Source organism: Gopherus flavomarginatus, chromosome 11 (genome assembly GCF_025201925.1).
Source record: "Gopherus flavomarginatus isolate rGopFla2 chromosome 11, rGopFla2.mat.asm, whole genome shotgun sequence".
NCBI lineage: Eukaryota > Metazoa > Chordata > Testudines > Testudinidae > Gopherus > Gopherus flavomarginatus.
The window spans coordinates 15,230,057-15,302,145 of record NC_066627.1 but is presented as its reverse complement, the minus strand read 5'-3'; the positions used below and the strand labels follow the sequence as shown (position 1 = coordinate 15,302,145).

General features: G+C 42.0%; 1 protein-coding gene and 1 pseudogene across 1 annotated transcript; one reads left to right on the top strand and one right to left on the bottom strand.

Annotated features, from left to right (window-relative positions):
- The first annotated feature begins 19,847 nt into the window (after positions 1 to 19,847).
- LOC127031187 (olfactory receptor 14A16-like) lies at positions 19,848 to 23,927 on the top strand. Its single transcript, XM_050917949.1, has 2 exons — positions 19,848 to 19,900; positions 22,965 to 23,927. Exon 2 carries the CDS (start codon positions 22,980 to 22,982, stop codon positions 23,925 to 23,927), a length of 948 nt encoding a protein of 315 aa, XP_050773906.1. The 5' UTR covers positions 19,848 to 19,900; positions 22,965 to 22,979.
- A 10,634-nt stretch (positions 23,928 to 34,561) lies between these two features.
- LOC127031345 (cytosolic phospholipase A2 gamma-like) lies at positions 34,562 to 59,667 on the bottom strand (annotated as a pseudogene).
- Positions 59,668 to 72,089: the final 12,422 nt, after the last annotated feature.

Here is a 72,089-nt window from a genome sequence, read left to right as displayed (position 1 = left end):
TGGACTGGGAGACACAAACTTAAAGAGTATTTATTGGAGAAAGACAGAGAATTAAGTCTTGATGAATAACTGCCCCTTAGTCAGGCTCCTCAATGAAGATTTGGTCTCCTTGTTCCTCATGCTGTAGGTGACTGGATTCATCACTGGAGACACCACGGAATAGAGAACGGCCACCACAAGGTGCAGACCTGATGCTGAGCAGGAGGTGGGTTTCAGGTAGGCAAAGATGCTAGTGCAAACAAACAAGGTGACCACAGTGAGGTGAAGGAGGCAAGTTGGTATATATATATATATATATGTATATGCTTAAGACTATGCGTGCACTGAAGATAAGAGCTGCAATTTTACTGAGGTACAGTTCAGAGCAAGTGAGCTTGAGGAGCTAGGGGATTTCACAGAAGAACTGATCCACCATGTTACCTCCATAGAAAATTACTGCAAATCTGTTCCCGGTGTGCAGTGCAAAAAATTCCACCAATCCAGGCACTGGCTGCCATTTGGACACAAGCTCTCCTGTTCATCACACTCTCATAGTGCAGTGGTTGGCACATGGCAACATATCAGTCATATGCCAGGACGGTGAGTAAGGCAAGATCAGCTGCAATGAATACTATGAAGAGAAAGACTTGGACGACACATCCAGGATAAGAAATCACCCTGGTGTTCATGAGGGAGTTGGCCATGGATTTGGGGATGGTGACAGAGATGGAGCTGAGGACTAGGATGAACAGGTTCACCAGAAAGTAGTACATGGGGGTTTGAAGATGGTGGTCGAGGGCTACGGCTGTGATGATGAGAAGATTCCCCATCAGGGCTGCCAGGTAAATCACCAGGAACACCATAAAGTGCAAAATCTGCAGCTCCCGAACGTCAGAGAATCCCAGGAGAAGGAACTGGGTCAAGGTGGTTTGGTGGGACATTTTCTTCCTCAGAACATTGTGTGCTGCCTCTAGAGGGAAGGAGAAGGAAAATAGTGAGGATTACATCAGTAAAATCAATCTCCTTTTGTGAAAGCCATATTAGTTCATTTGAGTCAGATCCTTGGCTTGTGCAAATTGGTGTAATATGGAAAGAGAAATGCAGGAACCATTGAGTCCAGTGGATTTAGTCCAGATTTACACTGGGCAGTGAGATGAGAGTCAGGCACATTGACTGAATGAAGCTGAAGGAAAACAGAGTAAGCACCATTTGCTTTGTAGGGGTCTGTAAAACCTTTCCATTCAAACAAGTGTAAAATTAGGTGAATCTTATCTTCATTTCATAGAGGGGGAAATGAAGACAAGAGGGCTAGAATCTTCTGTTAGAGACACAAATTTAATCTGGGGTAATGTCACTGAAAGCAGTGGCATTACTTTGTGTTTACACTGATGCAAATGGGAGTAGCATCTACCACGGAAATGAAAGAGCTCACTCACAATTATACAATGACTGAGCTGTAGAATCAGGAACAGAAACCAGAAGGAACCCTGAATCCCAATCAACTATTCAAGCCATGACCCAATACTATCTCTCCAAAACAGAAAAAGGCTGCTTTCTCACTTCTATAATGTATAGCACCCCATGGCCCCACTGCTCTCCCATAGGCAGGATTTGAACCCAGGAGTCCTGATACTGTCCAGCTCCTCCCATAACCATTAGATTACATTCTAACACCAGAGTTGGGAATAGAACCAAGGAGCCCTGACTCCAAGCCACCCACCCTAATCACTACACCATACTGTTCCATTGTTAAAAAATGTAGAACTACTGCATAGTGCTCTTATTTGCAGGAACTGTATTAGTACATAAGAACTTAAGAACAGCCATATTGGATCAGACCAAAGGTCCTTCTAGCCCATTATCTTTTCTTCCAACACTGGCCAATGCCAGGTGCCCCAGCGGGCATGAACAGAACACATAATCACCAAATGATTCATCTCCTGTCATCCATTCCCAGCTTCTGGCAAATACATGCTAAGATGTTAGGGGTTTTTCCCTTCATCCTGCCCTGGTTCTTTGTTACACAGACAGAAAGCAGAAGATGGGAAGTTTGAAGTGCAGACAATGTGATGTTTACTGGGGTTAATCAAGCTCTATATGCTGCAAAGCCTTCCCTGTGTCCCCTTCACCTTACTTAGCAGGCATAATTACAGTTGCAGTGCACATCCCTAGTCACATCTCTTACTATTATTTTGCCCCATAACCGTGGGTTCGCCCTAGCTAAAGATCCAGCTGATGAGGACGCTTTCTGTCTCTAGGTGGATTACAGCGAACTTCTGGTGTTGTTGCACCCAAAAGTGCTATGGGCTCAGGTGAGGAGGTGGTATCAGCTCGTGCTGGGCAAAGGGGTATCTCAGCCACCAGCAGTAATGGAGGAGAACAGTAAGGAATAGATGATTCGTGATTCGATGTCTCACCAGAAGAGGTGAAGTCAGACCACTCAACTGCAGATGTGTCCTGAGGACTGGCACATGACCTGGCAACAGCTGATCTACATGTCACCGCCAGGTAAGATTCTCTGCAGTCCTGACTGTGTAAGAAACAGGTCCTGTTTGAGTGATGATCGTGGCAGGGAACCATTTAGCTCCGGAAGTATAATTCCAAGTGAAAACTGGCTGTTCCGAGCTAAAGGTTCAGTCTTTTGCTCTGAGTGCCCGTCTGATGACTTGATATTGCTGCTGACGTTGCACAATTTGTCGGGGTTCAGAAGGTTTCAGCAGATCAAAGCAAGTGCGCAGCTGTCGTCCCATCATTAGAAGGCCGCGGATGCCTTGGTCGTAGCATGAGGTGTGTTTCTGTACGAAAGTAAGAAGGTATCCAGACACTTTTGAATGGAGTGTTGTCCCCTTGCTGATTTCAAAGCATGTTTCATTGTCTGCAAAAATCTTTCAGCTAATCCACTGGTAGATGGATGATATGGTGCTGAAGTGATGTGGTGTATCCCATTTGCCTTCATAAAATTTTGAAACCCCTGAGAGACGAACTGTGGTCCGTTGTCACTCACAAGTTGTTCTGGCAGACTGAAATGACTAAAGAATCCCGTAGTTTTTGGATAGTACTCTCTGCAGTAGTGGAATGCATTATAGAGACTTCTGGCCATTTAGAATGGTCATCTACTGCCACCAAGAACATGCTTCCTTCAAGGGGGCCAGCGAAGTCAATGTGAATACGTTACCAAGGGTTTTCAGGCCAGTCCCATGGGTATAGGGGTGCCCACTGGGGTGCATTCCTCACACCTTGACATGACATACAAGCTTTTGCCTTCTCTTCAATAGCACTGTCCAATCCAGGCCACCAAAAATAGCTTCGTGCAATTTCCTTCATGCGCACTATTCCACAGTGACCGGAATGTAGCTGTTCTAACATCTGTGATCTCAGTGGTGGTGGAATAATGACACGTCTCCCCCACAACAAACAACCAGATTGGACTGATAACTCCATCCTCCTGGACATGTAGGTAGCAAGGTCGGGTGAGACCGGAGAGGTTTGTCGAGATTTTCCATGCATCACCAGGTCCATAACTTGGGACAATACTGGGTCAACGCGAGTTACCTTCTTTATCTGAGTAGCAGTGATGGGTGTATTCTCTACCTGTTCAGAGTAGGAGATTTCCTTTTGGGCACTATCTTAATGTTTGACTGGCAAAGGCAACCTTGAGAGGCCACCTGCATTTGCCGTGCAGATTGGATTTCCGATATTTGATTTCATACGTGTGTGCTGAAAGTAAAAATGCCCAACATTGCATACGACTAGCAGCTAATGGGGGAATGCCTGTGTAGGGTCCAAAAATTCACTTCAGAGGTTGATGGTCTGTGAGAAGAGTAAACTTCTGCCCAAACAGGTACTGATGAAACTTCCGAATTCCAAAAACAATTCCTAATGCCTCACGTTCTATTTTGGCGTAGTTAGTTTCTGCTTTGCTTAGAGTGCTTGAAGCAAAAGCAATAGGTCTCACTTCTCCCGGAGGCATAATGTGTGACACGACTGCTCCCACTCCATAAGGGGAGGCATCGCAGGCCAATTGTAGGGGTAAGGATGGATCACAGTGCATTAGAACTTCAGAATTTAGCAATGCATCCTTAGCTTTGTTAAATGCAACATCACAGGCTTCAGTCCACTTCCAGGCCTTGTTCTGCCCAAGAATCTCGTGAAGTGGTTTTAGCAATGTGGCTAACTGTGAGATGAACTTTCCATAATAGTTCAGTAGTCCTTGAAATGAGCGCTGTTGGCTTACATTTCGAGGTGGGGGAGCCTCCACAATAGCCTTAATTTTTGCAGGGGCCTTATGAAGACCCGCAGCATCAATGATGTGTCCCAAATATTCAACAGAGGGCTGGAAGAATGCACACTTGTCTTTGCGAACTCGTAGGCCATACTCTTCCAGTCTTTGTAGGGTAGCCTCTAAATTCTTTAAGTGATCCTCTTCATTCCTTCCAGTGACCAAGATATCATCCAGATAGCACTGAACTCCTTTCAAGACACATAAGATCTGGTCCATAGCCCTCTGGAACAGGGCGGGAGCAGACATTATTCCAAAGGGTAGGTGACAGTATCACTAAAGCCCCTTATGAGCCACAATAGTCAACAGCTCTTGGGACTTTTCATCAATGTGCATCCGTAAATATGCTTGACTCATATCAATCTTACTGAACTTTTGTTCCCCAGCCGGGCCTGCGAAGAGGTCATCGATGAGGGGAAGCAGGTATTGCTCTGTACACAACACTGGGTTGACAGTGACTTAAAAATCACCGCAAATCCAGAGAGAGCCATCTTTCTTCACTATTGGAATGATAGGAGTGGCCCATGAGCTATGGGTAACTGGTATTAGGACTCCATTGGTGATCAGGCGCTCCAGGTCTGCTTCAACTTTTGGCCTGATGACATATGGCACAGTTCAGGCTTTCAGATATTTTGGTGGACTGTCAGGTTTAATGATCAATGTCACAGTGATTCCCTTCATACTTCCCAAATCATCTCCAAAAACAGCTGCATGTTTCATTAGTATAGGGGTTAGACTGGTTTCTTCTTTAGTCATCCAGTGCACTTCTGCCCAGTTCAGCTGAATCTTCCCAAGCCAAGACCTACCCATTAAGGCTGGGTAGTTACCTCTCACCACAAACAGTGGCAATTTAGCAACCTGTCCATTGAGCTCCACCTTAACATCAATAGTGCCCAACATGAGCACAGCTTCTCCCGTATACGTCTTCAAAACAGTTTTTGTTGCCTTAAGCAGAAGATGCTGTAGCTTTTCTTTATACACAGACTTGGGGACCAGCAAGACGGCTGCACCGGTGTCCAGTTCCATGCATATAGGTTTCCCATCCAACAACGGGGTTACCCAGTATTCATGTGAGCCCACCGCCAAAGACAAAACATGCAATGGCACTTCCGCTTGCGATGAGGTGTCACCTTGATCATCCTGGGTCTGCTCTAGGGTATGCAGGGTTCCTCTTTTTGTCGGCCAGAACACAGATCTCTTTTTCTTTTGTTTACAGGCACACGCAACGTGTCCCTTTTTGCCACAGTGTCGACACACCAGGTCCTTACACCAGCATTCTGAGGCCTGGTGACCTGGCTTACCACAGCGGTAACATTCCTGACTCTGAACAGTTGTGTGGGTAGGTTCTTGTGACACTTTTTGCAACCTAGGGGATGCACCGATGTATTGCGCCTCCCTTGTAGCCAGTTCCATGGAGACAGCAATATCAACAGCCTTCTGTAATGTAAGCTGAGCCTCTGTCAGTAGGCTCTTCCCTATAGCTAGACTGTACAGGAAACACACTAACCTGTCAAGCAGTGCATCATTTAACATCTCCTTAAATTCACAGTGTTCTGCTAGCTTTTTTAAAATTGCTACAAATTATACAACTGTTTCATCTTCTTTTTGGTCTCTTTTGTGGAATCTATATCTTTCAGCAATTACCAGTGGTTTGGGGGAAAAATGGGACCCCAGGATTTCCACAATGTCACTGTAAGATTTAGTCTCAGGCTTAACAGGATGTAGTAAGCTGCGTAGCAGGGAGTAGGGTTTTAGCCCCCACAACACTTAAGAATATTGGCACCTTCTTCTCTTCTGTAATGTCATTTGCAATAACGAAAAGCTCAAAATGGTCAGTATACACAGGCCACTGCACTATATTCTCATCGAAAGGTTCCAGTGGCCCGGTCAGAGTAACCATGATTTTTAGTTTCACTTTCACAGTCAGTGCAAACAAGCTGGTTTTTTTGTTTGTTTGTTCTTTACCTTGACTTCTATTTCCTTCTGTTACTGGAGCAGCAGCAGAATCCCATCTATTGTTGCCACTTTTTATATCCTTGGGGGCAGCCGGGTTAGGAAGAAATCACTTGAGGCCAGACAGCAGACAGCTAACAAAATTACCATTTATTTACAGACACAGAGCTAACCTAATCGGCTGAAGCTGGCTGGGTTATCCCCTAATTATCTAACTCAGTGGTCATAGGAACAAAAACCATGACAACCAAATACACAACAATGATCATGTTCCTTTTTGGAGGGTTGTGAGTCTGAGAGGTTCAGTACCACCTCTTTTTTATCCCATCGGAGGGGTAAGGAATGATGTTGTGCTTTGGTCAGGGACAGGCATTTCTTTGGTTTTAGTGTTTCTTATATCTTCCACCCAACTCCCCTGACCACTCTTGACTGGTTGCTTGACCTTATCTCGAGATAGGAGTTGAAGTAGGACTGTCATTCAAGTTTACACTTGTATATTAAACTCCTACTATGCCCAGCAATACATTAGCTGTATCTCTTATCTCTTTTCACCCCATCTGTTTGTGGGCAGATATAACACGCAGTGTCTTTGTTCTTTGTTCGCACATGTTAGTGAAGATATAAAAATATCAAATGGGCAAACAAGACCCAAACTTCTATCTCAGTCAAATATACAGGCCTGAATAGTACAATTTAATCACTGACACTCCTAACAACCTCCTAACCGGTAGGATGAAAATACATCATTACTATGAGGATGAGGTGGTTAAGATGGGGTAAAAGAGGAAAAAGTTATTCATGCATATGCATGACGAACAGCAAGGCCTATAAATTCCTGGCATGGGTAGGCTCATTGGAATTCTCAATCGGCATTCTAGAGTTAAACTAGGATCTGTCTCAGCCTTTCCAGAGCTGTCAAAGCATACTATGAATATACCGTAGCTAATGATGCCGGACATTATTACAGGGGTGTATTATTTATCCTTACATATTTGGATTGTTTTACTTTCAAAATAAATCATAGTGATAATAAAAATGTTGCAATCCCAAAATCTCTTCCCAGTGTGTTGGTGTTATTGTCACTGACGTGCACAACAGAACTCCCAATTAAACAGTAATACTGATAATACTCGACCTTATCTTGGGAAAAGAAACTAACTAATTCAAGTTTTAAATGGGAACACTAAATAATTTGTCTGATCAATACCTAATCAATGGATCAGACAACACAAGATGTTATACAGAGGCCTAAACTTTGGGGTATGTACTTTCTTATCCGTCTCTATAAATAAATAATGCAGATAGTGCTGTCCCTGGATTCTATGGCACTCCCTGACCTGGGTGTTTTAGAGGTGACACCAGACTTGCAGTTGTTGGTCTTGTGTGGAGCAGCACAAATTCATATCTCAGGTACACTGCTCTGACAACATTAACTCCAGGTGGTGATGAGCCCTTTTATATCAGGACTGGGTTTGGCTCACTGGGTGCTACAGCACCACTATGATTTGGTTGTTGGAGGAGTTGCTCAGATGTTCTGTCTGGCCTTTGTCAAGACTTAGGTTTCTGGGATGTTTGTGTGTCCATGGCTTTTGACACCACCCTGCTGAGTAGAATAGAGAGAGATCACCACTGACAGGGGTTAGTATGGAGTAAGGATGCTGGGCTACTGCCCAGGTCATCAGTGCTATTTAGATCACTACTGCTGAGATTTTCAAAGCTGACATGACAATTGGGAGGCCAGTTTCCATTAATTTCATTCAGAACTGAATATACAAAATCCTCCAAGTTGCTTTGCAATTTCAGCCCGAAAGACTAGAGAAAGGTCAAAAACACTTTTGCTGAGCCCCTCCAGATATCAAGAGCTTTCTGAACAACAGATATGAATTTAACACACACACACACACCACACACACACACACACACACACACATCTTTTTTAACTGATCCAAACACACACCCCTGGACAAAACACCTAAGAACAATGAGGTTTCCAAAATGTAGGTTTGCTCTCATCTCAGTGAGTCAAGGGCTTTGATTTTTTTTGCCTCCATCTTCACAAACAAGGTCAGCTCCCTGATTGCTGCACTGAGCAGCACAGAATGGGGAGGAGGTGACCAGCCCTCTGTGGAGAAAGAAGGGTTTGGGACTATTTAGAAAAGCAGGATGAATACAAATCCATGGGGCTAGATGCCCTTCATCCAAGAGTGCTAAATGAGTTGGCCATCATCTTTGAAAACTCATGGTGATTGGGGGAGGTCCCGGATGACTGGAAAAAGGCTAATGTAGTGCCTATCATTAAGAAAGGGAAGAAGGAGGATCCAGGGAACTACAGGACAGTTAGCCTTACCTCAGTCCCTGGAAAAAGCATGGAGCAGGTCCTCAAAGAATCAAATCTGAAGTACTTAGAGAAATGGAAAGTGATCAGGAACATTGAGCATAGATTCACCAAGGGTAAGTCATGCCTGACTAACCTAATTGACTTTTTTGACGAGATAACTGGCTCTGTGGATAATGGGAAAGCAGTGGATGTGTTATTCCTTGACATAGGCAGAGCTTTTGACACAGTCTCCCACAGTATTCTTGCCAGCAACTTAAAGAAGTATAGGCTGGATGAATGGACTATAAGCTGCATAGAAAGCTGTCTAGATCTTTGGACTCAACGGGTGGTGATCAATGGCTTGATGTCTAGTTGGCAGCCGGTATCAAGTGGAGTGCCCCAAAGGTCAGTCCTGCAGCTGGTTTTGTTCAATATCTTCATGAATGATCTGGAGGATGGCGTGGATTGCACTCTCAGCAAGTTTGCAGATGACACTAAACTGGGAGGAGTGGTAGATACACTGGAGGGTAGGGATAGGATACAGAGGGACCTAGACAAATCAGAGGATTGGGTGAAAAGAAACCTGATGAGGTTCAAAAAGGACAAGTGCGAGTCTTCCATTTAGGATGGAAGAATCCCATGCACTGCTACAGACTAGGGATGGAATGGCTAGGCCACAGTTCTTCAGAAAAGGACCTAGAGGTTACAGTGGACAAGAAGCTAGAGTGTGCCCTTGTTGCCAAGAAGGCCAACAGCATTTTGGGCTGTATAAGTAGGGGCATTGCCAGCATATTGAAGGACATGATCATTCCCTTCTGTTCGACATTGGTGAGGCGTCATCTGGGGTACTGTGTCCAGTTTTGGACCCCACGCTACAAGAAGGATGGAGAAAAAATGGAAAGTCAAGCAGAGGGCAACCAAAATGATTAGGAGGCTGGAGCACATGATTTATAAGGAAAGGCTGAGGGAACTGGGGTTATTTAGTCTGCAGAAGAGAAGAGTGAGGGGGGATTTGATAGCTGCTTTCAACTACCTGGAGTGAGGATTCCAAAGAAGATGGATCTAGACTGTTCTCAGTGGTAGCAGATGACAGAACAAGGAGTAATGATCTCAAGTTGCAGTGGGGGAGATTTACATTGTATATTATGTAGCTGTCGCTCAACTGTACCAGGAGGCACTCTAGACAGCTGCAATCCACAGGGCCCTAGGCTGGAACCCAGAGTAGAGTGTGGAACCGGGTTCCCCCCAAACCTCCCAAACCTGATTAAACACAGGAGGGATTGACCTGGACTTTGGCTTCTACAAGAGGGGAAGGTGTCTGGGCTGTCTCCTGACCCACTGGGTAAATCTGTGAGGTGAGCAAATCTGCTAATAAGTGCAGGACTCACCAAGGTAGAGGAGAAACTTTTTCACAATTAGGAAAAACTTTTTCACTAGGAGGCTGATGAAGCACTGGAATGGGTTACCTAGGAAGGTGGTGGAATCTCCTTCCTTAGAGGTTTTTAAGGTCAGGCTTGACAAAGCTCTGTCTGGGATGATTTGGTTGGGAATTGGTCCTGCTTTGGGTAGGGGGTTAGACTAGATGACCTCCTGAGGTAACTTCTAACCGTAATATTCTACGATTCTATGACCATCTCACTTCAAGATGACAAGAAGAATCTGGTCTCACGTTGATATAGGATGAATGGTTATTCTGTTTCATGGATATTTGACAGTCAATCCTAGCTGGACGCATTTGAAAATGAGGCCCGTTTGAAAATTCCAACTGAGCACCTTGTAAAGTGGTAACATACCCAGCCTCAGAGTTTACAAAGATCCCCCTCTTTATCTTGGCCAAAGAAAACCACCAGAAATATCATCCTGGAGCGTGGCAGTGCTCAACATTGAGCCTCACGTTCACCTCTGAGTGCCTAAGAACCGTTCCCCCTCTAGGCCACTCATGGAAACATTCCCGGACACATCACAACTCCCTGAATACAAACTGGTGGATTCATGGTGACTTGCCTGAAATGCACTGGAGAGTTTTGTCTAGTTCCCAGAAAACAAGTGTGCCCATCACACCTTCATCCACAATATTGGCAATAATATTCCCCCTTCTGTTTTGTTACCGTGGAAAGGTCCAGGTCCACGGGCATGAAGAAGGGAATCCTCCGTCAGACATTATTTAAATCTGAATATCCAGACAACTTGTTTCCAAGAGTTTTTAAAAAGTTGTCTGCAGAGCTCACTGGATCATTAATGTTTCATTTTAGTGAGCCTTGGAACACAGGGGAAATTCCAGAACACTGGAAATAATAAGTTGGGTTGATAAATAGATGGATGTTGATGTAATATATTTAGACTGTTGGAAGGCATTTGAGGTGGTACTGTGTTACATTTTGCAAGGATTGGTTCCTGGCCCAACACAACATTTTTATCAGTAACCTGCAGGGCCGGTGCAAGGAAGTTTCGCGCCCTAGGCAAAACATCCACCTTGCGCCCCCCGAGCCCTGCAGCAGCTCCCCGCCCTGACGTGTGCCCACTGCCCCTGCAGCAGGTCTCCACCCCCTAGCCCGAGGAGCCCTGTGGTACCTCCCCAACCCAGCTCACCTCTGCTCCGCGTCCTCCCCGAGCACACTGTCCTGCTCTAATTCTCCTCCCAGGCTTGCGGGGCCAAACAGCTGATTGGCGCCACAAGCCTGGGAGGCGGGAGAAGTGAAGCAGCAACTGTGCAGTGGAACCCCCTGGCTGCCAGTGGCACGCTGACCCAGGGGCATGGGTGGCAAGTTTGTAGAAATTTTGGTGGTGCCCAGAACCTGCCCCCCCAAACTCCTCCTCCACTTGCCTAAGGCTCTGGGGGGGGTTTGGGGAGTGAGCTCTGGGGTGCAGGTCCTGGGCTGGGGATTAGGGTGCAGGAGGGGTGCAGGCTTTGGGATGGAGTTTGGATGCTGGGTGCAGGCTCTGGGCTGGGGCAGGAGGTGAGTGTGCAGGAGAGGGTGAGGGGTGCAGGCTTTTGGATGGAGTTTGGGTGCAGGCTGGGGGGTGGGGGTGTAGGAAGGGGTGAGGGGTGCAGGCTCTGGGATGGAGTTTGGGGGTGGGAAGGAGTGTGTGGGAAAGGGGAGGTGGTGCATGCTCTGAGAAGGAGTTTGGGGATAGGAGGGAGTGCAGAGGGATGAGGGTTGGGGCTGAGGATGAGAGATTCATGGTGCAGGACGGGGATCAGGGCTACAGCAGAGGGCTAGGGTGTGGGATGAGGGCTGTGGGGCTGAGGATGAGGGGTTCATGCTGCAGGGGGGCTCAGGGCTGGGGAAGAGCATTAGGGTGCAGGAGGATGAGGGTTGGGGCTGAGGATGAGGGGTTCATGATCGGGGGGGTCTCAGGGCTGGGGAAGAGCATTAGGGTGCAGGGGGATGCGGGTTGGGGCTGAGGATGAGGGGTTCATGATCCGGGGGGGGGCTCAGGGATGATGCACAGGATTAGGGTGTGGGGAGCTGAGAGGTTTGGGGCGTTGGAGTGGCTCAGGGCGAGGGCGGAAGCACAGGGTAAAGGCAGCCTGCCCTGCCAGTATGAGAAGGGGGGCACTAGGACCCTGGGGCAGCAGACACCAGTTCTGTGGGGAGCCGCTCTACTCCAGCAACAGAAGCAGGCAGGGGAGAGATGCTGTGCTGCTTTCTGTCAGGCAGGGACCCGGCGGGACGGGGGGAGGGGGACCCACAGGGGGCCAGGGCCTGATCCACGCAGGGACAGGGGAGAGACCCAGCTCCAAATATTGCTGGAGCAGGGCCCCCAGCCCTGAATATTGCTGGTGCTGGATCACCGCAAACATATAGAACCTGCCGCCTAAGCCTTGGACTGCTGGCGGCTCTGGCGGAGCACTGACCCAAGGGACACCCTGGGCTGCCTGCTGCCGATGCCGCCAGCAGCTCAGATTCCTTCTCCATCCCAGCAGCAGTGACCACTCAACCACTTAAAAAAATTGAGGGCCCTCGTTTTTTGGCGCCCCCAAATCTTGGCGCCCTAGGCAACCGCCTAGTCCACCTAAATGGTTGCACCGGCCCTGGTGACCTGGAAAAAAGCATAAATTATAACTCATAAAGTTTGCAGGTAACACACAAATTTGGGGATTGGTAAATAATGAAGGGGATGGGCCACTGATACAGAGTTATTTGGATCAGTTATTAAATGGGACATGCAAACAATAAAAATATAAGAATATAACAAAGGGAATGAACGTAAGAGGGAATGAACAGAATAGGTAATCATCAAATGATCAATCCCATGTTGCTCATTCCCAGCTTCTGGCAAACAGAAGCTAGGGACATCATCCTGCCCATCCTGGCTAATAGCCATTGATGGACCTATCATCCATGAATGTGTCTGGTTCTTTTTTAAACTCTGTTACGGTCTTGGCCTTCACAACATCCTCTGGCAAGGAGTTCCGCAGATTGACTATGTTTTGTGTGAAGAAATACTTCCTTTTGTTTGTTCTAAACCTGCTGCCTATTAATTTCATTTGGTGACCCCTAGTTCTTGTGTTATGATTAGTAGTAAACAATATTTCCTTATCTATTTTCTCCATACCAGTCATTATTTTATAGGCCTCGATCATATCTCCCCTTAGCCCTGTCTCTTATAAGCTGAAACATCCCAGTCTTATTAATCTCTCCTCATACGGAAGATGTTCCATACCCCTAATAATTTTTGTTGCCCTTTTCAAAACCTTTTCCAATTCCAATATATCTTTTTTTGAGATGGGACGACCATATCTGCACACAGTTATCAAGATGTGGGCATATCACTGATTTATATAGAGGCAAAATGATATTTTCTGTCCTATTGTCTATCTCTTTCTTAATCATTCCAAGTATTCTGTTTGCTTTTCTGACTGCTACTGCACAATGAGTGCATGTTTTCAGAAAACTATCCACAATGAGTCCAAGATCTCTTTCTTGAGTGGTAACAGCCAATGTAGACCACATTATTTTATATTTATAATTAGGATTATGTTTTCCAATGTGCATTACTTTAGAATTATCAACATTACATTTCATCTGCCATTTTGTTGTCCAGTCACCCAGTTTTGAGAGATCCTTTTGAGTCTGCCTGGGTCTTAACTATCTATAGTAATTGTGTATCATCTGAAAATTTTGCCACATCACTGTTTATCCCTTTTTCCAGATCATTGGTGAATATGTTGAATAGGACTGGTCCCAGAACAGACCCCTAGGGGACACCACTATTTACCTCTCTTCATTCTGAAAACTGACCATTTATACCTACCCTTTGTTTCCTATCTTTTAACCAGCTACCAATCCATGAGAGCACCTTTCCTCTTATCCCATGGCAGATTAATTTGCATAAGAGCCTTTGGTGAGGGATCTTGTCAAAGGCTTTTTGAAAATCTAAGTACACTATATCAACTGGATCCCCTTAGTCTACATGCTTGTTGATCCCCTCAAAAAATTCTAGTAGATTGGTGATTCATGATTTTCCTTTACTAAAACATGTTGACTCTTCCTCAACAAATTATGTTCATTTATATGTCTGTCAATATTGTTCTTTATGGTAGTTTCAATCAATTTGCCCAGTACTGAAGTCAGGCTTACAGGCCTGTAATTCCTCAGATCACCTCTGAAGCTCTTTTAAAAAGTTGGCATCATATTAGCTGTCCTCCAATCATCTGGTACAGAAGCTGGTTTAAATGATAGGTTACAGACTACAGTTAGTAGTTCTGCAATTTCACATTTGAGTTCTTTCAGAACTCTTTGGTGAATACCATCTGGTCTTGGTGACTTATTGCTGTTTAATTTATCAGTTTGTTCCAAAACCTCCTCTAATGACACCTCAGTCCGGGACAGTTCCTCAGATACATAATCTAAAAAGAATGGCTCACGTTTGGAAATCTTCCTCACATCCTCAGCCATGAAAACTGCTGCTAAGAATTCATTTAGTTTCTCTGCAATGGCCTTATCATCCTTGAGTGCTCCTTTAGCACCTCGATCATGCAGTGGCCCCATGGTTGTTTAGTAGGCTTCCTGCTTCTGATGTACTTAAAAAAAATTGCTATTACTTCTTGAGTCTTTGGCTAACTGTTCCGCAAATTCTTTTTTGGTATTTCTAATGGGATTTTACACTTCATTTGCCAGTGTTTCTGTTCGTTTCTATTTTCCTCTAGGATTTAACTTCCACTTTTTAAAGGATGCCTTTTTGCCTCTCACTGCTTCTTTTACTTTGTTTTTTAGCCACCATGGCTCTTTTTTGGTTCTTTTATTATTTTTTTTTTAATTTGGGATATATATTTAAGTTGAGTCTTTATTATTGTGTCTTCTAAAAGTTTCCAGGCAGCATGCAGAGATTTCACATTTGGCACTGTACCCTTTAATTTCTGTTTAACTAACCTCCTCATTTTTGTGTAGTTCACCTTTCTGAAATTAAATGCTACAGCGTTGGTCCACTATGGTGTTTTTCCTGCTACAGGGATACTAAATTTAATTATATTATGGTCGCTATTACCAAGTGGTCCAGCTATAGTAATCTATTGGACCAGATCCCATGCCCCACTTAGGACTAAATCAAGAATTGTCTCTCCTGTGGTGGGTTCCAGGACCCATTTAAGGTGTCAAGAAACTTTATCTCTGTATTCTGTCCTGAGGTGATATATACCCAATGAATATGGGAATAACAGAAATCTCTCATTATTATTATTGAGGTTTTTTTTTTTAATTTTAATAGCCTCTCTAATCTCACTGAGCATTTCACAGTCACTATCAACATCCTGGTCAGGTGTTCAGTAGTATATCCCCAATCCTATGCTTTTATTATTCAAACATGGAATTATTATCCATAGAGATTCTATCATACAAAATTAGGTTTAATGTAAGACATTTACTTCATTAGATTCTAAGTTTTCTTTCACGTATAATGCTACTCCTCCACCAGCACGACTTGGTCTGTCCTTCTGATATATTTTGGACTGAGGTATTACTGTATCCCATTGATTATCCTCATTCTACTGAGTTTCTGTGATGCCTATTATATCAATATCCAATATTATATAGGATATTATATCAATATTAATTTTGATATGGCTAAATGTAAATGTTTAGGAACATCTAGAAACAAAGAATTAGGCCATACGTACAGAATGAGGAACTCTATCCTTTGATTTGGGGGTTGTGGAGATACTCAGCTGAACATGAAATTCCAATACAATAGACGTGAATGCAATCCTTTGATGTGGAAGTAACGGACTCTCAATTAGGAGTAGAGATGTTATTTTACCTGTATATTTGGCAATGGTGCAGTGCTGCTGGAATACTCTTCTTCTCTCCATAGTTTAATAAATTGTACATAAATTGGAGTGGATTCAGAGAAGAGCAATGTGACTGATTAAAGGATTGGAAAAATGCCATCTATTGGTAAACTCAAGGAGCTCAATCTATTAAATTTAACAAAGGTAAAGTTAAGGAGTGACTGTCAGAAAAGTTTTGTTTTGTTTTGCTTTGTTTTGTCTTTCCTCCTAAAAACTCTCTTCAGCTAAAGGGAAAGAGGCTAGGGAATGTTGTTAGAATAAAAGTGTTACTTAATATTCTAAATTTCGAATGCTTTAAGGAGCTGAATTCCCATTTTCAAAAGTGCCCCAATAATTTCCTAGCGACACCTAAATATCTTTAAATCTTGGCCTTAGTAACTTGGGAGTCTAAGGAATTCTTTACGCTTTTAGCCCTACAGCAATATAGTTGCAGCCTAGTCCATGTCTTTTTAGAGAACCTTCAGTGTTAGCATTTGCCATCTTGTTAATATTAAGATAATATTTGTAATAATTATTTTGAGCTCTATTTTCAAATGTTGACTTTTTTTTGGTCCCAATCATGAAAAGTGACCCATCTCAGCAGACTTCTCTGTCTTGAAGTTCTCAGACTATTTTTTAAAGCACATGGACTGTACATCAGTAGAGAGATTGTGTTGTGGAAGGTTCCTCTCTCATTTGTGATCCTCTGCCTCTCCATTCAGACGAAATTATGGGGATTACCCACCTTGCCCATTCAACATCACATAACATCCCAGCACAAGCTACAGAAATTGTTCATATGGAAATATGACATTAGGATACCATTAGTGTCATAAACACATAAGTAAGAGTTAATAGAACAGAAGTACTTCATATCTCTTTTGCCTGTAAAGAGTTAACAAGATCAGTGAGCCTGGCTGTCACCTGACCAGAGGACCAATCAGGGGACAGGATACTTTCAAATCTTGAGGGAGGGAAGTTTTTGTGTATGTTGTTAGATTTTGGTCGTTGTTCACTCTGGGGGCTCAGAGGGACCAGATGTGCAACCAGGTTTCTCTCCAATCTCTCTGATACAGGCTCGTATAAGTTCAGAATAGTAAGTATTAGGTAGATAAGGCGAGCTAGGCTTATGTTTGTTTTCTTTATTTGCAAATGTGTATTTGGCTGGAAGGAGTTCAAATTTGTATTTTGCTGAAAGGATTTTAATTTTAATTTGTACCTGTATACTTAGGCTGGGAGGGTATTCCCAGTGTCTATAGCTGAAAGACCCTGTAACATATTCCATCTTAAATTTACAAAGATAATTTTTACTGATTTTTCTTTCTTTAATTAAAAGCTTTTCTTGCTTAAGAACCTGCTTGTTTTTTTTATTCTGGTGAGACCCCAGGGGACTGGATCTGGATCCACCAGGGAATTGGTGGGGAGAAAGGAGGCAAGGGGGAAAGAAAGGTTAATTTCTCTATGTTTTATGATTACTTTCTCTCTCAGGGAGAGTCTGGGAGGGAGAGAGAGAAGGAGGGGCGGTCGGTGGATTTTCCTCTCTGTTTTAAGATTCAAGGAGTTTGAATCACAGTGATCTTTCAGGGTAACCCAGGGAGGGGAAGCCTGGGAGAGGCAACGGTGAGGGAAAGGGTTTACTTTCCTTGGGTTAAGATCCAGATAGTCTGTGTCTTGGAGGTCCCTGGGCAAGGTTTTGGGGGGACCAGAGTGTACCAGGCACTGGAATTCCTGGTTGGTGGCAGCACTACAAGGACTAAGCTGGTAATTGAGCTTAGAGGAATTCATGCTTGTACCCCATCTCTTGGATGCTAAGGTTCAGAGTGGGGAATTATACCATGACAATTAGTAACTGGATTAAGGGTTAAGAACTGTAGACCTAGCCCAGGACCCCAGCTCCAGGAGTCATGGAATTACAGCAGAATCTCAGTTTTTTTATTTTTTTAAGCAAAAGTAATTTTCTATTCTTCATGCACTGGAAAGCTAGAAAACAACCCATAACTAAGATGATAGCAAATGTAACCAATACAACATCTGCCTGAATCTGCAGAGAACCTGGTACAGTGAAAATGTCAACTCCAGATGCGGAGTTATCTCTACCACATGGATCAATTCTGGGAGATACAACCCAGTTTTTTACAGATGTGCCACCACTTCTCCCCATTCTTTCTGGGAGTACCTCTGAAGTTGCCTTCCTCATGCTGGAATAGATGCTTTCTCTGGGTGGGTGTCTGTGACTGAGCCTTTCCCCGCTCTCTGATCCCTCACCATCCCTGTTATGTTATCTAGCTGCCGCAGACCTAATGTGTACATATTCATCAGCCAATCTCCCAGCTGGGTGCCCAACTCACACATTTCTATGAACTATGATCTCAAGATCTTAGACTATTTCAGGGTTATTAAAATTGAATGGAGGTTCTAAGCAATAAGAATCTCAAATATAGAAACAAACATAAAACTAGAGATCATGGTACAGATACTCAGGTCACGTCAACTGGAATAGCTCCATAGCACTAGGCAAATTTACACCATCTGGGCAGCTGGCCTCATTGACTCCAATGGTACTGTGACAGATTTACACAAAGTATATGTGTGGGCAGAACTGATGTACAACAGATATGGATCTGGCCCCTTTGACTCCAATGGCCCGACAACTGATTTACAAAACATGATGATCTGATCCTTCCTATTGGTTCAGTCTCTCTGACATACCTACAATCAGTGTGAAAAAAGACATTTTAAGGTGGCATACAGCATCACACCTGCAGTGTAAAGTGCCTTTTATTTTTGTGTTCGTGTTCATAGAATTTCTGAAAGAAAGAAAGAAAGAAAGCTGGGCCATTCATCCCTATAAAAGTTGAAATTCAGATATAGAAAAATCTCTGCAATACTGAATTCCTCCAAAGTTCGGTCCCCAGTGGAAATGAATCGCTCCTTAGCCATCAAAAGTTACACTCTGGCAATTAATCCCATGGGGCAAAGAGCTAAAACAATGCCAACAGGATAGAAACTTTTGTCTTTCATTCAGTTCAGATTCACGGGCAAATAAAACTGATTTGAAATTGTTTTAGGGGACGTATCCCCAGTTGGTGTAAATCAGCAGTAGCTCCAGTGGAGTTAATGAGGCCTGATTCTCAACTGGTGAAAACTGACATAGCTTCATCGCTTTTTTAGGGCCAGATCCTCAGCTAATGTAAAACAAAATACTTCCATTGAAATCAAAGGGCCACATCTCCACTTGCTGTAAAAAGCCCTAACTCCTCTGAACTCAATAGAACTGTGTCAATTTACACTATTTTAGGACATTACACTGAGCTTTTAGTGTTTGCCTCCAGGTACCTCTTAGTGATCAACATCAAACAGCAGAGCAGCCTCAGCTGTGGGTTCCTGTGGTGGCTGCATCCCAAGAGCTGTTGACGAAATAAAGGACAAAAAAAGGTTTCTACTCCCCCAGAGCTGATTATGTGGCATTAATGAATGAACAGGCTATTCCAGGCCTGCTGGGGCTCTGGTGCCACTGGGCTCTCAGCTGTTGTAGGTCACATGTCTGTGCTACAAATATATATTCTATTCTGTGGGAAGCCACATGGGACTCAGCCATGCCTTGTTTTTAATCCAAGGTCCTTTCAGGGATTCTGCCATCATGTGAGATTTAGGCTGGGTGCTCCTTCCCCTCTGTGGTGTTTAGGGTCAGCTAGGGCAGCTTGTCAAGGTGGTTTGTTCCTGAGGTGAGATCAGATTCAGCTATTTAGCTCCAGACAAGGTATATCCTGGGCTATGACTGTGTCTGAATCCTGTGCAGGCAAGGATCAATTTCTGAGATGTGAGGGATTTCTAATCCTGAGCCACTTTTACTCCTTCACATTTCAGCCAAGCCTGTCCAAAGAGGGGAGCACCAATCTGTAGAATTGGTTCCTGTCTGCTAGGAACTGCAGAGAGACCCAGCAATTCAGTGAATATTGTGAAGAGACTGGGAGAAAGCAGCTGGATAACATAGTGATGAGACATTATCGACAGGTGCAAAGACAGACAGTGACAGAAGAATCCTGGCAGTGGGCTGCCCAGTGCTTCAGAGGCTGGGAAACAGTCCACAAAGACCAATACTGTAAGTCTGCTATTTCAGTTAAATATGCTTGGGTGCTAATATACTAGAGCAATGTAATACTAGAACTATGAATTACAATTGGAACTCTTTGAAACTTTTACTGTCATTTAATCAAATATCTAGAGCTGCTCTTTTTTTTCCAGCATAAAAATTTCTATATTCATTGAAATTGTAGAAACCAAGCCATTTTTTGGTTTAGTGAATCAAGAACCAAACAGTTGCAGGTAAAGAATGCTGAAAACTGAAAAATTTTCACTGTTTTTTTTAAAAATAAGAAAAAAAATCCAATAGATACATTGATTTTAAGAATAGCACAGACCTATCACAATTTTGTTTTCAATTTAAACACCACTTTTCCTTTGAAATAATTTAAACAGAAAATATCTGTATTCCCCATATTGAACACTAATATTTAAGCTAGTGGGCCAGCATTGATATTGTCCAATAACAACCTCTGGTCCAATCACGTTTACTGCTCTTTCAAAAAGTTTCTTGCAGAATGGTAAAACTGAGGAAGCGACAATGTTAGTATCCTCAGAATATGTTTTATACATAAAGGCATCTTTAAACTGAGGCATGGAGAGTTGAAGCCCCCAGCCAAAGCCTGTCTCTGCTCAATGACATAGAAGAAGGCAAAGTGGCTAGACCCCATATCTCTGGTTCTAGCACCGTATCCTCTGTCCCACACTGATGCCCGCTAACCAGAAATACTCTTAACAGGTGGACAGCATAGAAACATAGTAAGACACAGCCTGTGTCCCGGAGAGCTTACAACTGAAGTAGGCAGGACAGAAAAAGATAGGGAGAAGAAATAGAGGTACAGGAAGGCCCACGGTCACACAGCTAGTCAGTGGCAGAACCAAGAATAGAAATCAAGTCTCCTGATGACCACTGAAAGGCAAAGGCCACATATACAGTCACAGAGGGAAATTAAACAGAATAGAAATGGCTGAGCGATTCTATTAGCCCCTTATCACACTGCGATGGAAATGCAGCTGGGATTTGGTGCCACAGATCAGTTTTGGAAACAGGCAGCAGGCCGTCTCTGTTGTGTTGCAGTGGAACTCTTACCACTGAGCTGTCATTGAAGATTCTTTCTGAGTTCATGTCATATTTCTTCAGAAACTGGAAATCAGGCAGCATTTGCTTTTTAATACATTACCTCCACATCCAAGTTTGCATATTTCCCCAACAGGGGAAATAGCTTGGCTAGATCATTGAGATGGGACGTGCTTTGCTCCATCCATCACACAACATTTTATCAAGCCACATCCTGAGCCAGATCTTCAAATGGTGTAAACTGATGCAACTCCATTGACATTAAGGGAACCATGCCAATTTACACTCGTGTGTTATTTTGCCATTCCTAGTCAATGGTAGTGACAAATGCTGTGCACCTTTCACACTCCTACTGTCAGATATTCCTGAGGGAAATCAGGGCCATACTTAGGGTGCAGATGTAACCCTGACCGTTGTCTTTGTTCTTCCCTCCACATTCATCACGTAATGAACTGAGGAAGAAAATGTCCAAACAAACCACCGTGACCGAGTTCCTTTGCCTGGGATGATCTGATGTTTGGGAGCTGCAGATTTTATACTTCTTGGTGTTTCTAGTGATTTACCTGGAAGTCCTGATGGGCAATCTTCTGATCATCACAACCGTAGCCCTCGACCACCATCTGCACACCCCCAGTTTTCCTTTGAAATAATTTAAATGGAAAATATCTGAATATTCCAGATTGGAAACTTTGATTTCAATCAGACTGGGAATATTAACATTATCCAGTAATAGTAAAATTTGAACCCAGACACTCTATTGTAACTGTGTATATGTCAGTTTCAAAGGTACACTTATTGAATGGCAATACTGAGTAAGCAGCAAAGCTGGTAGCCCACAGCATATTTATTAAGCATACTAATGCCTTAGATGGAGAACAGAGAACTGAAGTCCTCCCACCAAAGCCTGTCTCTCTTATCCCAGCCAAGGACATAGAGGAGATGAATGGGATTAGAATTTAGATCTCCTGCTCTAGAGCCGTATCCTCTGTCCCACACTGCTGCTGGCTAAACACATATGCTGCAAATGGGAACATACATGTAACAAGACACAGCCCATCCCACACAGAGCTCACAGTCCAAGCAGGACAAGCAGAGAAAGAGTCAGAGGGGAAACAGAGGCACAGGGGGGAAGTGACTGGCTCAAGATCACAGAGCAGGTCAGTGGCAGAGACAAGAATAGACTCCAAGTCTTCTGATGGCCAGTGACCCACACAGACATAAAATGACAGAGGTAAACGTTGTAGCAAAGAGGTAGCTGAGCAATGTCACTACTTCATTGTTACACTTAGATTGAAGTGGGATCTTGTGTCACAAATCAATATGTACGGAGGCAACAGGTCAGCTATGTGGTGCTGCAGTGGAATCACTAAAGATAAGCTCTCATACACAATGCTGAGCAAGTCTATGTCATAATTCCCCGGAGAGTGGATATCAGGCTGTGTTGGAGGGCTGTTTGTAGCAAGAGAGGATGCATAGAATGTTGCATTGGGTTGTACTTTGATCCATCCTTCACACAGCATTTTATCAAGCCACATCCTGGGGCAGATCTTTAGATGGTGCAAACTGCAGTGGGAAAGGTTTAAGTTGGATATTAGGAAAAACTTTTTCACTCAGAGAGTGGTGAAACACTGGAATGGGTTACCCAGGAAGGTGGTGGAATCTCCTTCCTTAGAGGTTTTTAAGGTCAGGCTTGACAAAGCCCTGGCTGGGATGATTTAGTTGGGGATTGGTCCTGCTTTGAGCAGGGGGTTGGACTAGATGACCTCCTGAGGTCCCTTCCAACCCTGATATACTATGATATTCTATGATTCTATGATGCAGCTCCATTGACTTTAAGGGAGCCATGTCAATTTGCACGTGTGATAACTCACCAGTCCTAGTTAAATAGCAGTGATGAGTGCTGGGCATTGCTGACATTCACATCATGAGATAATGCTGCGGGGAATTAGGGCTACTCCCTCTCTCACTCTAATCCCCACCACTTTCTATGCCCTTCCCTCCACAGCCATCATACAATGAAATGAGAAAGAAAATGTCCAACCAAACCACTCTGACCGAGTTCCTTCTCCTGGGATTCTCTGATGTTCGGGAGCTGCAGATTTTACATTTTGTGATGTTCCTGGTGATTTACCTGGTAGGCCTGATGGGGAATCTTCTCATCATCACAGCTGTAGTCCTCGACCACCATCTTCACACCCCCATGTATTTCTTCCTGCTGAATCTGTCCATCCTAGACTTTGGCTCCATCTCTGTTACCATCCCCAAATCCATGGCCAATTCTCTCATAAACACCAGGGTGATTTCTTATCCTGGATGTGTCACCCAAGTCTTTCTCTTTCTCCTCTTTGTTACAACTGATCTTGCCTTACTCACCATCATGGCATACGACCGATATGTTGCCATCTGCCAACCACTGCACTATGAGAGAGTGATGAACAGGAGAGCTTGTGTCCAAATGGCAGCCAGTGCCTGGATTACTGGTATTGTCTACTCTGCCCTGCACACTGGGAACACCTTCAGGTTGCCCTTCTGCCAGTCCAGTGTCATCAGTCAGTTCTTCTGTGAAATCCCCCAGCTACTCAAGCTCACCTGCTCTGACTCATATCTCAGTGAAATTGGGGCTATTGCCTTTGGTATGTTTTTAGGTTCAAACTGCTTTGTTTTTATAATTGTGTCTTATGTTCAGATCTTCAAAGCAGTGCTGAGAATCCCTTCTGAGCAGGGCCGAGGTAAAGCCTTCTCCACCTGCCTCCCTCACCTCACTGTGGTCTCTTTGTTTTTTTGCACTGGCTTCTTTGAGTACATGAAACCCACCTCCAGCTCAGCATCAAATATGGATCTCATGATGGGTGTTCTATATTCCCTGGTGCCTCCAATAATGAATCCAATCATCTACAGCATGAGGAACAAGGAGATCAAAGCTGCATTAAAGAAACTGATTGTGTGGAGGTTAATTACCAAGAATTAAAATGTCTGTCATTAGTACTTGATTGAGATTTCATTCTGAGCTTCTTTATGGATATAATCAACTGATGACAAAATTGTCCCCTTGAGAAAATAGGGTGCAATCTGTTTATGAAATCATAAAATCCAGACTAACTCCACTGAAGTAAAATGAGTTAATTTAGAATTACATCACTGTAAAAAAGATCAAAATCTAAATATCTATCCATAAATGTACACACACACACACCCTTCTATCTGTCTTATACTGCTAAGATCACCTTGCTATCTGAGCATGTTGCACAGAATATCAATAGCCATAGCTAAGTCACTAGTAGACTTCGTGAATTTTCTTGAGCTTCTCCTTTTTGGCAGGATAAAATTTGTGATTGGGGTATGAGAGGTTTGGCTTGTTTGTTTACTTGGTTGCTTCTTTTTCATGTTGTTTCATTCTATTTATTCATTGCTTGGCTTGCTTCTTTGTTCCAGGTCACTTTTGGGGAATAGGAATTTGCAGGGTGGAATATGATTGATTAAATCTGGATATCCATTTATTTTGTCATCTCTTCATTGTGTCAATGTCATAATGTCTTTTAAAGGATTTTCTGGGTCACTTAAATTTTCCTTTCCCCAATGATGAAAAATTTAAAAAAGTTTCTGTAGGTTTATGGATACCTGAGTTCCTGTTTAAATGTTTGTTTTAGTGCTGATGGGATTTTTTTGTCTTATTTATGATGTGATAGGGCACTTAATCCTTATAAAAATATGTATATAATCTTTTTTAAAATAAATAAATAATTAAATACTCTATTCTCCTTGCTATGGTGAAAAGACACTTTGGAAGAGAAAACTATTGCAATGTTTCCTAAAGACAAACTGAGTCTGGGTAATAATCATAAATGTTTATCCTACAAAACAACTGCAGTTACACTTTGTTCCTACAGTGGTAAATAAATTGTACTTTGTATGGTGAAGGCTGGGCTAGTCATTCAACTTACTACTGGTCACAGCTCCTGTGGGAAGAACTGCAGGTACCAAGCACAGTGGGAGAAATAACGGTGGGCACACAAATTGCTATAGACAATTTGAGAGGGAAAATCATGTCATTCAACTCTTAGAGAGGGACAGGTGGAAGACGGAGACATGGGATGTGCACTAAAAGACCAGAGCAGAAAGCAGAGGTTATTCTAACCGTACAACCATAACAAATGAGATTCAATCATTTGCTTCAAAGGATAGATTGGGATCTGGCCAATGGTCTCTTATCCTCATGAGGATCCAATTGTGTCTAGATCACATAAGTTGGCTGCATTATTATTGTTATTATTATTTATTGCCAGTTATCTGATCATACAAGTCAATCAGGTTGGTCAAGCATGACTTGCCCTTGGAGAATCCATGGTGACTGTTGCTGATCACCTTCCTCTCCTCCAAGTGCTTCAAAATGGATTCCTTTAGGACCTGCTCCATGATTTTGCCAGGGACTTAAGTGAGGCTGACCAGTCTGTAGTTCCCCAGGTTCTCTTTCGTCCTTTTTTAAAAAATGGGCACTACATTAGCCTTTTTCCAGTCGTCTGGGATCTCCCCCAGTCGCCATGAATTTTCAAAGCTAATGGCCAATGGTTCTGCAATCACATCAGCCAACTCCCTCAGCACCCTTGAATGCATTAGATCTTGACACATGTACTTGTGCATGTCCAGCTTTTCTAAAGAGTCTTTAATACGTTCTTTCACCACTGAGGGATGCTCACCTCCTCCCCATTCTGTGTTGCCCAGTGCAGCAATCTGGGAGCTGACCTGGTCTGCGAAGACTGAGGCAAAAAAAAGCATTGAGTACTTCAGTGTTTTCCACATTCTCTGTCACTATGCTGTCTCCCCCATTCAGTAAGAGTCCCACATGTTCCCTGACCTTCTTCTTGTTGGTAACATACCTGTAGAAACCCTTCTTGTTACTCTTCACATCCCTTGCTAGTTGTACCTCCAATTGTACCATGGGCTTCCTGATTACATCCCTGCAAACTCTAGTAATATTTTTATACTCTTCCAAAGTCCTCCAAAGTCATCTGTTCAAATTCCACTTCGTGTAAGCTTCCTTTTTTAATCTAAACTCTCAAAGCTTCACTGTTAAGTCAAGGTGGTCGCCTGCCATATTTTCTATTCCCTTCTGCACATTGGGATGGTTTGTTCCTGCACCCTCAATGAGGGTTCTTTAAAATGCAGTCAGCTTTCCTGGGCTCCTTTTCCCCTCATATTAGCCTCCCAGGGGATCCTGCCCTCAGTTCCTTACTGGCGTCAAAGTCTGCTTTTCTGAAGTCCAGGGTCCATATTTTGCTATGCTCCTTTCTTCCTTTAGTGAGGATCCTGAACTCAATCATCTCATGGTCACTGCTGCCTATCTTGCCACCTCCTTCTACATCCCCTACCAAATATTCCCTGTTTGTAAGCAACAGATCAAGAGGAGCACAGCCCCTAGTTCAGAGGTAGGCAATCTATGGCAGGTGTGCCGAAGGTGGCATGTGAGCTGATTTTCAGTGGCACTCACACTTCCCAGGTCCTAGCCACCGATATAGGAGGCTCTGCATTTAAATTTAATTTTAAATTAAGCTTCTTAAACAATTTAGAAACCTTTTTTACTTTACATACAACAATAGTTTGTTATATATTATAGACTTCTAGAAAGAGACCTTTTAAAAACTTTAAAATGTATTACTGGCCCGTGAATAAATGAATACTCGGCACATCACTTCTGAAAGGTTGCCAACCCCTGCCCAGTTTGTTCCTCCAGCATTTGTACCAAGAAGTTATCCCCATCACTCTCCAAAAACTTCCTGGATTGTCTGTGCACTGCTGTATTGCTCTCCCAGAAGATCTCAGGGTGATTGAAGTCTCTCATGAGAATCAGGGCCTGTGATCTGGAACCTTCAGTTAGTTGTCCAATGAAAACCTTGTCTACCTCATCCTTCTGATCTGGTGGCCTACAGCACATGCCCACCACGACATCACCCTTGTTGCTCTAGCCTCTAAACTTAACTCAAAGACTCTTAACAAGTTTTTCTCTAGTTTCATACTGGAGCTCTGAGCATCTTACCACTCTCTTATATATAATGCAACTCCTCCAACTTTTCTGCTTGTCTGTCCTTCCTGAACAGTTTATATCCATCCATGACAGTACTCCAGTCATGTGAGTTATACCACCAAGTCTCTGTTATTCCAATCACATCATAATTCCTTGACTGTGCCAGGACTTCCATTTCTGCCTGCTTGTTTCCCATGCTTCCTACATTTGTGTATATGCACTCAAGATAACTCGCTGATTGTCCCACTTTCTCAATATGAGACAGGAGTTCTCCCCTCTTGTGCTCTCCTGCTCGTGCTTCCTTCCGGTATCCCATTTCCTCACTTACCGCAGAGTTTTGCTCCCCTTCCCGTGGTGAATCTAGTTTAAAGCCCTCCTCACTAGGTTAGCCAGTCTGCTTGCGAAAATGCTCTTTCGTCTCTTCGTTAAGTGGAGCCCATCTCTGCCTAGCACTCCTCCATCTTGGAACACCATCCCATAGTCAAAGAATCCAAAGCCTTCTCCCTGACACCACCTGCATAGCCATTTGTTGACTTCCATGATTCAACAGTCTCTACCCGAGCCTTTTCCTTCCACAGGGAGGATGGATGAGAACACTATTGGAGCCCATGTGGAGACGCAGGAAGGGGTAATGATCTGAGGGCTTGATGAGTCTTGGCAGTCTCTCTGTCACATCGTGAATCCCAGCTCCTGGCAAGCAGCAGACCTCTCCATTTTCCGAGTCAGGGCGGCAAATAGATTACTCAGTCCCCCTGAGGAGGGAGTCTCCCAATAGCATCACTCATCTCCTTCTCTTGGAAGTGGTGGTTAAGGAACCCCCATCCCTAGGACAGTGCATTTCATGCCTTCCAATCAGATGGAGTCTCCTTCTGCTCCTTTTTCTCAGATGTATCATCTATTCCACTCTCCACATTAGTACCAATGGAGAGAACATGAAAATGGTTGCTCACCTATATCTCCAATGCTGGTACACGGATGCTCTTCTTCTGGAGGTCACATATTGCTAAATTTCTTCACCCTCCTTCTGTCCCGTCTGCGCAGCCTGCTCTGATTCTTCAGAATGTTGCTCCCATAGAAGCATATCCTGACATTTGTCCAGGACATCTTCATTTCCTTGTATGCAACACAGGGTCGATACTTGTTTCTCCAGTCCTTGAAACATCTTTTCCAATATGGAGACCAGCTTGCACTTGGTACAGACAAAGTCACTTCTGTCCTGTGGAAGAAAGGCAAACATAGCACATCCGTGCAGATAACAACAGCTGAACACTCACCATCCATATTACTTTCCTTCTAGGAGCTTCCTCAGCTGTTGCAGTAACTATTCAGAGATGCCTGCAAGATGAAAGCATCAGTGCACTTTCCCCAGGTGAACTCCCAGGCAAACTGCCTCTCATAGACACATAAACTCATAGACTTAAGATCAGAAGGGAACATTATGAACATCTAGTCTGACCTCCTGCACAATGCATCTGCACAATGCAGGCCACAGAATCTCACCCACCCATTCCTATAACAAACCTCTAACCTATGTCTGAGTTATTGAAGTCCTCAAATTGTGGTTTAAAGATATCAGGGTGCAGAGAATCCTCCAGCAAGAGACCCATGCCCCATGTTGCAGAGGAAGGCGAAAAACCTTTAGGGCCTCTGCCAATCTGCCCTGGAGGAAAATTTCCTCCCTGACCACAAATATGGTGATCAGTTAAACCCTGAGCAGGTGGGCAAAACTCACCAGCCAGCATCCAGGAAAGAATTCTCTGTAGTAACTCAAATCCCACCCCATCTAACATCCCATCACAGACCATTGGGCGTATTTGCCTGCTAATAATCAAAGATCAATTAATTGCCAAAATTAGGCAATCCCATCATATCATCCCCTACATAAACTTATCAAGCTTAGTCTTGAAGCCTCTGTTAGCTCATCTGATTTGCTGCTGACTTCCTTTTTATAACAGTCAGGCCCTCTCAAGGCCTACCTGGAACAAAGAACTCCCAATTCACACTTTTCAAACAATCAAGCACACGGTGAAACTATCAAACTATCCCTGGAACAGACACTCAGGTACTCACCAAAACAGCCCCTTTAATGCAGCACTTAGTGTACCTCCTCTTGGACAGATTCCAGATAAACTCCCTCTGTTAGTCTGGAGTCACTAGAGTCAGTCTGGTTTCATACAGGTGTAACAAGGAACAGGATCCTGTCCAATATTTTCTTCCAACATGTTCAACTTCTTATGAAAGTTGGGTTCCAATATGAACATGAAGACTCAAAAATTTATGGTGTGAAGAGCCGCATGTTGCAAACTTTCAAGTCTGATCCTCTTAATCCATCTGGTTGAGAAGGAGCAAGTGGAGTGACAAAGTGCTGGGCCCTAGAGGGATTTGAACTGGCATTAATCTCTGCTGCTTGGGACAAGCTTCCTCCATTGGAAGATTGCATATCCCATGGTAGCCCTGCCTCGCTGTTTGTCTCCCTCTAGTGACTAGATCACATAGAAATGATGAGTCTTCTGCAGACTTTCAGCTGTGGGAGCTGGTTCTTCAGCACCAGCAGTATAGCATGTGCTTGCAGATCTGGCACTGGTGGGCCAACATGAATCTTTCAGAAGCACCCTGTCAGCTGAACGAAATCTGTTTGAAAAGCCAATGAATAAAGGTCCTGGATTGTTCTCAAGACCTTGGCATTTCATCTTATTTTACACTGATCTCTGGCCCAGATCCCTTCCCCTCTGGATGAGCTCTGCTGGCATTGTGTTCCTCAAGGTAAAGCAGCAGGTGAGAGTGAGCAGGAGAAAATATCAAACAGTAAAATGGAGCATGTGTGAGACTCTATTCATTGGACATAAATAAACCAGTTGTTAGCTTCACTGAAACCAATGGCCATGGGTCTCCTTTCACCTTGGTTATGATCTGACATCCAATGTAATCTCTCCTTTTCAGGCTATTCCACTGTGGATAAATAAAATGCCTGTGTGCCAGAAGGAGAGACAGAACAACCACTAAGAGATTGTCTGTCAGCAGCTCTAAACAGCCTGTCCTCCACTTCCCATGCCCTGGTGTGGACAGCACCATGGGAAATCACACCTTAAGGGTTTGACATGCAGCAACCCCATGACTCCTGTTTGGTTTCTTGCCCTATAAACCCAAGGGGCTTTCTGGGAAACATCCAGGCAACTGTGGATCTTCTGTTGTTGCTAAGACTGTTCCTTCTCCTTACTGTAGAGCTTCTGGCCTGACCTCGGCTTCTTTCAGACTCTGCCTCCTGACTTGAACCCTGAAACCTGACTTGGACTCTGACTCTTGGTATTGATACTGGCCTGGAACTAACCAGAAACTCCTTGGCTACTCCTAGCCTGAGGTTTGCCCCGGCTCTGACCCTTAGTGCTCACTGCCCTTGGCGGGAACTCAATGAAGACTAGGTAGTCTGGTGCTTAGAGCACTGAGGTGGGAGTCTGGAAATCCAGAGCCTCTACACCAGTGATTTTATTTTCAAAGTATTTTTCCACTGTGGAACAGCTTCAGCAGGAGAGACTGAGAGAGACCTTTGCCCAGTCACTTGGGCAGTCTCCAGAAAGCTTTTAGATCCCTGTTCAAATCTTTTTGGATCCTTATGCAGTGGGGGACTGAGCACATTGACTGCAGGGTTAAAAGTTATAGGAGAGATTCGCATCTTCTCTCCCACCCCCCGCCCCCACCATGGGCCTGTTTTGTGTGAGTTTGCATCCAGAGCCCAGTCTGCTAAGCAAGCTCTGAACATGACTTCCTCGTCGGGCCTTGCAGGTGAATTAAGGGGAGGGACGCCAATTTTTCCTGGGTTCATGCATCACGGTGGGGCTTTGGTGTCCAGGTGCCTACAGTGCAGGCAGAAGCAAGAGTCCAGATAATGTCTTACTGCAGAAATGTAGACACCTAGTGTGTTTAGACACCTACAGTGTTAAGGTTGGAGGGTCAGTTGGAGGGTCTCACTGTCTCCTCTAACTCATTCTTCCTTTGCTCTGACTCCATATTCTCCCTTGTCTGAGGGCTCAGGCCTCACTATGCAAATTGCTGGCACCTCCATCTCTCTTGGTTCCAAGAAGTATGAGAGAGACATGCCGACACTTTCTCCTCTTTAATCCACACCCACAGCTGAACGCTGCTCCTCTGCCAATCAAGATGAGTGGGACAACTCGCTGCAGCCCTGGCCCAGACCAGCTGCCTCTCCCAAGTACTCAGAGTGAATCTCCAAATGATTCTGAGACCCTCTGGAACTTTACAGGAATTGGGAAAAAAGCAATTATCCAAACCGAGGTAGTTATAATATAGCACCAGCCTCTCCTACTCTCCTGACTCCTGTGAGTAACCCATGCTCAGGAAAGTGGTACCTTGAAATGCAGTGGAGCTGCTGGTGTAAATAAGGATTTCTGTAGTGAGGCTGGCTAGCCTGGACTGGGATGTGAAAGGGCTCAGTGTCACATTTCAGCCCTGCAGAGCAACCAGCTCATCTTGCAGTTGTACAACACCTGGAGCAACAGGGTCCTGGGCCATGATTGGGGACCTTGGCTGATTGTACAATGCAAATAATAAATTATATTTGTAATGTCAGCAGTAAAACTAGCAGGGATTCACATTTTGATTAAAATTTCAGCTTTTGATCAAAAAATAATATTTGTTTCTGCTGAAAACTAAAAAACAAAATCAACAACAAAACCCCCATTGGTATGAAAATGAAAAAAAAAACTTTAACTGAAAACGTATTTAACCCACCAACCATTAGTTGAAAAACTAATTTTCAGACTGTTTTTTTTTTCTTTTCAGGTTTTCCAATAAAAAAATCAAAACCTTTTTGAGGAAACCTGACATTTTATATGAAATTGTTCTTTAGTTAAGATCCCAAATGTCTTTCAGAAAAAGATTTCATAGAAACTTTGTGACCAGCCCCAGTCATGAGGTGTAAGCAGTGAGATCTCATGTGATTTAGAAAATTGTTTGCGTCAATGCTGTTGTCTGTGCCATCGACACAGAGTACACAGCAATGAGTCTCCAGACTCAGTCATTTAAATCTCTTTGACAAGCACTGTCAAGGGAGACACGACCTTCTCCTGAAAAGGTACAAACATGAGCAAGCATCTCTATTTCATAAGGAGCATGCACCACCACATGAAATTGTGGATTGTGCTCATCATTAAAATAGTCATACAGCATCAGATCAATGGTCCATCTAGCTCAGTATCCTGTCTTCTTGACCTTAGGCAATGTCAGGGGCTTCAGAGGGAATGAACAGAACAGGGTAATTTTTGTGTGATCCATTCAGCTTCTGGCACATGGGGCTCTTTAGCACAACAATCCAAGTTGTGAAGAAAACTCAGAGTTAAACTTGAGCTCTGGCACCTGAATCCTGCTCATCAAACTCTGAAAAATGAGAGGAGTCATCACTTCAAGCTGCAAAGATCTTGGAGTTCTAGGTAAGCACTATGCCCCCTACTGCTCCAGATTAGCATTGATTTTTGCTCCTGGCATCCATGGCTACCAATCATTATTTTTTCCCCATTTAGATTTTTAATTTGTCCCAGGCCAATCTTATTTTACATTAAGCAACAGATTCTAATCCTTACACAATTCTCCATGGGCTCTTATGTCATGCTCATCACTGTAGCATCTATTAGAAGTCAAGGCTTGAGACTGTCCAGCTCTCCAAAATGTGTAATCATCTACCCCAGTTCAAAGTGACTGTTCTCAGTGGAACCAGAAGACAGAACAAGAAGTAATTGCCTTAAGTTGCAGTGGGGGAGGTTTAGGTTGGATATTAGGAAAAATTCTTTCACTAGAAGGGTGGTGAAGCACTGGAATGGGTTACCTAGGGAGGTGGTGGAATCTCCTTCCCTAGAGGTTTCTAAGCCCTGGCTGGGATGATTTAGTTGGGAATTGGTCCTGCTTTGAGTGGGGGGTTGGACTAGATGACCTCCTGAGGTCCCTTCCAACCCTGATATTCTATGATTCTATGATTAACTTCTGCAATGAACAGATTATGTACATTTTCAGCCAAAGATTTTTGTCTTTCCAACCATTGATTTTATTTCGTTTAGTATTGGTTACTGTTTTTTTAGTTTTCAGCAGAAAACAATATAATTGTTGGATCAGAAGTTGAAATTTTGATTAAAACTTTCTACAGGGACAAAAGCATCCCTGCTAGCTTTACTTCTGACAATACAAATACAATTTATTATTTGCATTGTGCAATCAGATAAGATCTCCAGTCATGGGCCAGAAGCCCGTCGTGCTAAGTGCTGTGCAAACACAGGATGAATTGATTACACTGAATGGCTGAAATGTAATGCTGTTAGGTCCCCGAACCTGGCTCGATTGCCTCACTGCAGCAGCCCTTATTCACACCAGCACCTCCACTTCATTTAATGATGCCGCTTTCCTGATTACAGGTTAATCACAGAAGTCAGAAATGCAGGAGATGCTGGTGCTGTACGTACCACAGGCCTGATAAAATGAGGATCCCAGGAGCAACCACAGCTATCTCCATAGGCAGTTAAGAGAGGTAGCTGGCCTGGACCAGGCTGCAGGGGGCTGTGTTAGGTCATCCATAACCAGAGCCTTCTCCATAGGTGCTTAGGAGAGGCAGTTGGGATGGGCCAGGGCTGCAGAGGGCTGCGCCATGTCACCCGATTGGCAAAGGAGCAGTGTTCAGCTGCAGGTATGGGCTATAGAGGAGAAAAATTGAGCTTGTCTCTCTTGTGCTTCTGGGAACCAAGAGTTGCTGGAGGTGCTGTCTGTTTGCCCAGTGAGGCCTGAGCCCTCAGATGAGGGAAGAGATGGAGTCAAGGCAGAGGAAGCATGAGGTAGAGGAAACAATGAGATCCTCCAACCTTAATACTATAGTTGCCTAAACACTGTGCCTAAATTTCTGCAGTAAGGGGTCATGATCCCCAATTTGAGAACACCTGGTTTACAATAATATGAAGTGAAAAGTTCCTGAGAGCAATCCAAGATCTTTATTCATTGGCATTTCAAACAGATTTCATTTACCTCATGGGGTGAATCTGAAAGCTCTGTATTTTAACAATTCCATCTCCAGATGGACTGAACCTAGGAATGCCACATCTGTAAGGACACACCATACTGCCGGCACTGAAGAACCAGCTCCCACCGCTGAAAGTCTGCAGAAGATTCATTGTTAAAATGGGAGTCTTTCATGGAGGTCACAGAAGTCACAGATTTCATGATTTTCCAGGACCTCTCTGACTTCTATAGCAGTCAGTCTGACTGACCCCAGGGCTGTTTGAGCAGCTGGGACAGCTCTGGGGCCAGTCACACTGGCTTCTGCTTGGGCAGCCCCAAGGGATAGCTGTTTGGGTGGAGTCGGGGTCAGCCACACTGTCCACTAATCAGGAGGCCCCAGGCACTTGCCCCCAGGGGCTGCCTGAGTAGCACCAGTCTCAGGCTCTGCCCCAGGATCACAGTGAGGCCCTGGGCCTCCCTTCCGAGCAGCAGTGGGGCACCAGTCCCCACCTCCCTCCAGAGCAGCAGCAGCAACAGTGCCTCAGAGTCCCTAAGTTCTAGTCATGGGTATTTATAGTACAAGTCATGGACAGGTCACCAGGTGTGAATTTTTCTTTATTGTCCATGACCTGTCCATGATTTTACTAAAAATACCTGTAACTAAATTACAGCCTTACTCATCATTTCTATGTGATTTAGTCACTGCAGGGAGACAGGGCAGATGGCTTTTATCACAGGTCTTACGTGCTTGTGCTTTTGCAGGCTATTTCTAGGCTGGAGGCACTGTGTGCAAATGATGTGATTTTATAGGCTTTATTGATTGAACATGAATTGTGCATCAGGAGACAAAGGCATCTGGCATCACACAGAGCAGAGACAGATTGAGCAATAATTCAAAACAGCAAGCAAAGAATACTAAGAGAGAATTTTTCTTTGACTCATGCACAGAATCAGAATTGCTGAAGTAAAGTGCAGTCAAGTTACAGGATTAACTCATGAACTAGGTACTAGTGCTTTCACAGCAGAAGCTGAGACTCCTTTCCCCACTGTGATTCCAAATGATGACATTTTCCAGCCAAATGACAATTCTGTGGTTCGCAAAATCTACTGGGTGGCTTTAACGTACGCAAAGCATAGATGAAAAAGTCTTCTTAAGAGCTTGCCTCCTTGCTGGAGTGAGCCACAATGTATTTGATCTCTTGTAGGATCTTGTCTTTATTGTTCAATACATTTAGTCTGGCTGATTGAAGGAGTTTGGTGATGTCTCCCACATGGTAGAGAAAGCAAACAGGGGTGAATCTAATTCTCCATTCCATCACATAGGCTGAAAGCAAAGAGAGAAAAGATGTGAATACATTTTTAGGATGAGGATATTAATATTACTAATGGAGTGTCAATAACAAGTAGAACTATGATTATGATTGCATTCTAGGGTTCCCAGGCTGTTGTGAGAGGAATATCTTGCTTCCGAGACTTAAGGAGAAGAATCAAGTGAGGCTCATGTATTGGGAAAGGGTTTCACAAATGCTCTACTCCCAATCCCAAAGCATCTGGATGTTTCGTCTACAGCGATCAGCAGTGACACAGTTAATATAGTTGAACTCTCATCCTTAGGGTTCAAAGTCAACACCCTCCTGAACTGAAATGGATACTTTGCACTTCTCAGATTGTCTACAGACTCTGCCAGCTTCCTTTAATTCTATCAAATTGAGACTCCTATTTTCCCTGCTTCCTACCTCTCACCCAGCTATTCCTTTGTCTTCTTGCTTTTCTCTGTAGTGTCTCATATGCAGCATGTTTGTGAAAAAAATAAGGAGCAGATTCTGCTGTCATTTGCACTAAGGTAAATTAACATAGAGTGTAACTTATGCATCTACCTATCCATGGATTTCAGTGGAAACAATGGCATTTGGGTGCCTACCTCCATTAGGCTCCCTTAAAAATATTGCCATGAGTTCTTTTAAGACTCCCATCATTATAGGAACAGAGCATTTAATGTCATGACACTGCATTCACAATGGCTCAAAAATCAAGAGAAATAGAATTTGTGCAGAATGTACGGGTGTCTGAGCTGGTGTAACTCACATGTCCAGACTTCTGAGAGAAGGTTAAAGGTTTTCCAACTTCTAGACTCCTCTAGCATTCCTCTCTGAATTTGTCCTTATATCCCAGACTAATCTCTTCATTGCACTACTGTAAATCTACATTTATACCTTCAGTTTCACTTGTATAACAGAGAGAAGATTTGCCTCTGTGGCTTGACTAGTGCTAAAGAAAGAAGTTGCCTGATTCTGAGCTCAAGGAGTCATTTGATGAAACTGAAAATCTGCAAATGTGAACATCATAAAAGCAAACACTTTTATTTATATACACACACACACACACACACACACACACACACACACACACACACACACACACACACACACACCTATGGGACTCATTGCACACAACATTAAAGCCAAGAGCATGGTAGGATTCAAAACACATGGATATTTATGGATATTTTCAAGATTCACATTTAAATTAGTTTATAAAATGGAAGGGATATAGGTTAGATTTTGAAACGTATGGAGATGTGGAAAGATACAGATAGGTGACTGGTGAGATTTTCAAAAGCAGTTGAGTAGATTAGGTACTAAATTCACTTAGGCACTTTATAAATCCCACTCGGTGCCTACCTGCATCTGTAGACACCTAAATACGTTTGAAAATTGGGCGCAAAAAATTTACAAATCAGAGGGAAAAAAACAAACATAGATGCTTCTGACAAACATCCCTTATGGCAAATAACTCTATAACTACCTAAACTGTGATTTCTCTCAACTTCCTCTTAAGCTTCTATAACTAGATACCCACTAATATAGGACACGGGACTAGATCAATCTGAGAGTACGTATTCACTACCAGCCATATCGACGGGTAGCAACTGATTTCTCAGGGATCGATATATCGCGTCTCATCTAGACACAATATATCGATCCCTGAATGCGCTCCTGTTGACTCCAGAACTCCACCAATGTGAACGGCAGTAGTGAAGTCAAGAGAGGGAGCCACGGACATCAATCCCTCGCCAGGAGGACGGTAAGTAACTCGATCTAAGTTACTTCGACTTCAGCTACATTATTCACGTAGCTGAAGTTGCATATCTTAGATCAATCCCATCCCCTAGTGTAGACTAGCCCTGACATTTTATCTCAATCCCTATGCCCCTTTGCTACCTTACCTCAGAGCAAACCAGACTCAGCTGTATTTAAGTCATCCACGTAAGTGAAATGAGAGTGACGTCAGTAGCATTTTAGAAAATGGGTGACATGAAAGTTACCCAGGCAATTCACTCTGTCGAAAAGTGGGAAGTGCATGACGGTTGGAGCACCCTCTCCTCTGAAGATGTAGCAGTCAGAGGGGTTATCTGGCTCTAGGAGCAATTTCTCATCTATCTCAGGAAATGGGATGCAGTTTTCCTTACAGTATTTGGCAGTTTGCTTGAGGTCCTATAAGGGAGGGAATCATGATTATTTTATTTAAAAGAACTGCTGCCCACAAGACCAGATAGCTCAAAACAGATAACTCAAAATCAAACTTTCTCTCTGAGTCCTCTACTAATTGACTAAGCAGAAAACCTCCAGTTGAAACCAGACCCTCTGCTCTTGGGATAGGAAGAATGTTTGTGTAATAACACAAGACTGTCTATAAAGAGACCCCCATAGCTAGGATTTCCAAAGAAGCTTAAAGGAGCAATAATTTACCTCCATGGAAAAGTCAATACGGGTTGGCTTAACTCACTTAAGTCCCTTTAAATATCTCAGCCCACAGCCATAAGCATAGATCAAACATGGCACATTGAGTTCAGTACACAAGAATAGAGCTAGAAGGTTCACAGCAGCCCATAGCTGTTCAACAGGGATAGATCTGAGTGGTTCAGTAGGATCTGAAGGAGAGCTCTGCGTAAGCTCAAAAGCTTGTATCTTGCACCAACTCTAGTAGGTCCAGTAAAAGAAATTACCTCACCCAATTTGGTTCAGTAGGAGATATTTTCCTGTATGGGTCAACAGTACTCGACACACGAAAGCTCAAGGCTACCAAAGGTTCATCTTTCAGTTAAGGTGAAAAACAGATTTCCTTCCCTGAGATCACTATGGGGTACTTTTTCTATGGCACACATGGGAATTTGTTGTCCAACTTCCATTGATTAAGTCACCAAACTGTCCATTGTACATTTGAAAATCTTCTGCAGAGATCCATTGGGCCCTGGGACATCGCACAAAAGTATTGGTGTTGACTCAAGTCAGCTGACCAACTTGCTGCTGGGATGGCAGGATTCTTTCCACTAAACATTCCCCCAGCAGGATAGAAGGGGATGAAATTCTTTGCTCCCTTCCTGTCCTGAACTGTTTTCCAGAAAATAAAGTAAAGAAAATACTGCTTGATTGTTTTTTAAAGATTGTAAATTTCTTTGTTGGATTCTTATCTCTTGGAGTCAGGGACCATGTATTTTTCTGTCTTCAAATATCACTTAGCACAATGGGCCCTCATTACTAACTTGAATGACTGTAAAAATGTAACAATGATAGGAGTTACCTTAAATGGTTCAAAAGGGCCATAGTCAAAGGAAAGGATCAGTTTCACTTTCCTTTCTGGGCGGAGAACCAGAGGGAAAGCACAGTTTATAGCTATTCCAGCATCTACCAAGGATATGACGTTATCCTTCACCAGCTCAGTAGAATCAAGAGCAGCTAAAGAAATGTAACAAAAAATAAAATTATCATACTAAGAGATTAGAATCTGCCCCTTGTCAGTGGCAGGATTAATAAATAATATTCACTTCAGCTGTGCTTTGGTAAAGTGTCTGTCTTGTGTCCTTATAAAGTAGAGCCACCCCTCACCTTCTGCTTCCCTTAGTACCCATTGTACAGTAAGGATGCCCTTTCCTCACCTCTCGCCCTCTGCTGTGCCTAGTGCCCATTATACAATATAGTTCTCTTATACTTGATCTTTCCATCCCCTGGCCATTATACAGTAAAACTACCACTTTCTCCTTCCTGCCATTTACGAGGCATCATTATAGGCTGTAGTGGGGTGATCACCCGCTCTGGCCTTAAAGGGCTTAAAACAGTCCAGGAGAGGGCTGTGGCTGGGGAAGGCTGAATGGAGAAGCAGACTTAGCTATGGCTACTCCCCAGTCAGGGCCCAGCTGGCCCTTTTAAGAGGGCAGTGGGCCAGGAGCAGATAGTCTCTAGAGGGAGAAGGGCATGGCTGCTGGCAGGCTGAACAATATACCTGAGTGGAGCAGGGCTGGGGAACAGGGCAAGGGACCTGAGGAGCTCCCACCTGGAAAAGCCCCAGTCTGTGGCCTTGTCAAAGGCCAGAAAGGTACTAGGGTGCAAGGGTGCAGCCCAGGGTATACAGAGGTAGCCAGTCCAAACCCCTCTTGCCTGTGATGAGTGGCTTTTACACTGCAGTCTACACCAGTGAGCGGGGGCTAGATGGTGACTGGCAGTAGCTCAAGACTGAGGCGAGGTGAGGATAGCGGGTGAGGGTTCCCCTGGGTGGGGCATGACTCCCACTGGCCATGGTTCACGGCTCCAGGCTAATGGGGACGGTGAGAAGCCACGGCCAGCACATCTCTCGGCCCATGCTGCTTCCCACAGCCCCCATTGGCCAGGAGTAGCAAACTGCGGCCAGTGGGAGCCAAGATCGGCCAAACCTGCCATTGTGGCAGGTAAACAAACTGTCCTGGCCTGCCAGGGTACTTACCCTGGTGAGCCACGTGCCAGAGGTTGCCGACCCCTGCTCTACATAAACCAGTAAAAAAAACTGTTTCCACTGATAATCAAAATTCACTGATAAGCAAAATAAGAAAAATACTTCTTGAGAATTTAAATTAGAGTAGCTATAAAATAGACTAGTGAATGAATATTAAAAACCGGTTGATTAGTTGATTTAAGGACATTAAGTCTGTATATTTTGACATATGATGTTGACAATTTGTGTTTTAATGGTTTTTAAAGATGTAAGTTTTTGAATCTCTGTGTCTACTGTAATTAAATATTCATTTCATTATCCTCTTAATTTTCATCAGCTGCTAGGATTTAAATTGATAAGAATTAAAAATGCTTAAAATCTATATTTTCATGCAACTGAAAATTTAAATAAAAAACCCCAAAATGCTTACAGTAAGCATTGACATAGTCTGTCAAAATTTAAAAATAAAAATGTAATTCTTCCAACCTTAAAAATACTGTATAGGAAGACAACCCTTTCTCATGTTTCTGTGTGATGTATTTACCGTCAAAAAGGGACATCCACACCACAGAGTCAGTAACCCATATTCTACTTACAACATTTGTAAAGAAAGTTATTATTCGTTCCCCATTTCCAGGTCAAGAGACCATGAGTGGTTTTTTGCTACATTCTAGCGAAATCCATCACTGAGCCTGTGAGAGGGCACAAACCAGAATTCAAATATCAGAGCTAATTATATAAATATATTCAGAAACATCTGAAAATCAGCAGAGATTTTCTTATCTCTTATTTGCTAGTGCAGACAAGGAGCTGTGGGAAAAATAATCAGCGTGTCTTGTATAGAGAGCAAAAATTAAAAAGCAAAGCTGATTGTGAGGAAATAAAGGGCATTTGTTACTGAGACAGACAGAAGCTGTGGTATTCTCAGAATCTCGGATTCCTCAATTGTGCCACATAATGACCCCCATATGCTTGTCTGATTTAATAAACATTTTTTTAGTGATTTGAGTTATGCCTATTTCCTAGAACTGGAAGGGACCTTTAAAGGTCATGGAGTACAGCCCCCTGGTCTCAGTAGCAGGACCAAGTACTGGTTTCAGCTGCAGATCCCTAAGAGGCCTTCTTAAGGATTGAACTCACAATACTGGGTTTAGCAGACCAACGCTCAAACCACTGAGCTATCCCTCTCCCCTGGATAAGATGTGTCAGCTGTCAAGTTCTTCCCTACACAGAACACCTGATGGCAGTATAAATCATTTCCTGTATTTCGTTATGTAAAATATGTGGCTCAGTTCCTTTCGCTGCTGATTTGAGCTGTGCAAATAACTGATTTTTTTGGTTCCACTATCGAGCAAACAATTATAATTTAAAAATCCCAAATGAAAATTTAAAAAAAAAGTCAAAAGAGAAAGTAAACAAAACAAATTAATTTTAGGTAGAACTAAATGTTTGGCTTTACTCAGAATGAAAATAGAGAGAGAGAGAGAGAGAGAGAGAGAGAGTGTTCTAAAAGTTATTTTAAATGAAATTGAACCATTTTTTAAAATTGTTTTAAGCTGAAAAATCAAAACATTTCACTTTGAAAATTTCAGTATGAAATATTTGGGGTTTTTTTCTGATTTATTTTTGTTATAAAATAAACAGTTCCGGAAATTTGATGCAAATTCATGAAATATTATCGCTGACCCAAATGTGCATTTTTCAGGAAAGAAAATTGAGCTGAAAAATTTCACCCCCTTCTAGTGCTGAGTTTCCTCAACTCCCATTAGAATTGGTTTGAGCTGAGGAAACACAACCTTAAATTGTTAAACACTCAAAATGGTCAAAATCCAAACACAGCCTGCTTATAATAATAATTTTAAGTCAATCTAAACATTTTGGTCAACACAAAATGACTTTTAGATGCCTAAGTGCTTTTGAAAATCACACTAGGCACCTAAATATCTTTGAAATCTGGTGCTATGTGACACAGGAGCAAAGTCCCACTGAAAGTTAACAGGGCTTATTCTCTGACCTTCTGTTCATGCCTTTTGAAAACACATTCATTGATATTGGTGAAGGGGCTCAGAAACTTTCATAAAGAATATGACAGAAATCTCTACACATAAACCGGGCTAGTCCACAACAGCTTTGTGCTGAGCAGACATTTGTCAAAAAATGATAATGTGAGAATTATTATTTATGAGGAAGGGTGAATAAGAGCCAAGGGATTTGTTTGACTGAACAGTTCATTGAGCCTGAGTTTCTCCTCACAAAGATGCAAATATCTCCTCATACAGCCAGTGTATAAGAGGAGATTCAAACTCAGTCCACAGAGGATTAAAATGATTTACCTCCTCCACCTTTAATGTCTTCAGTAATTGGCTTGTTCTTAGTATCTGAAAAATAAATTTGGGTTATAGGTCACTGCACACTCTCATTGACAATAATGCAATCACCTAGGCAAGAATCCAGATAAAGATAATGAAATTATATCACCAGTTTTGATTTTTAAAGAACCTAAGGGAGTTAGGTGCTCAAATATCATTTAATCCCAATGGGAAGTGGGTACCTAATTCTCTTAGTATCCTTTGAAAACCCAGCCACTGTGAACTGTATTCACTAAAGTCTCACCTTGACAGAGGCAAGTTAAAGGGACAAAGGAATGCTTGTCTCTTATTCTCTAGATCCACTCTGTGCTCACTGAAAGCTCTTTGGAAATAACTTGTGAAAATCATACTAATCAGTTCAGGGAACATTCCCTACTTCCATGGCAAAGCTTTCTGATATAGATGGATCTTGAAAAAAAAATAACGCTGAACTTTGGCCCTTGTGGAGGGAGATTTCATTTCAGTTTCAAGAGTCTCCATGTTTATTTTGTTTGTCTCCTCTACTACTCTGGGTCTACTAGGAAGCCAAACTATGACTAATTTAGCCATGGCTACTTACATAGAATCGTAGAAATGTAGGAAAGGAAGGGGCCTTGATAGGTCATCTAGTCCAGTTCTGTGCACTGAGACAGGACAAAGTATTATCTACACCATCCCTGACAGGTGTTTGTCTAATCTGTTCCTAAAAACTTTCTGTGTCAGAGATTCCACAACCTCCCTAGGGAATTTATTCCTATGCTTCACTACCCAGACAGGAAGTTTTTCCTAATATCTAGCCTAAATCTCCCTTGCTGCAATTTAATCACACTGCTTCTTGTCCTGTGCTCAGTGGTCAAGGGGAACAATTTATCACCCACCTCTTGATAACAAACTTTTACAAATTGAAAACTGTTGTCATGACCCCCTCAGTCTTCTCTTCTCCAGACCAAATAAAGTGAACTTTTTCAATCATTCCTCATAGATCCTGTTTTCTAGATCTTTAATTATGTGTGTTGATCTCCTCTGGACTTTCTCCATTTGTCCATATCTTTCCTGACATTTGCTACCCTGAACTGGACACAGTGCTCCAGCTGAGGTCTTGTCAATACTTCTTGCACCTTGCTTACAGCACTTCTGCCATGTGCTTTGTGATTGTACATAATATGTGTGCAAAGAAAGCTCTAGCTAAATATTTTGGGAGTACAATGAAAATTCCACCTCCCTGCAGAGAAGGAGTCTCTTTTTATTTCCAGAAACTTACAATTACTCAGTGGTAGCCACAACACAGGACTGGGAATCTCTACAAAACATTGGACTTTAGAGCTCTGGGAGTGGTCTGTGAATATTTGGTCCGAGGACCCATCAGGAACTGTGTTTATACAGATTTAGATGTGTCACCTAGAGACGATGAGGGTGAGAATTATTGTTTGTTCTGAAAGACTAGAAGACATGACCACCAGAGATCTTGGCAAAATGCAGTAAGCTAGATTCTTTCCTCATTTACTGATGGGTAATTCTATAGTAACTGCTAAGACTTACTCTTCCTAACATATACCAGTGTTGCAGAGAATAGCATATGACTACAGAATGCCCAAATCCTATAAGCTGCAGTATTCATTGGACAGATTGGCATGTAGGTTTAAAGCCAGAAAGGACCATTAGGTCATCTAGTCTGATCTATTGTATAGCCTGGGCCACACAATTTCATCCAATTACTTTCACCAAGCCTGTCAACTTGTGTTTAACTAAAGTATGTCTTCCAGAAAGGCATCCAATCAGGCTTTGAAGTCAAAGAATTGGAGATTCCACCACTTCCCTTAGGAGTTTGTTCCAACGGTTAATCACCCTCATCATTAATATGTGTGCCTTATTTCTCACTTTGATTTGTCCACCTTTAACTTCCTGACATTGCTTCTTTTTATGCCTTTCCCTGCTAGATTCAAGAGTATGCCTGTATTTTGTCACTGTGAAGATATTTAAACACATAACCTAATCACCTCTTGGACTTCTTTTTCATATATTAAACAGACTGAGCTCCTTAAATTTCTCACTGTATAAGACTTGGCATTATTTTTGTGACACATCTCTGCATTTATCTTCAATGTCTCAATGTCCCATTTTCAAATATAGACACCAGAATCAGACATAGTATTCAAGTATAAATTTCAGGAAATGGATTGAGAATCAACTGAAGGCAGTTCTACTCCTGGCTTTGCCAAAAAATTTCTAGGTGATATTTGGAAGTCACTTAGGCTGAGATTTGTAAGGTATTAAACACTCATATCCCACCTAATATCAATTTTAACTTGTTGAGATTCCTTTGAATTTCCCCACTTTATTTCTCATTGAACCTCAGTTCCCCATCCTGAATTTTTGAAAGCTTCTCAGATACTTTGGTGGCGATCATCAAAGAGTTGCCATATTATTTAAGAAACAGGAGAGTCCAGGAAGGCTTTGGTCCTGAGCACATACTCAGAAAACAGAGAACATGAGAATTACTCGTGAGACTATGTCATTAACAATCTGGATATGATTATCTTCTCAAGCAGGAGTAGATCAGAAGCAATTCCACAGCTGTCAATGCAGTGGTGTTAGTCTGAAAATGTGTTAGCAATCACTTTACTTGTAAGGGGTTTCCTGATCAGACTTGTAGGCTATGGGGCTATGAGGGAGGCATGTGATCTAGGTTTTTAAGCTGTCATTCTGAATAAAGCAAGCCTAGAGCAAAGTGGGGAGAGTTTTGCCTCTCTGTCTTAGGGGGAAGACTGCTTTTCTCTCTGTGTTTTTATTTCCTGAGCATTAAGGTCCTGTTTTTGCTTTTTTTTAAATAAAGTAATATTACACTGCAACCTTCTAGCAGGAGTATTTAATGTTTTTATCCAACTTCTCTGTTTGAATGCTATGAACATAAAAGCAGTTACAGCTATAGGGTCAGAGCGAAAGATCCAAGATTATATATACCTACCTGGTGAAAAGCCTCCAGGTGAAGCTCCTGCTGGCTCACTGTGCAATAAGCCTTCCATATCACCTGAAAATGTCATAAGGATTTCCAGTCATTTCACGCAGCCACAGACAATAACACAAATATCAAAGAGCTGCTTTAAACTGAAAACTAAGGTCAATTTAGCTACTTCTTTCAAAAATGTGAAAAATTCACACTCCTGAGAGACTTAGTAAAGCTGACCTAAGCTCCAGTATAGATACAGGTAGTTTGATGAAAGAATTAGCCAAGCTACGTCCTCTCAAGGGAGTAGACTAACTACAGTGATGGAAAAACTCCTTCCATCACTGCAGGAAATATTGACAAGACAGCACTATGGTGACACAACTGCAGCACCATAGCTGTGCCATTGTAACAACTGTAGTAGTGTAGACAAGGCCTAAGAAACAACACACATATAACAATGAAGATATTCTCCAATAGCCCAAGGACAAAGTTGTTAGTTGAAATACCTCAGGATAGATTCTTCCCTCTCCTTCCACATGGCTCTAATCAGTGTCTAGACTTTATTATTTCCCTTCTTAACTACAGCAGCCTCTTCCCCTATTGCCTCACAAAAACATTCATTAATCCCCCTCTGGTCGGTCCAGATTGTACCCCTAATGTCATCTTCCCTGTTGTCTGGTAACATATGGCCACACCAGCTCGCTTTTGGAAAGCTTTCTGTCAAAACTATTTTTAGCTGCAAAATAAGGGTGTGAGGAGTTTGAGTTGTTAGGACATTATAATGAAAATCCCCCATATGTCAATGAAAACAGAAATTTTATATATTTAAAATAATTCCATTTAATCAAAAAGCTATTCTCTCCTCCTGTCTCTCTCTCTCTCTCTCTCACACACACACACACACACATGCACAAACATGTATGACATGATCTACTTTGTTGATTAGCACTATAATGAATTCCATAAATAAACATTTCTATATTTACAAAATATGGTTGCAGATTCAGAGGCTGTAATATTCATTGAAGGCTGGGTATCACAGAGGAGAAAGCCAAGAGATGGAGTTGTGAGAGTGACCATGAAAAGGAAGCACAGAGATTGAGCTGCTTGGGCACAGAGCTCTTTGAGTTGCAGACATGGGGATTTCTGAGCAAGGAAACTGCTGGTTTTATTGGTCCTACTCTGCTCAGGGAGACATGATTTACTGTACATTTTTTTTTGGTAAATAAAGATGTACTTGACTTGTATCATCTATTCCTCCCCCAACAACATGGCCCTGAAGGCCACAACTATTGGCTAATGACTTAGAACAAAAAAGGCAGCCTTATACATATATACTTACCAGCTTCAGGTTCAGTGGTAGGTACTGGAAATCCCTTGACTATTCCTTGCGGACAACCTGAAAATGTCATTAGGATTATCAGTCATTTCATATATCCATGGACAATCACATAACCAACTAGGAAGCAACATTCAGATTACAAAGATCATGGTCAAGTCAATATTTTCAAGTTTCATAAGAAACAAAATTTGTAGAAATTAGAGGAAATCCAATTTTTTTTTACCTGAAGTAGTTTTTCAGACAAAACCAAAAGTAAACCAAATACAATTTCTGCACGTTGAATTTTTTCATTGTTTTCATGAGTGACTAGAGTAAGAAAACTGATTTTTTCCTGTCAATTTGTTTTGGTTTTGATAAAAAAATATTTTTTTTAGAAAATTATTAATGAAATATTTTTGATTTCTGGTATTTCAGTGAAAAAATGGTATTTTTTCCCCCAGGGGAGGGGAAGGGAATGACCTTTTATAGACATCAGCAGTAGGCACATTTGGTAAGTAATTGGAGTGACCATGGACTATAATGACCTACTTTCTTTAGATGGTGAATATGATTCTTTTTCTCCCTTAAAGAAGCCAAAGAATATATCTGGGGAAAAAAAAAAACTCAATTAGACAGGTCAGTTATTTCACAATACATTGAAAATAATTCAGTCCTTTAGAACACAAAATTTAGACCACAATGATTTAGGAGAAAAAATATATTGATGAAATTATACCACATCTGTTTCTGTCTACTCCCTACCAATCTTGTCACTAAATCTCTATCTTATCATTATCCCATGTTGAACGCCTGCTTAGTGTCATGCTGTGTCACCTCCAGAAGTGCCTGGGACACTTACAGATGTTGATATCACTTCTATTTGTGATTAAACTAAAGGGGGACAAAATGACACTTGGAGTGGCTTATGGATCCTTTTCTGGCTGCTCATATGACTCAAACCATCATCTAGACCTATTAATTCCCATTTGACATATTGACTTATTACGGGCTTTTTAAATATATAAAATTAGAGCTGATATAAGTGTTTTGGCCAACATTTTTTTCCTGTCTGAAATGTAGCTTCATCAGACTTGAAAACTTCCATTAAATATCAGTTTTGACCTTCTTTTTTTTCAAAAAAAAAATTCCACTAGGAAACTATAAAAGGAAACAAACAAAGAAAAAACAGTGTAAGATGACACTTTATTTCACTTTTTAGAAACCAAAAATATTTCATTTTTCTATTTTTGGTGTTTGAATTTTCACTGCATTTTACAATCTCTCTCTTCCTTTTGTACTTCTTGTCCTTTTTTTAAAAAATTCACTGAGGAAAGTAGCAGGTAGAAATATAAAAAGATGGGAGAAAAGTGGAGTAAATCCCAATTTTTCATACTTATTTTACTATTTTCCAACTAGAAAAGTTGGGCACTTTTTCCCACATAAAATTGTGGTTTTCTGATTTCCTTTAATAAAAATTAAAAACAGCCAATCTAAAAACCTTTGACAGAACCTCAAATAGAATAAATAGCTAAATAAAAAAAAGTCTGCAGAACATGAAACACCCTCACCTTCAGCAGCACACACAAAGAGATGCAATTTGCTGTGTGCTGTAAAAGTCCTTACACCTGGGTTATTTTAGAGCAGTGCAGGAAGCTTGTTCTGGAGTTGATAAAGAAGACTTCACTCTAGAGTGTCCCATCCAGCACAATGTTGAGGACCTTACCTCTGACTCCAGTGTGCTATGAGGACAGAAACTGGCATACCTTTTATGACTTTTTCATTTTCTGTTTTGCTGCCAATGGAACTTCCCCACAAACCTGAAAACAAGAAGGAAAAGAGTATAAAAAGATTTGACTCTGTTTACTTACATAGGTTCTACTTAGGGATGATCAAGGTATTTTCTTCACACCTGAACCAAAACTGCTATTTTTTATTTTTGTTTTGTGAAAAAATGTTATTTTGATTTTTTGTTCTGACTCGGGAAAGGAATTTCTTTTGATAACTCAAAATTTTGTATGGCTTATGAAAACTGTTTTTACCCCACTCAGCTATTTACATAAAAGCTCTCTAATATATGTAAATATTTCTCCATTTTAGAATCTCATGGTTTACTTCCGATATCTATGCATCTAACCAGCCTCAGTTGTCTCCATCTGCTAAGAAACAGGGGCATGATCATTCACCTTGTAGGTAACTCACGTTTTTCTCTGCTTTCTGCTTCTTTAGCTCTCCATTCTTGTATTCACTTCCGAAGTATTCCATGGGTACACTTGCTCCATAGCCAAGGAAGCTGGCTTCATGGGGGTGAACTCAAACCAGGTTGCTGAAAAATAAAAAGAAAGAGTTTGGAAACAAAGCCTGGCAACAGTTTTGAGGTGGCAGATGAATCAGCCAGCAAGGGTGGCATGAGGTATCCATAACTCAGGGGAGTGTGAGCGTGCTTCAGACAATATCTACATTAATAAAATTTCTTTCCATCCACGTTGTTGCATCTTCACATCTATCCTTGACTCCTATTCACATTCTGTATGAAGCTGTTGGTCCTCACCATCCAGCTCCAACTACAACCTCACACCACCTGTGTCTCAGCTCAGACTTCTCACCACGAAAGCTGAGCAAATAATGTAATTTTTAATTCAGTAGCAGAACCAAAAACTCTGGAGAAATATCCAGTTTGATTCGACCTGAAAAAAAAAACTATTTTTTTCACCAAATTAAAAAGTAAATAAATAAATTAGTTTGAGTTGACAGAAAATAAAACTTTGTTTTGTTTTATTCATTTCAAGTCTCACAAAACATTTTAGTTGACTCATTTCTTTCCTCCCTCCTTGATTAATCGGTTTTCACTTTTCTCAATGATCACATTTGAAATTAAAAGGCCATTTGAAATCAAACTGTAAAACCAAAATGTTTTACACTTACAATTTGTTTCCCCAAGTGAAACTATTCATTATATTTGAATTTTAAAAAAAGGGGTCTGGAAACGCATTTTTAATGAATAAAAAAGTATTGAAAATATTTTTCCCAGCTTGACCTGATCATCCTCTTTGCTGCACTATTGAATTCCTTATCTTCTCACCTCCTACCTTACCTTCTCCCATTATCATCTTCATGCTATCTTCCAAGATGCTCAATCATGCAGAGTTCTGTCAGTGTTCCAGAAAGCCCATGTGATCCCCTAATTCATCTATAATTCCTCCAATTGGTTCTCACCTCATCTTAGACCCTTAGCACCTCCCCAAAATGTGTGAGCTACCACCTGGTTCTAAACCACGTACAAATTATAAGAGAAATTCTTGGCACATCTAAGGCTGTGCAGAAGCTGTTATTTCCCATTTGGAGGGAAACTCCACATTTGTGAAATTTGGTTTTGTTCTGAATTGGAATGAAAACAAAACAAAATGAAAAATTCTCTGCAAAAAGAAGCGTTCAAGACAATTTTAGTTTGGTCAATCAAAAAAGTTTCATTGTGATTTTGACTTCTTATTTCATGTTTATTTTTTATAAAACCTAAAGTAAAAATAATTTTGAAGCAAAATGTCTTCTTGAAACTAAAAATTGAAAGGCTTCATTTTGATATTTTTCTAAATTGTTTTCTTAGGGTCAAAACTCACCTATACTCATGGAAAGTTTTTTTTTTGGTGGATCATTTTTGATCAGCTCAAGTTATAGGTAAAAGTGAATGGAGTGATGACTGATGATTTTCTTATGAAATTATTCTTTCATGCTCCAGGAATTTTATTGTGTTATTAATGATGTTAGCTTCCTAGATGCTTCAAGATGCCTAATTTTATATTGTTAAATCTAAATAAGTAAATAAGATAATAACTAAAGTGTGTATCCACCTAAATACAAAACTAGAACAAAGGGAAAAAGAAAACAATAGTGAGTTTGAATTTTTCTCAAAAAAGGTTTTTGCATAAACAAAACTTATTCTCAGCAATAGTAGATGTTACCTGGATTTTCCATGTTTTGTGAAATTTTCTGCCATAGTTTTACTGATATTTTAAGATTTTTTTAAGATTTTGTTTCACTTACTCTTTTCTTACTGAAAATCAAGATTATTGCTAAAGAAAATCAATTTAAATATATTTTTGATAAAATTTCTTGGGGGAAACAAAGGAAACAAATATCACGGAAAATCTCATGCAATGTGAAAAAGGGGCCCATTAATAATCCTGCTGAGCAAAAACAATTTAATTTTTTTGGATTTTTTTTCACAATTTGTTTTTTCATTTTCAATCAGCTCTAAAGACAACCTTTACATCTCTGCTGCCTCGAGGAGTTGCATATAGATGAAATAAATGACAGGCTTCTTTGCACTGACATTTCCTGTAGATTTGGTTGTTCATTTTTACCAGTTGCTTTGGAAAAACTTCGTTCATCCACTGCTGCATAGATAGGGTAGGGGTTATTTCCATTCTCAGAAGCACTCTGCAGCTCAGACAACTGTCCCTTGTCCAGCTGTAAAGACAAAATTTTATAGGTTCAGACAAACACACTCCTAATTTTAAACTATGATTGTAACATTGCCTATAGTCTCTGCCCTGACAGCTCAGTCCAACCCTGAGCTCAGGGATCCAACACATTTTCACATGTTGAGATGTTAGCTAGATAGATGTGGAGTTGGCCCTCAGTCACCCAGGAGTATACATGAAGTAACTCAAGTAACTGCAGAATTCAGTGGAGTCACTCAACATTTATTTATTTATGAGACCAAACCTTCCTCAATGACTAAGTGGTCAAGCCATTAGCCTAAGACTTAATACCCTACTTCCCCTGAGAACGCCCGAGACCTGTTTCTGTACATACACAAATCAGTCTGACTTGGCTCAGCATGAGCTTAGGACCCAAGGTATTAGGTCATTAATAGAGGAGTGAGTCAGAGCTAGTGTTCCACAATGACTCGGGTCCAAGTCCTCTTGTTTTGCTGTGTGGGCTCAAATCAAGCCGCAGTCTCAAGTCAGAAGGTTGGGCAGTACAATATGACCATATTAGCATGGCTGTGACACCTAGGTCCAGCAGCTGTAGGTACATCTGCATTGCAAAGCGAAACCCACAGCATCAATTCTTAGAGCCTGGGGTCAATTGACTTGGGTCACGGGGCTTGGGTGGTGGGGCTAAAAACAGCAGTACAGACATTCTCCTGTGGGCTGGAGCCCAGGGTCCGAGACCCAACCCCATCACCAGGTTTTAGAGTCCAGCTCTAGCCCAAGCTCCAGCCTCAACTTATGTTACTATTTTTAACCCAGAAGCCTGAGCCCCATGAGTCCAAGTAAATTGATCCCGGCCCTGAGACTCAGCATCACAGGTTATTCTTTGCAGTGTAGATGTAACTTTCAAGCCCAGGTTTACACTGCAGTGTGGACACTCCAGCCCAGGCTTGGAAATGCCAGGTATACCATCCTGGGTCCCACAGACCCAGATTTACAATGCAGTGTGGACATACCTTATGTGGTCTTGAGCAAGTCAAGCAGGGCCAGTTTTTTAAAGGTAATTAGGTATCCTGTGGGATTTTCAGAAGCATGTAGGTACCTAAATCCCATTGAAATCAATGGATGCTAGGTGCCTGCATGCTCATCCCACAAGGTGATACCTTAAAAATCTGGCTTTTGGGTGCTCAGTGCCTCAGTTTCCCCTCTGTACACTTCCTCACGTCACAGAGATGTAGTGAGGCTAAACACACTAAAAGATCCTGAAGCACCATGATACTTTGGTGAGTGGGGCCATACAAGAACCTTAGAAAGTTACAAAAAGGAATGTTTTTCACCTACCTCATGTAACATTCCATAGACCACAGTGTAGGCCCAGAAGTCAGTCAGGGAGTAATTTTCATCTTTAGCTGCCTCGAGAAGCATTTTTGTTGCCTTTGGGACACTCCAGGTGTATTTGGAAAGTCTAGCACACATACTTTCCTCCAAGGCCTGCAATTTCTCTGTCCAGTCCCCATTTTTGTAGAGATATGACATACACCTATTACAGAGTCAAAACACAGATGGTAAGGGGAGCAGGATGTGGGCTATTTTCCACAGCCATTTCAATATCTGCATAATTATTTATTAGAATATTATCACTCATCGTTCTATCATTGCAATGCATTTGTAACCTGCAAGGATCACATTGTTGACTGGATAGGTGCTGTGGAAAGCCAGAGCATCAGCAGAGATAAAATCCAAATCCCCCAGGTCCTTACCAGGCTGAGTAAATGGAGAATCTCTATTAGCAATACACAGGGTACCTGACACTGAGTTTGAACAGTTCTGGTTACATTCAGGACATTTGTAACATCCACAGATCTGTCCAGACCATCATGACTCTGCTGCTCTAACATTGACTTCAGTGGGACTATTTGTTCAGAAAGATTTGGAGGAGAATGACGGATCAGTAATTAGGAAACTTGCCTAGAACTCAGGAAATGTGGGTTCTGCTCCCTGCTCTCCCAGAGATTGTAGCCCTAGTTCCCCATAGGAAAAGGGGGATACAGGCACTTTCCTACCTCACTGGGGTGTTCTGAAAATAAATATAGTGGTGCTCAGATACTATATTAATGTAGGACAGATAAGTAACTACGATGATTAGGAAGTTGCCCACTGGTATCAGTCTCCCTTTGAATTGCATCAACAACAGAGTGATTAACTCCCTTAGGATCCTGTGTCAATTACTACTCACTGTGAATAAGGCAATCAGTAAGTGGCCTGTTAGATTAGCTGGATGTTCTCTTTTTCCTTTGAGAAACTAACTCTCCATCCTATCCTACAACCTTGCAACCATTGTTGTCTCTTTTCCACCTGGATAGCCCCGTCTTGTGTTACATCCTGTCACTTGTTCCAGTTTACCGAACCCCATTATGTCCACTTCTCACTATTTCCATGGCTCAAACCATTGTACACACTCTGCCCTCTTGACTGGAACAAAAGGGACAACAAAAGGTAGTAGGCACCGTTCTGCTACCCTGCTTTCAGCACTAATGCCAATAACAAGTGTGCCAAAAATCACAGTCAGGTCACAGAAAATCCTGAGTTTGGTTTAAAAATCATGAGATTTATTTAAAAAACATGGGTTCTTTTTACTTGCCTTCTGGCATTTGAGCTGGTAGGGTTCACATTTCCAAGCTTTTCTCCACAATCACCAGAGCTAGACACTTATGCTTCATAATATAATTAAAGCCTGTTTTACCCTAGACTGTTTGGTCAGCATAATTTTTACTCTAGGGGTGTGAAAAATCCGCACTCTGGCTTGGCACAGTTAAGTTGATTTATGTCCCTACTTAGGTAATGCAAGTTCAATGGAAGAATATTTCTGCTGGCTTAACTACTGCCTCTCAAGAATCTTGATTATATACACTAATGAGAAAACCTCTCCCATTATTGTAGCTAGTGTCTACACTGAAGCATTACAGTGGTGTAACTGCATCAGCTGTGGCATTTTAAGGGTAAATAAGCCGTAAGACTCACAAAACACCCATGATTAAAGGATGTTGGCCTTTAAGGGAAACAACAGATATCAAGCAATTCACAGTGACACTGCAAGATCTATAAATATTACATTAGATGTATAGGGCTTGGCCTCTATTATTTGTGCTCATGTAGAAATCTTAGGAGGGTCTGACCTAAAAGGCATGTCCACACAGCAATGTAAGCCTAGGATTAGCAGAACTCAGGTTAGCAGGCTCTGGGTCCGCTAACCTAGGACTTGAGCATCTACACTCATTTGTAACTTCAGGTTTGGAATTATTTAACTCTGGGTTCCAATCTGGGGCTCCAGAGTTTACACTGCATTATGCAGGACCATATTCTGTCACCCATATCCCAGACTTTCGAGAATCCTCCCAAAATGTGGCTGCATTAGCCCTTTGTTTGTGGTGCAGTATGGGAAAATTTGACTGTCAATAGGAAAAAGGAAGTCATCCCTTGGGACATCTTTGGTTGACTCCGAGAGCATGAGTCCAGCGGGACTGTGTCTACACTACAAAGCAATAGATCTTGAACCCTGGATCCTGGCCTGACTCAGGCTAAGACCCTCTACTCTCATGGAGTCCTGGGACCCTGCATCTAAGCTCTGGATTTGCATGATTTTGGGGTAGATGGAAGAGGTATTGAGTTTTAACCTGGACTTACATTGCAATGTATGTAGGCCAAGGCCTTTCTGCATTAAGAAACAACAGCCATAAGAGGACAGCAGTCACCAGGAGCTAAGAAGCAGGGAGTCACGTCCCATCTAATTTGCGTCAAAACAATATAATATCAGGCTGCTAAGAATGGACTCCTATCCTAAAAGTACCACCATCACCAGGTAAAGAAACAGATCTTAGGATGTTTATAGACAGTTTTGTTTGATAGTGTTCTGTTTGCAAAGAAACCACTTATCAACAGCTGTGATGGTTAAATCCATAGTTCTATTGTTTTGCCTTTATGGCCCCTACTTCTCTATTGTTTGTATGGTTCCTGTGTAATTATTTTATTGTTTCTGTCCATTGCATAAATAATTTCTGCAAGATTTAAATCAGCTAAGATGTGGGAGTATGATTGGTTAAAGAATTGTTTCATATTGGGCTAGGATTGGTGAAAAATACTGTTTAGTTTAAAATGATTGAGTAAGATATTTCTAAGTAAAATCCAATTTTAACTGTACAAACTCGGGTCCATAGAGAAGTTCTTTGGCTCTTCACTCCAGGACACAACTCAAGATCAGAGCTGCCAGACCTCAGCACCTGGCAAAAATACCATGCAGAAGCTGGAGACTTAGAAGATCTAATCTTGATTGGCCATTGAGTAAAGTTTATCTGCCTTATCAGGAGTAGTGAGAATTGTATATGTAGCATGTGTATTCTGTTTTGGTAACTGTTAATAAATAGAGGTTAAGGATATTACTGTGTAAGGTTCTTTTACTCGTAAAAGAGCCCATGAACCCCCAGAAGGTTACGTCCTGGGCCCAGGACTGGTAAGAGTTAGGGCCTTATGCCCCGATCCCATGCCGGGAAAGGGTGGAGTGACTAAATTAACTGGGTTGTGCCTTGAGCTTCGGTAGGATAATGGTGGAGTGGGGTGCCCTAGATTGTGCTGGTAACACGTGTATTCTCACCTCCTCAGGAAATGGACAGACAGTGTTTTCCTATTGGTTATGAAGTACTCAGTATGTCTTTTGTTAATAGTAACAATAGCTATAGTTTCCTCTGGCCGTCACTTCTATAGAAGGACACAATTTCATTCATTCTTGACATGCACCTACCAAGTTGAACCTGAGACCCCACATAAGTACATGATGGTGTCCAAGAGACTATGTTTTTGTAGCTCCTGCAGGGTTCCATGATGGGCGATCATGGCTCGCAGACCTCCCCCAGCTCCTAGGATGGCAATATTGGGCACATCATCCTGAGGAAAGGAAAGGAGATAACAGTGTTTAAACTGGGATTACTGAGGACCCATCATTGCTTGTCTAAGTTACTTTCATGGTATCTGCAGTCAAACACCTGCCATTCCCACCTAGGATATCCCTCATCATGTAACTTAAAAGAATATCTTGTAGGATTCAATTCTTCGAGCATTCATCCATGTAAGTGTCTTTATTTACACTGGTTTAAATGAGACAACTTCCATGAGTAACTTTACTCACAAGCTTTCCTGAGTGCAGTAATGAGGCCTGATTTTATCTCTTCATCTACAAGAATAACTCCAATAGCTGCTATAAAATATGACATTTGTATGAATTATGTAATCCATGTAGCATGAATACTATTAATTATCAGAACTGCTGGAAAATATTTCAACAGGGTTGTTGTTTTCTTTTGGTTTGTGGGGGGATTTTGATGATAAAATCACCTTTTTGTTTAAAAGGAATTTTTTTATTGATATTTTAGGAGTTTCCCCAAAACCTGGAAAAAAAGAATCAAAACTGATATACATATATACAGGGAGAGAGAGAGAGACCTCAATACCACTGTATATGTGGTTTTAGGAAACAGAAAAAATCAGGTTTGAAGTTTTAAAAGAAATTGTGAAAAAATTCAACATAAATGAAAAAAAATGTTTTCTTCATTTTTCAGAACCTGTTCTTTACATCATTTATATTAAAACATGTATTTAAGTCCATCCCAAATCAGAAAAGCAATTAACCATGCACTTAATTTTAGCCATTCACTTATGTCCCATTGGATTCAGTTTGTTTTATCCTAAAAGCTTTGAAAAAAAAGACAACAAAAAAACAAAAAACACTTACAACTTTTTGATTAACACATTTTCACCAGCTCTGCATAAATAATCATTACCATTGTCAATGTTCTGTATGTTCCTCTATAATTCTATAAGACATTTATAGACTCCTACCAGATTACAGGGAATCCCAAGACTATCCAGGCATTTCTTCACCCTCACCTTTCTCTTACTTCTTCCTAATTTTCCCCTTCTGAGAGTTCATGGGAAATTCTGATTTTACCTTCACCCTAGGGGAAAAAATGTCAAGAGAATGTATCATCTCTGAAAAATCTGTCAGGGATGGACAATGTACAGAGATCCAGAAAAACCATTAAAGCGTATTCCAGGTGGAACCCAAAGCCTGTTTGGAAAGATGTCACACATCTCTTCTACACTGGAACAACAGGGGGGAAAACTCTGTGAGGAGAAAGAAAGATAAAGTGGGTGAGGAGGTATCTTTTATTGGACCAACTTCAGTTGAGGAGAGAGACAAGTTTTCAAGCTCCACAGAGCTCTTCTTTAGATCTGGGAACAGTACTCAGAGTGTCACAAATAAATACAAGGTGAAACAGCTTGTTAAGCATAAGGAGTTAACACATGTTGCAAGAAATCGTTCAAAATCTAATATCCTAGGATCAACACGGTTACAACTACAATGAAAACAGCTGAGAAACTCATGGACACTTCCCAGCACTTGAGCCAGTCTCAGCCAACCCAGAGTGAGCTAAGCTGCTTACTTTCATATGCCCCCTTCATTGGAAGCATGCCAGCAAGGATGAAGGGGTGGAGCCTCTTTGACCCCAAACAATGTTTAATTCTTGTGTCACCGGTGCAGGGTTGATACACCACATCACAGAAGATAAATGGAAAATAAGTATTGGTCATGATGAACCCTACTGTTTAGAGTTTAAGATGTATTTTAGGGGCCACTAAATATAGCAAGATTGGCCCGAGTCTGCATTACACCTCTACCTCTATATAATGCTGTCCTTGGGAGCCAAAAAATCTTTCTGCATTATAGGTGAAACCTCATTATATCGAACTTGCTTTCATCCACCAGAGTGTGCAGCTCCTCTCCCCCAGAGCACTGCTTTACTGCATTATATCAGAATTTGTGTTAGATTGGGTCATGTTATATCAGAATAGAGGTGTATATAGTGTGATAGACCCCAGCCACTTGGGTACAGCAAAATAGCAGAAGGCAGATATACTGGCCACTGGATTAACAGTTCTTTTTTCCCTGACTGACCAAAGCAGGGGCTGCTCCAGGCTAATTAGAACACCTGACTCTAATTAACCTGCAAAGACTCAGGTGAGGCCATGAAGCTAATGTGACCACCTGACTCTAATTAAGATCCCGCTGATACTATAAAAAGGGCTCACTCCAGTCAGGCAAGAGGGAGCCAGGGAGCCAGAGGAGAGGAAGTGCGGCTGAAGGGCTGGTTAATGAAGACACCCTCAAACCATCGGTAAGGGAGCCCTAAGGTAAAGGTGAAGAAGGGAGAAGCAGGAGAGCTGCTGGGAAGTGGACCAAGGAAATGTAGCAACTCCGGCAGTGAAAGAATGGCTGCCAACAGCTGCTACCATTAGGGTCCCTAGGCCGGAACCCAGAGTAGAGGGCGGGCCTGGGTTCCCCCCAACCCACCACTACAGAACCATCTCCTGGGAGAAGAAGTCAGGGCCCTGTCAGGACAGGAGGCTAAACTGTTCTGAAATAAGCCCCTAGGGACAACAGAGACTGTGGGAGTTCTCTCACCAACCTCCTTGCTGGCCTATGATGAAAAGGGCTCAGTGGACTGTAACCCTGGCACTAGAGAGAGAAGGGCTACATGGAGGGTCACAGTGAGCCACTGAGGCTAGTATAAACCACCTAGAAGCACAGGACCCATGGGGGTAAGGTCAGAGCTCTGCCACAATAGCTACAATGAAGCAATGTGGCATTGCTATTCAATAAATGGAACACATGAACTTCAGAAAAAATTGCACAAAAAAAGCTGGAGATGAAATTGCTTAGTCACCCTTCATATTATAATTAGTTAATAAACAGTTAATAGATGTTATAAGCTCACTGAAGACAGAAGCAGTGTGCATTATAGACAGTGATAAGCACACCAGTAAAATATATTATGGTTGCTTATACCCTATAGCTAAAATAATCTGTTGAACTGCTGGACCTATAATAATTGATTAGCCATTTATTTAAAAATCTGTTGATCCTTTATGAACTCTTTATGAGCTGTTTGTGAATATACCTTTAATATGAAATGTGATGAAGCATTTCCAAGTAACAATAGGTAGGAAAACTGCAAAATGTAAGAGGAATGGTATACTTTGGGTTTATGAAATATTTCCATTTTTGCTTTCCTGTTTTTCTGTGAGATGCCCTGTGATTTCAAATTCCTTCGTCAGTGAAAAAGGAAAACTCCACCTCTTTCAGGACTTCTAAAAGCTCAAGCCAACGTCTAATTTATTCTTCCTTGCTTTAAAGTATACAAGAGAAAATGAACATTTAATATAGTGACATAGGAAGTGCTGAAGTACTGAATCAGCCTCTAGGTCCATCTAGCTCTGACTGCTACCATGGACCTTGGTCAGTACCAGAGGTATTTCAGAGTGTGTGAGGATAGATAGATAGATAGATAGATTCTTTTGTTTTATTTAAAGTTATTTTTGTAATGTGGTAATGGCTCTAGTGGCTACATTTTCAAGCTTAACATAGTGAAAGTCACCTCTGCTACTTGCTTCAGATTTAAAGTCTCTAGGAACACATAAATACCAAGGGTAGTGATAACACAGACATTCACAAGTACAAGGTCCAGTCTCTTTTACAAGTTTTGTTAAAATTACAATTAAAGCTATGGTTACCCAAGCATATAGAAATCCTATACAGACTTATGCAGAAGTTACAAATATAGTTATACTCACAGTCTTAACAATAGTGTTGGGGTCTGGTGGGTCTCTCATGGATTGATCATCAGTAGAGGGATGATTCATGCTGGAATTTCCCATAGGGAGCTGAATTTTCCTGCTGTTGGCACCCTCTTTTTTCTAATGTGAGTCTGTCTATACCTACATTCTGTGCATGTCCATAGAAGTGTTAACCCTCCTTTTCCTTATTTGTCTGATGACCCCTAGAAACTAAAGGGACCCTAATTTCTACAGGTTGTGTATGTTCTCTTCATTCTCATTAGCATTGACACACAACCTGTATCCTGTAGTTAAGACGTCGGAAACAGATACAATTAATCTTCCAGATAATGTTTTGCAATATTAGCACTTGGTTCCTCTTTCCTCATAATCTTAGGGCATCTGGTTATTTTTCAGTCGCTTACATATGTCAGCATTTCTTAGCTCCAAGGCCTAAAATAGCTAAGCTAAAATCTTGTAGGCATGAGCCTACAGGCTTTGTGCTTCAACCCTACTTATTTCGATACCTAAAACATAGTTATCCCTTCTAACTGATCATCAATCTTATCCTTCTATAATCCTACAATTTAACTTTCTTTAGCATACAGTGATGATATATGACATAATATGTTAGTTTACTATAACATCACGCAGTAAATGAACAATAAAGTAAAATAATTGTCTACAATAGAAATTAGACAGATTGAAGATAGAGAGATAGAAAAGAGAGAAGGAGACAGAGAGAGAACCCGGGATGTAGAAGGCAGCCAATTTTATTTTTCAGGCACCCAACTGCTTTTGAATTTCAATCGGATTAGGGCACCCAACTCTCATGGTTCTGCAGAAAATTCTAGCTATATTAGTAATGTATTGCCCTCTTGCTACAAAAGAAAAGAGAATGTCTACATTCATACACCTTCAAGTCTTTTAAAGTTAATTATAAAGAAATATAAACAGACACATAGATAGAACATATAGATGATACTAGATAGATAACGAGAAGCCAGATAGATAGAAGAGAGACAGCAGAAGATCGATAGATAGGTAGATAGATAGATAGATAGATAGATAGATAGATCATCCTGGGATTTTCAAGCCAACCTATTTTTTCTCCAGACACCCAACTCCTTTTGGATTTGGGCATCCAACTCTCATAGGTTCTGCTGAAAATTCTAGCCATATTAGTAATGTATTTCCCTCTTGCTGCAAAAGAACAGAGACATTGTACATTCACACAGCTCCAGTTATTTTAAAGTTAATTTATGATCAAAGAAAATCAGCCCAGTCCAGTGTTGTCATTGGCGTTGTTCTCTAACAGATCCTCTCAAGACAGCATACACAAGGAATTGACCCAGAAGAGAAGCATTGTGGAACACAGCTGGCCCTGTTCTTTTCAGTGGATGTCAGGACACACATCTATAATCATGATGTAACACTGAAAAATAGGCTTTGGGTGCCCCTAAATAACCTGCCAATCACCCTCTTGGTTTGTCGTTCCCAAGATATGGGCCTCCAGTCCAGGGTAATAAAGGAAAATACTAGGAGGACATGTATGTAACCTTCTGATAAAGTGATTGACATGGGCAGTATTCTTTTCAGAGCAAAGTATATTTTTATTAATGTATCTAATAATCCCTACTACTGTGTAATCTAAAATTCTCTTATTGTAAATTAAAGAGCAGCTAGACCACAAGATCGCACAGTTTAAATGATTCTAAGCAGTGCACTTTGCTACAGAAGGCCAGGCCATAACAAATCACACAAAACAGTTCTAAACATTTATGAAATACTATAATTAAAAACTAGCAGGCTTACTCCACCCTTTGGCTTTGCTGCATTATTTTCTTGTTGCTGTCTGCTTCTTGCAGCGTCTGCTTCTCCCTAGTCAGCTCTGGCCAATCAGCTCTGCTCCTCTGTCTGTGGTCAGGTCTCTTGGCAGCTTTTAACTTCTTTCCAGCAGCTCTTCTCGCCAGCACCTACTTGTCTTCTGCCTGTCAATGATCAGCCCTTTATACTGCCCTAGCCTTCAGTGCTTTTATACGATCTATTCTTAACCTTAGATAACATATGCTCACTGTCATGTATTAACTCATCCTTGGATAATGCCAACCTTTCCCCCATGCTCACTCCAGTTGTTTACTTAAGAGCTATGACCTTCCCTAATGAGCTTTTTGTCATTGTGCTATAGTGGAAACCCTTGGCTTTTTGCTAATGCCCTTTAATAACTCTTAGAACCTTCTACTTGGCCTGCTCCATCTAGAAACACTTTGTGGCTCTGCCTCATTCTGCGCTCAGCTCTGGTCATGTGATCTATATTGTCCTATGGTAAGTGACTGCATCTGTCAATGTGAGCCATGCAGAGGGTGCTTGGGGTAGAGGCAGCATGTGGAGGGAGGGTCATGTCACCGCTTCCAGGGAGCATCACAATAAGCTGGGTAGGGAGCCGGCCAGCCCCTCCAATCACCCCACCCAGAATAACTGGGGTTCCCAGGCTGCTCCCACCTGAGCACCCACGGTGACCTACAGATTGCCACCCCACAAGATTTAGTCTGGGGTGCATAGTACAAGCCTTGGACAGGTCACGGTCTGTGAATATTTTTTTTTACTGCTCTTGACCTGTCCATGACTTTTACTAAAAAACCTGTGACTAAATTGTAGCCTCATTGTTGATCCATTCTCTAAATAGGTGGATGAATTCTCCTTAAGGCAAATGCTGCTTTAGCTATGACAATCTTAGTGGAACTAGTCTTCTCTCGGTGGAGACTCACACTTGGGCAGAGCCAGACAAAGGAACACATTTTACTAGGCAAGTCTTCCAAATGGGTTTGCAGTTCTTGGGAGTGCAAAAAAATTGCACAATCCAAATAGTCCTAAATCATCAGGGATGGTAGAGTGAATAAATTGCACCATCAAACTAATGCTGCAGAATCTGGTAGATTCCAACAGAATGCAATGGAGACACTCTAATTCCCCGTACAACCATTGAGGTAATGACTGGGCCATCCATGTGAATGCTGCAGCATCTCTTGAGGCATGCCAGCAGCACACAGCTAGAGGGAGTCAAACTGGAGACCTATCTACACTCATTAAAGAAACATTTAAGCAGATTCACTTGCCAGTAGCTGTTAAATTGGGAAAATCCAAACAAAAGACAAAAGGCTACTTTCATAATGGTGAAAGAGAGAGAAGTTGGAAAATTGGAAATCAGATGATGCTTCTATCATATGTTGTACCAGAATGTCATTTCTGTAACCAATGAACTGGGTCACACTATATTATGGATGAACTCAGTTCCTCTCTGTATACAGAATTAAGATCACAAAAGAGAAAAGAAGGTAAAATATATTCTATCATGCTAATCACTTAATATTGTACCATACAAGAAATATATTTCCACAGGCAAAGGAACCAGAGACGTTTACTGCAAAAGAGGAAGTAGATAATTAGAAACAGACAGCCTAGAAGATGGAAAAGAAAAAATGCATGTCATAACAACACTGATGCTGCAATACTGCTATAATGCCGCACTTCAAACAAAACAACCAGACTGTTCCAGTAAAACAAGAACCTCCAAGGTAAATGGGAATTATTTTGAGACTAGCCTCAAACTTGCCTCTTGAGGCTCAAGATCCAATGATAAGAGTGATCTGGGCACGAGAACGAATAAGCAAAGATAGAATCACAGAATCATAGAAGATAAGGGTTAGAAGAGACCTCAGGAGGTCATCTAGTCCATCCTCTTGCTCAAAACAGGACCAACACTAACTAAATCATCCCAGTCAGGACTTTGTCAAGCTTATAAGGATGGAGTTTCTACCACCTCCCTAGGTAACCCATTCCAGTGCTTCAACACCCTCCTAGTGAAATAGTGTTTCCTAATATCCAACCTGGACCTCTACCACTGCAACTTGAGACCATTGCTCCTTTTTCTGTCATCTACCACTACTCAGAACAGCCAAGCTCCATCCTCAAGGATTACAAAGGATTACACCACATCTTTCAACTGAAATTTTCTTCGAATGAGATATCAATCTGCAGAAGAACAATTTATAACTAAGACTTGTGATAAAATACTGTTACCGCATGGACTAATGGTACAACTTTAAAAAATACTTAAGGTGCAAAGTCATATGTCAAGTCTGTATAGATAGCAGTACATCTAACATTGAAAGATGAGCATTGTGGAAGGATTGTGTATTGCGGAAGGATTTTCCATTGGAGGTCCAGAAATTTGGAGGAAGCTGTATACATTATTTTCCAAAAAAAATTTAGTTGGTCAAACAGTTCTTCCAACCAATCATAACAAATTTAATCAAAAGGTTAAAAGAGTAATAGGTGAGAAACTTGTTCTTGAATATGACATAGAAAAAATGATCAAATGACTTTGTTAAATTGAAGGAAAAAAATCACTTCCTTAAAAGTAATCCTCCATCCCCTTCAGGCAGTTAGAATCATAGAATATCAGGTTTGGAAGGGACCTTAGGAGGTTATCTAGTCCAGCCCCCTGCTCAAAACAGGACCAATCCCCAGACAGATCTTTACCCTTGTTCCCTAAATGGCCCCCTCATGGGCTGAACTCACTACGCTGGGTTTAGCAGCCCAATGCTCAAACCCTGGAGCCTTTCCTCCCCTAGTTGAAGGATGCAATTAAATCCCCCCTCCCTCTTCTCTTCTGTAGACTGAATAATCCCAGTTCCCTCAGCATCCCCTTGTAAATCATGTGCCCCAGCCCCCTAGTCATTTTCATTGCCCTCCACTGGGGGGTCAAAACTGGATGCAATATTCCAGGTTTGGACTCACCAGTGCCAAAGAGAGAAGAATAATCACTTCCCTCAATCTGCTGGAAATGTTCCTACTAATATAGTTCAATATGCCATTGGCCTTCTTGGCAACAAAGGCAAACTGATGACTCATATCCCGCTTCTCATCCACTGTAATCCCCAGGTCTTTTTCTGCAGAACTCTTGCTTAGCCAGTCAGTCCCCAACCTGTAGCAGTGCATGAGATTCTTTCCTCCTAAGTGCAGAACTCTGCATTTGTCCTCCTTGAACCTCATGAGATTACTTTTAGCCCAATTCTCCAATTTGTCTAGCTCACCCAGGACCCTATCCCTACCCTCCAGCACATCTGCCTCTCCCCTCATCTTACTGTCATCTGCAAACTTGCTGAGGGTGGAATCCATCCCATCATCCAGATCATTAATAAAGATCTTGAACAAAATCATCCCCAGGACTGACCCCTGGGGCACTCCACTTGATTCCGGCTGCCAACTAGACATTGAGACATCAATCACTACTTGTTGAGCCCAACAATCTAGCCAGCTTTCTATACACCTTTTAGTCCATTCAGCCAGTCCATACTTTTTTATATTGCTGGCAAGAATACTGTGGGAGACCATATCAAAAGCTTTGCTACAGTCAAGATATATCACATCTCCTGCTTTCCCCGTATCCACGGTGCCAGTTTTCTCATCAAAGAAGGCAATCAGATTGGTCAGGCATGACTTGGTCTTAGGGAATCCATGTTGACTGTTCCTGATCACCTTCCTCTCCTCCAAGAGTTTCAAAATGGATTTTTTGAGGACCTGCTCCTTGATTTTGCCCGGGGACTGAAGTGAGGCTGTAGTTCCCCTGGTTTTCTTTCTTCCTTTTTAAAATATGAGCACTATCTTTTTGCCTTTTTCCAGTCATCTGGGACCTCCCAGTTGTTGCTCTCACCATTAAACATTAAACAAAGATTCTCAAGAGGATTTTCTCCTGTTTCAAACTGGAGCTCTGTCTGCTCAGAAATCAGACTGATCTGTTACATACAATGCAGTGCTTCCACCTTTCCTCCTGTATCTGTCCTTCCTGAACAGTTTATACCCATCCATGACAGTGCTCCAGTCATGTGAACTGCCCCACCAAGTTCCTAATATTCCAATCACATCATTGTTCCTTGACTTCCAATTCTTCCTGCTTGTTTCCCAGGCTTCTTGTGTCCGTGTGCATACACCTAAGCTAACAAGCTAATTGCCCTACTTTCTCAGTATGAATCAGGAGGCTTCCTGTCATGTACCCTCCTCCTTGTGTTTCTTCCTGGTATCATGCTACCCCACTTCATCTGGGTTTATGTAACCATCCCCAGGGGAACCTAGTTTAAAGCCCTCCTCACTAGGTTAGCAAGCCTGCCTGTGAAGATGCTCTTCCCTCTCTTTGTTAGGTGGATCCCATCTCTTCCTAGCAATCCTTCTTCCCAGAACTGCATCTCATGGTTGAAGTAATCAAAGTCCTCTGCACCACCTGCATAACCACGCATTTACCTACACAATGCGACTGTCTACCTGAGCCTTTTCCTTCAATAGGGAGGATGGACTAGAACATAACTTGCATCTCAAACGCTTTTATCCTTCTACCCAGAGCCATATAGTGTGCTTTGATCTACACAAGATCATTCTTGGCAATATCATTGGTGCCCATATGGAGAAGTAGCAAGGGGTAATGGTCCGAGGTCTTGATCAGTCTCGGCAAACATTCCATCACACCCTGGATTCTAGCTTCAGGCAAGAAGCACACCATCCTAAGGCTCTGAGAGAGATTCTCAACAGACCCTCATCTTACTGATCAGTCCCATCGGAGAGACTATTCTCATACTTCAAAGGTGTGTTCAACCGCTTAGCTCAGAACAGCACACAGCACACAGTGCCTTCATCCTCTACCCCACATTTACTGTGCTGGGAACCTGGAACAAGACTTTACATCAGGGGTTGACAACCTTTCAGAAGTGGTGTGCCGGGTCTTCGTTTATTCACTCAAATTTAAGGTTTTGTGTGCCAGTAATGCATTTTAACATTTTTAGAATGTCTCGTTCAATAAGTCTATAATATATAACTAAAGTATTGTTATATGTAAAGTAAATAATGTTTTTAAAATGTTTAAGAGGCTTCATTTAAAATTAAATGAAATGCAGAGTACCCAGGACCAATAGCCAGGTCCCAGGCAGTGTGAGTGCCACTGAAAATCAGCTCGTGTGTCACTTTCAGCAGCCATGCCATAGGTTGCCTACCCCTGCTTTACATAATGGAAAGTAGACACTAGACTTACAAAGATCAAAACCACAGCCCCAGGAAAAGACAGCATTTGCTATAAATTCCTGATAAAAAATGATACCCTGGTTGTTTCGTATGAAATGCCATTTTCAACAAATGCAAAAACAAATTCTGCCACACCCCCATCTCCTGGAAGAAGTCTATGATGATGCTTATCTACAAGAAAGGTGAGCGAGCCAATTCCAGACACTGGAGACCCATCACTCTCTACTCCACCATGTAGAAACTATGCCAGCTGCCTTGCATCTATAGACTGGTCTGTGAAAGGAGGAGCCATTAGCTCCATCCAGAAAGGCTTTATGTCCTGCACAGGGTGTTATGAACACAACTTTGTCCTTCAGATTGCCATCCACACAGCCAGGAGGGCACAGAGGCAATATGACATAGCGTATGCTGGATAATGCTTTTGGACTGATGCTCCACCAGCATATTTTTGCCAAGCTGAGAGAGTTTGGGATGCTTGAAAACTTTCTCCAATTGATACCTTAACTTTATGAAGGCTGCACAACCACCATCCACTCCATGGAAGGAGAGACACCTGAAATTCCTATCCATAGCGGTATGAAGCAAGGTTGTCCCCTCAGCCCCATCATTTTCAACTTAGCCATGGAGCTGCTCATTTGAGCCATCTCCAGCAGCCTAAGCAGTTTCGACCTGTACTGCAACAGCATGAATATCCTGACCTATGCAGATGATCTGGTCCTGATTGCAGACAACCCCGAGAGTCTCCAACAAATGCTTGATGTCACCAGCCAAGCTGCCAACTGGATGGGACTCTGCTTCAGCACTAGGAAGTGCACATCCCTGCATATCAATGGCAGCAGAAGGGACTTGGTCCAGACGAGGCTATTTCAGATCCAGGATGAACCCCTGATCTTCCTTGAGGACAGGCAAATGTAGAAACAACTCAGCATATCCACAGGTTTCAACATCCAGCAAACATGTGAGGATACCATTGTGGAGATACTATGAGATGTGGCCAGGATTGACTCCTCTCTACTGGCAACACGGCAGAAGATCAACACCTTGAACAACTTCCTGATCCCCCATATCTCATTCGTTTGAAAGTATCTACCACGGTGAAGGTACCTCTTAAGAAGGCAGACAACACCATCAGGAAGCTATTGAAGAAGAGGATGATTCTTCCCCAGAGAGCCAGCAATGAACTGGTGTACATCTTGCATGGGCAGGGCAGTGCCAAAGTCCCTCCTATGGATGATCTGTGCAACGTTCTGGTGATCACTCATGTCTTACATCTTCTGGTGTGCTCGGATTCCATGGTGAGGAGCATTGCACAAAGTGCTATGCAGGATGTCATTAAGAAGCAAATCGCAAGTACCCCCTCCAATCAAGATGTCACTACCTACCTGAGTGGCTCACTGGAAGGTGAATTTGGAAGAGATGAGTGAGACTTTGATTCACTCTGGACATGTGCCCACAATGCTATGCGATGACTGGAGATGCGCATCAGCTGCCGCTTGATGTGGTGCGAGGAATGCCAAGATCTGGAAGTCCTGGTGCCACAGGTGAAGAATGCAGAGCACACAATCATCACTCTCTGAGCTATAACCATGCTGGAGAGGACCCTGAAAGATGCCATCCGGGGTCAATACTTTGAAAATATGAAATGGAAGTTGGAGTTCGAGGTGATGTGCAAGTGGGATGCCAGCAACCACTTCCACTTGCTGACTGGAGGTTCATTCACAGAGCCCAATTCAACTGAGTCCTGCTGAATGGAGCCATCTGCCATGGAAGTCGGGACAAATGATGCAGGAAGTTTGGCTATACCAATGAGACACTACTCCACGTCCTGTGTAGCTGCAAGCCCCATTCCAGAACCAGGGAGCTGTGATATAGCACCATCCATGATCGTCTAGTCAGAGCCATCCTACCACCCATAGGGAAAGTGGCTGTGAACTCTGCCATCCCTGGAACTGACAGCCAACTGCAACTAGACATTGTCAGCACCAAAGAGGACCAGAAGAAGATCATGATGGTGGACATCACAGTTTTCTTTGAGAACAGGGCCCCGGCATCCCTCAATGCCTGAACTCAATGGTGGAGAAATACACTCATCCGGCTGAAACCTTGAGAACTAAGGATTACCGTATTCAGACACACACGCTGATCATCGGAACCCTAGGCACATGGGATCCCAGTAATGAGCGAGTGTTGAGAGAATTCAGAATCTGTCAGCACTATGCTCAGCTGATGCAGCAACTCATGGTATCGGACGTCATCAGGTGGTCAAGGGATATGTACATAGAACACATCACCAGACATCAGCAATACCAGGAAGGATGAGCTATAGTGCCAATGAGAAGCACAGTGGGGAAAATAACTGTAATACTTTCCACATGGATTGTATTTTCTAAATGGACAGCCTACCCTAAATTCTCAATTACTGAAGGACAATCTGCACTCATTATCAGTGACTTCAGCTCCATTGTTGTTGCAACAAGACTCTCTCTTGAATCTTAACCAGTTCTGTTTTTACACAGTGAAGAGAGGAAGGGTCAGATGGTGTGTAGGACCTCATCAGATTCAAGTACCTATCCCCAACCTCTCTCAGCTCCACTGGGCTTTGGCACACATGTCTGCTGCCTAGCAAGTGCAGTTTAGTTGAGGGGAGTCCCTCAGTCAGGGTATGCCAAGCACGGTTCTGCTGCCCTTGATTCACACAACAAGAATAACAACCCTTTATTACCCGTGCCCCCAATAACAAAGCTATTTGTGATCCAACACCAGCCAAAAGAGATCATTTTGGCAAGGCAGCCCCATCATGCTGAGCACCTAATCAGAGTGGATGTCTCCATGCAAACAAAGTCAGCCCCTGAAGTCCTCTTCCCCAGCTCAGACCCTGCTGACAAATCCATACGAGCTATTGTCTTTGTTTTGCTACTCGATTTTCACACAAGGATGAGCCAAATGACCAGCTCAAAGGAATCATACATACTCTACAAATCAACTGTAATTATTTCCATTTTGTTATACTCTAGCCAAAAATTAACGTTTTTGTCTCAGTTTATATACGAGCGAACTGACCAGGAGACTTTGGGACATGTAGAAGACAGAGAATAATTTATTAAACATCCTCAGTTGATAGATTTTTGTTAATATATAAACAATTATGAGGCTCAATTGAAAAATAAGAAATGTTTCTATCCCCAGTCAGGCAGGATGGTGGAGATGTAGCAGGTCTCCAAGCAGAACAGGTTCCTCAGGAATAAGTACATGGGAGTGTGAAGGTGCTGATCAGCCACAACTAGCACAACGATGAGCACGTTTCCAGCCATCGCCATAAAGTAGATCACTAGAGACAGCGTAAAGAAAAGAACTGTAGGTCAGGGAGATTCCTGAATCATAGAAGAATTAATTCCATGATGGACATTTGATTTCCTCAGTCTTTGACTGCCATGGAGTAAACCTAAGAAAGAACAAACAGTATAATTTAATTTGTAGAAGGTAAACCTAAATGTTCACATAGCAGACTCAGTTTAATTTCATCTCAGGTAACTGATTTATGAGCCCAAGGTTTAGTCCAAGAATGTGAATTTGGAAGATAGCTGTGTGATATTTTGGTTTTTGTTTTGTTTTATTTGTTTTGATTAACCCATGTATCCAGAGCAGCAAAGACAAGTTTGATAATTGATTTATCTCTACAAGATCTGCTCTAGGAATTATTTTGGGGCAGTTCTATGGCTTGTGCTGTACAGGAAGTCAGACTAGAAGCTCATGATGGTCCCTTCTGGCCTTGGAATCTGCGACTCTATAAATCTAGGTGGAATGGGATCAGTGGGGCCAAAGATATACACAGAGCCTCTTGTGATAATTGGACCTACAAATTTACCCTAATTTTAAGCTCAACTGTAAAAAATGAGTGAAAGTTCATAAATTGTCACTATAACTTTTTATACAAAATTGTTTATGAAAAGATGTAAGAAGGAAACAGAAAACTGAATTAATTTAAATAGAAAGGCTTTTATTGATACTACTCATGGTCTGTGTTAAGATTATGACTAGTAAAGAAGAAGACCAGAGGACCAAAAATCAATGTACTGATATCAGTGTATCAAACATTAGCCCTCACTGGTGGACAAAGTAACATTCTCCTTATCATATGTGCAATGAGCCTCAGGAGGCATGTGACCAGGATGCATCACTGAATTTGGTCTGCTGCTTGAATCATTAGCTTCCCCAGCCAGAGCCAGGTACTGACAGGGAGTGCAACGTGAACGCTGATCCATGCCCCCTGACAAAGTAATGAGAAGTGAAGTGGGAAGGGAAGGTCTAGAGGACAGTGCCTGGTGCAAGTTCTGAGGCTTGAACCAAAGTTAGCAAAAGTTATGCTGTGGGCAAAAGTCAGGCCCTATCATAAGCAGATACTTGGCAAGAAATTCAGTGTCCGATACCTGAACGTGGCACCGGTATTGCTAGCATTGCTAAAACGCACTGAATGTGTAAACAGATTCCAGCAGGCCAGCACAAGAACACCTCGACCTAGCACACAATGACAGAAGTGAAGAATACCTTCAGGAACACAATAGCTGGAAGTATTTCTAACTTCCTTGAAGATATGGTTGCCAAGCAACAGACATATGAACAATGCTTTTAATCCTAACCACTGACTAATAGTTGAGAGATTGGCTTTTCTTCCATTTAATAGCATTTTTTTAAATAACTGTAAGTTTGTCTTGGATGTCATGTATGTTGTCCTGTGCTGTATGCTGTGAGTGTCACCTGACTACTTCTGTTTGTTTTCTACTTTGTTGCAACAAAAGACAATTGTATACTTTCTTTTTAAGATAATTGGCACACTATTTAATATATTTAATATTTGAAACATTTAATGGGGTGTGAACATTATAATACCAATTATTTTTTGCAGACTTCAAAAAGTACATATATTTTTGCCTACACAAATAGTGCAATTGCAAAAAAAAATTCTTGTTTTTATTCAAAGGAAAAATGTTAAGGGAAACTTCAACATTAATATAAAGGTAATATTAGCAAAATGTCATTTTCTTGTTTGGGTTAATAAGCTTGTTTGCTTTATTAAATACTGAAATATTGTTATTAGAATGTTATAGCAAAAATATCATGAAATATAATATATATGATGTCTGGTTATTTTGCAAAATGTTAAAGCTAACCAAACAATTTCAACAGGTTTCTGCCTTTGTCTCCCAAAGAAAACCAAATGTCATAAAAATCAAACACCCTCAAAGTGTTTGCATAGACTCACACTTAAAATTCTTTTTGTTTAATTTTTATACTCTTTTCTTCTATGCTGTGTTAGGGAAATAGTGGTAGATAACATTTGTCCTGTCAAATAATTAACAAAAGTTGAATTGGTATCACAATCAAATTAGCTCTGAAAAGCTCAGGTAAGAATTCTCTTTCCCATTTGATAAAACAGAGTTCAGCAGGAAGAGCAATGCACCTTCTCACAGAAGATGATGAGCACCTATTTTAGCAGTCAAAAACTATATTTATTATGAGTAGTAAAGTATATGTTTAGTAAAAAGGAATGTCTATGTTACAAATGCAAACATATCTAAAATGGCTCTGTTTGTG

Excerpts from the sequence above, each read along its gene's own strand:
- LOC127031187 (XM_050917949.1), top strand. The coding sequence starts at position 22,980 with ATGAGAAAGAAAATGTCCAACCAAACCACTCTGACCGAGTTCCTTCTC.